General features: G+C 44.8%; 1 protein-coding gene across 1 annotated transcript; it reads left to right on the top strand.

The window, feature by feature from the left end:
• The first annotated feature begins 20,699 nt into the window (after positions 1-20,699).
• Positions 20,700-49,257, top strand: LOC119402266 (bifunctional 3'-phosphoadenosine 5'-phosphosulfate synthase). The gene is made up of 12 exons (XM_037669404.2): positions 20,700-21,009; positions 22,675-22,786; positions 25,097-25,332; positions 27,032-27,170; positions 29,086-29,204; positions 31,672-31,897; positions 32,032-32,237; positions 32,497-32,628; positions 36,197-36,326; positions 37,459-37,601; positions 45,095-45,220; positions 47,895-49,257. Exons 1-12 carry the CDS (start codon positions 20,980-20,982, stop codon positions 48,132-48,134), a joined length of 1,839 nt encoding a protein of 612 aa, XP_037525332.1. The 5' UTR covers positions 20,700-20,979; the 3' UTR covers positions 48,135-49,257.
• The last annotated feature ends 9,335 nt before the right edge of the window (positions 49,258-58,592 follow it).

Below are 58,592 nucleotides of genomic sequence, written 5' to 3'. Positions count from 1 at the left end.
AGATAAAGCAATCGATGGCTTGGAATGCTAAACTAATCATTTCTGCCTCGATTATTTCACGTGTAAGTTGGCTGCTGCTTCTTGTGACAATGGTGCACTATTTATAGATTGGTACTCAGCTCGATTTCATACAGTGATCTGCACCTTTTAGCGTCTGTGGGTCTACAGTCTTCTTAACCGTCCTCATCTAGACACACAGTCTCGGACTCGGCAGCCACGTCCACTTGTGGCCCCGGAGAGCGATCCGGCTCGCTCGCGCGCTCTACGCAGCAATGGACGGCACTGTACGCCGGTTGTTTGTTGTACCAAAATACCAAAAGCATTTGCATTTGTTTTGAGGATTATAGCAAGGTTAGTGCCTCCGTTAACCCCTTCAAGCTCTGTGGATACCTTAAAGAAAATGTATATTCTCGAAAATCCTATAATTCTGCTAAGAAACCTATCCGCAGTACAAGAAGCGCTCGTTAAGACAAACGTTGGTAACACAGATTCAGCAGGATATACTTGTGGACTAATTGGTCTTGCATTTTAACAAAGTCAAATTAGCACAAATGAAGACGGACACAAACACAAGGCAGACAAGGACAGGCGCTTCCTTCTCTGCCTGTCCTTGACACCTCTCCCCTCACTGTTTCCAGCTTTTCTTGAAAACATACTTCTAACATTCCGAGTGTTTATCGCACAGCTCTTGAATTGCTTGGTCTGTCTTCTGTTACTGACAAGCTCACTCCCCGAACTTGAAGTCTTCTATCCAGAAACGTTCTAACGTACTGCTCAACTCGATACAGCTGCGTGCACTTTTCCAGCAGCCGATGAGTCGCCTTCTGCCCAGGTGGACTCACCCTCGGGCAACACAGCCAGTAGTTTGCCAGAATTTTGATTTCGAGAGGAATTGGGATGGGGAGGGTGGTGTAAAACCACTGAGCATATATCTTTATTCACTGCGTTCCCACCGATGGCGTCTTCCTCGAAAATAGGTAAATAACGGAGACATCCGCCACTTATTTTTCTTTCGTGGTGTGACAACCGGTAAAGCAACGCCTTGGAGCAGCTGAACCCAACGCCAGCTGAACCAAAATTAAGCGTCCTGACCTGGTGCCAATATTTAGGCGAAAGCCAGGACGCCTCATCAAACGCGAAAATTGACCGTCAGCGTCCAGCGGCGTCGGGTACGATGATGCTAAATATCATCATCGCGTGATGACGTCATCATGGCGTCACAGATCGACAGAATTTGTGACATCATTATGCCGCCACTGTGGCGTCACGTAACGTAACGACACATGATGACGTCATCTCCTGTCATCGTACCTTGGTCAAAGGTGGATCGATCACGGAGGCAGTGCAAAACCAAGAGCAGTGCCTCCGATCCTGAAGGCAGTGCAAAACCACGTTAGGTGCAGAAAGCTTTCGGAGGGTGGCGGGACAGGATCAATACATTGACTGAGAAGAAAAAGAAGATGGCGTTCGCCTTCGTGTCGTCTTAGGTGAATGCATAAGGAACCCTGTCAGTTTTTTACTGTACCGCTGCCTGCATGTGGTCAAGATATCCCGTTTAATCTGAACCTATCTTTATGGTCTGTCCAACAAATGTGGCGCAGACAGTTGGTGCACTACTGCTGTCATTGCGACACGCATAGGCGTGTACGAGGGGGGGGGGGGGGTGCAGGGGGGCGGCTGCGCCCCCTAGTCACCTCAGAGGGGGGGGGGGGGGGCAAAGTCTCCCCATACATTGACTTAGTAAAAAGAGGGGGGCGGTGCGACGGAACCCCCCCCCCCCTCTGATGAAGAACCCTGCGCACGCTTATGGCGACACGCAAGCTCTTCCATCGCGTCAACATAGAGATATCAGCACAAGGGAGTCATTGAGTAGGTGTAGTTTTAACAGAATAATAGCTAAATGGGAATGAAAGCGGACGAAAACGAAAAAAAAAACACCTTTCTGTCGGAGAGAGCCGAGCATGCACACTCCGCATTTTGCGTGTCTTGCTCAACCAATTCTGCGACGACCGCGGCTGTTTCTACGTCCAAAATGTTGGGTATCCATACGTGAGCCTAAGACACAGTGACACGAACACGACGCGCTGCAGATAGCGGGGAATGCGTACGTTCCCGTGACTCTCAAGAGCGCGAGTAAACTCAGTGTGGTGGATAACAGACGTTTTGACGACAAACAGTGCACGTAAAAAAAAAAAAGAGCATGCGCTCAGAGAGGAAAACTCGGAGCACTTTCGTCAGCATCGACGGCTCTCGTGGTGTGCGACAGATATCGTTACGAACGTGCGGTGCCGTTGGTTTTTCTTTTGTCTGGCGAGCACACAGCCGGAGCTGAATGAGGCCACAGTGCCCCACAATGGCACCGCTATCGGAAGGCTGCCTACGAGGGCAGACCGTCCTCCGCACGACGAGGACTCGGCGAGTAGACACACAGCTGCGTGTGTGTCTGTCTCCGGACACAGAACACGACGCAGCGCGCCCAACCACCGCTATACGCTTGTGGGCGCGCTGAAAAGGAATTAAAACACAGCCAGCTGCGCTTGCCCCTAGAACACGTCCTGCTTGCATGCCTCAACCGCTGCTCGTTCTGCCTATTCCTCTATTTTATTTCTGCTCTCTTTATAGCGGAAAGTAACCACACCTGCTGGAAAACGGAAAGCGCTCCTACGAGTTGCCTTTTCGGGATGTCATGTCACTGATACGATAGGCGAACTCCACCCGGAATCTCTATACTACGTTCAAACTTATGTTAGCCAACTAATGCTGATCGTTTAACTTTTTTCCCTAATTAGTGAAGCAATCAGCTCACAGAAATGTTACGGAAGAGGGCAGATGACAGAACACCACGTAAGCCTCATAACCGTATATTGTACCAGTTCATTTTTTTTTCCTTCTCTTTAAACTTAGCTAACGTTAGCTTATTCCCGTATACGCAAGGCCTCCACGTTAATGATTTAAATACACAAAATTCCGGCGTTCATTCTAGGGTTCCAGCTTATGGATGCATATCAACTGTGTCGACAACAGAATTCTGTTCAAGCTAGAATTTCTTTACACACTTGAACCATACTGTTCAGGTGTCTGTCATGTACAGCATTACAAAAAAAATAAATAAATAAAATAATAATAAGTTGACAGTTCCAAGTGCTCTGCTCAAAACAGAATTGAGTGCCTTTACCAATGACACATTTCAAAAAGATATTGGACAATTGAAAAAAAGCAGCTTTTGCTCTTCTTTTCGATCTTCGCAAACATGTGTGCTGCAAAATTAGTTGGTCCATGGTTCGTTCGTTTGTTTTTCTTTCGTTGTTTCTTTAGCGGTTGCCCTGTTTGCCGCAAAATTTTCTCCGGCTGTTTTTGGCAGACATTGCATGTATAGATTCTCCGTAATCCTGTTCCTCGCGGGAGCTTCAGCTAGCTGAGAGCTCTGCGCTGTTTTCCGTCGAAATGCCCTTAAGCTGATTTCTGATCTAGTTCCAATTTCCAGCTGTGCGGAGGGGTAGCTTCCCATTTGCATGAAGGGAGGGGGGGGTTGGCAGTTGAGCCAGACAAACTAAGGTCCCTTAGGACAAACAGAATTGAGATAGAGCTACATAAAATAAACCTGTCATTGTTGTGAATGAAATATGGAAGCTTGTGCAAGATTCATTGCAGCATTAGATTGCGCACCTAGAACAAAATGCATCCGCTGATTAGGGTTGCTACGGTACGCATAGGCATGCGCTCGGGGGGGGGGGGGGGGGGGGCACGCTGCGACTCGGGGGGAGCGGCGTAATGTCAGTGCCATACACTGACATAATTGGGAGGGGGGCGCTGCGACGAACCTTCGCCCCCCTTGAAGGGGAACCCTGCGCACGCCTATGATGGTAGGCGACCCCCAAAAAAGGAGGGGGGGGGATGGAGTGCGCCACCCCACCCCCCAATCCCCACCTCTACCCTTTCGTAACTGACGCCTCTATTCTTTTACGTATATATGTTTCCTTGCGTATTTTCGAAATGTACCGGCTCGCTATTCGTGGCATATCTGAGTGTGCTTTCTTGCTTCTCGATCTTTGTTGTACTGCGCAAAGAAGTGCTCTCGTTGGCAGCATTAACTGTTCCGCCTCTGTAGTGTCACTGTTTACTATTTGTATGGTGAATAAAGTGAAGGACTAGCGTGACTAGGATTGATCATACTGAAAAGTGCAATTGAATTGCCATCCACGCGGCACTGCTGAAGGGGGAAAAAATTGTGAACTAACAAAACTATATATCATTACAAGTAACCGACACTCGTAACATGTTACGTGCAAGTATGTCTGATATCGGTACAAGATTTTCTAAGCGGAATAAGCAGAACAATTTTTTAATAGATACATTTGAGCGGAGGTTGGTGCCTATAGGTGTGGCTCCGACTACTCCTTTTCTCTTACATGGTAGTTGTCATCGTGAAGTCGTGAATAATCACAAAGCAGTACGAAATTGGCACATGTATGGACAACCGCATACCTCATCTCACTTTTACAGTATAAATGCTCATGCAACAAGAGAGTTCGCATATCATGCATCATAATTACTCACGTGTTGGTCTTTGGATGGCAGAACATATCTCGAAAGTGAAATAGAGCAAATCACGCATAGCGAATGATTGCAGTTGTCGAAGCTTCCGTCTGCCAGTCAGGGGCGTAGCCAAGGGGGGGGGGGGTTGGGGGGGGTTCAAACCCCCCCCCCGAAATTTTTCAGTTTTGCTTGCGTATATATACACGCACACATACAAACGCACGCACGAACATACATAAAGTATGGTTGAACCCCCCCCCCCCCCGAAAAAAATTTCTGGCTACGCCCCTGCTGCCAGTGACACCGATGTGAGGTATTTTATTTTAGTCAGTCAGCCGCAAACATAGGAATTTTGAGACTGCCTACAAAGCACAGGCAAAACAGCCGATATGCAAGTTCAGAAGGGTTGAAAATTGAGCTTGTTGGCAAAGGCTTTAACCTCTTAGGAGTTGCGCTAAACACCGCGACAAGAAAAGACAAAACATAGGCGCAAACCAACAACCCGATTTTATTTGACTCGTTTATAGCCCTTTCTATAGAAAGTTTAAAAGTTATGTTCTCTCTCTCTCTTTATCGAAGCGCTATTAAGTAACGAGAGTATTTGAATTCTGCCCCTATCAGAATGCGGCCACCGCGTCAGGTATCGAACCAGCGACCTCAGCGACCCAACGCCAGAGCAATTCACCATAGCCACCGCGGCAGGCGCGCAAGAGATTTATTTTGAAGGAGACAAAAAAAGAACGAATTTTGAAAAGCAGCCTTAGGTTGCGTGCATACTTGAAACGTGAGAGTTAAACGATTGCTTGCACGAAAATAGAATGTGTTATCTTGTTGTGGAGCGTTATTACCGGGCGATCGCTACTTGCGGAGCCTACTTTCACTTTCGCGATATTTCACCGATACGGTATAGCACCGCACACGTCGGCTGTCTACGGTCCGCAGCGGTCTGGCACAGCGCCAGCCGCAAGTGCTATGGGACAGTGTGCCAGAAACGTTGTCACTCGTGAAGGCCGTCGGTAATCTCATGGAAAGTGATAGTGCCACCGAAAGTGGATATACTGTCCCTGTTCCTATTGTTCTGGCTCAGGGCATCGTTCGCCGCGAAAGTTTTGCGACAATGCCAAACGAGGGCCGCGCACACTGGCTCTAGCCACTGATAAGAGTGTCAGTTTGCCGTCGTTTTCGAATTACGTTACACGCGTTTCTGCAAAGCCGGTGCGCCGAGCTCCCGGAAGCGCCTGTAATGAAAGAGAAATCGTGTCGTTAGCTTCGGCGAAGGTGGAACCGGAGAACGGTCGTTGCGCAACGCAGCCTCAATGTTACTTGGGCGGATACTCCGTCATTCCGCGATACATCTTACCGGCAACGCAGCAACTTTGCTGATGGGTGCACTCGTGAACAGCTGGGTTACGTAAACTCGTGCCGTTTCTGTGCAACTTACAATTATTCCCCGTTCGCCGCTTCATTCCGATTGCATGCACGCGTAGAAACAAGCACGCCACTTATGCTGTTCCCTCCCCACTTTTCTCTATATAGGAGAAGTACATGGGTGGCCAGTGAGAGCTTCGCAACTCGAGCGCTCATTCTCATTTAGACTCTTTTGCTGTGCCTTCACGTGCCAATATTCAGGGTGTGGCCGCGTATAGGCGTGATCCTGTATATCTGAGCTACCGATGACCACGCAATGGATGTTACTAAAAACAGGCCTCCTTCACTTTGTATTGGCGGAGACTTTCCTCGTCGGCTCACGTGCGGCGTTGGGACGCGGGAATATTCGAACATTCGAATGCCATAATTATGACGTTATCATCATCATAGTTTAATTATAACAAATCGAACATACTGGGGTTTGTTTTGTGAACCAACTATAGCTTCAAAAAAATGCACAATAGAGCGGCAATAACTGAATAGCGAAATTGAAATTTGAGGAGGAAATAAAAAAGGCTCTGACCGCGTATGCCAAATAGTCGCTATAGCGTGGACGTGAAAGAAAATTTTCAGCAATGCAGTGTTTATTTCTTTTCGGACACTACGGCATTAAGCTGTAACAGCTGTCTTCAAGATATAAGCAGTATAATATATATTGTTCTTTTTTTTTTTTCACGCAAGTCTTCACGCCTATAGATGTAAGCTTCCACTTGTTCTGATACCTCGATATACTGACAATGCACTGCCTGTAATTAGTCTTTCTCGCGCGTTTCCTTACGCTTCGAATATATGAAAGAGTCACTTTTCCTGCCTGGAGCAAAGCGAAAGCAGTATACGGTTGGCGCTGCCCGTTCAAGACACTTCCTGCACGCTTCTGCATACACTGTGGGATAATACAAAGAGCTAGTTTTGTTCGATTGCATTCTGCACATAGGTAGGTCGTGGATATTATTTCGCTTTTTATTAGTCGGCAAAATGCGCAACTTAGCATTGTGCATGCACAGCGTGGCTTGCTCATTGGGGAAGCGGCTCATCATGCAGCATAGTGAAACGCTCATGAGAAGGTGTCGCTATGTTCGATAGGTGTCACACACTTTTATCCCATATAAGCAGCAGAAACGTTAAACGTATCTGGATTTTATGCAAATGAGGTGCCTCGTTACGACACATTATAGTTCTGAGCAAATCGTAATTTCTCCCATAAAAAGTATACCTACAATTCTTCTTCTTCTTCTTCTTCTTCTTCTTCTTATTATTATTATTATTATTATTATTATTATTATTATTATTATTATTATTATTATTATTATTATTATTGTTGCTGTTGTGTGTGTGTGTGGGTGTGTGTGTGGGTGTGTGTGTGGGTGTGTGTGTGTGTGTGTGTGTGTGTGTGTGTGTGTGTGTGTGTGTGTGTGTGTGTGTGTGTGTGTGTGTGTGTGTGTGTGTGTGTGTGTGTGTGTGTGTGTGTTACGTAAAACATGACCTTAGTACCAGTGCATGCTACGATTTCTCTGCACATGAATAATGACCGACTTATCCTTCCCCGTGGCCTCAGCAACATAATGCAATAATTTTAAATAAATTTTAAATAACAACACAGCATTACGAATCCGTACTATCGTTGTTAGGACAAGGCAAGCACTTATATTTCATTCAGAACATTTCCAATCTAACATGAACGCAGGCCAGCGTATCTTTCGAAGATTATTCGAAAACTCTGTTGAGTGTTACACTGGTCTTCAAAGGATATGCCGATCGGTACCGCCACGATTCGATTTGCATCCAATTTTGCGTAAAAGCAGTGCCGCACACCCACGCAGACGATTCAGAATGAATATATTTAGTCTTGATTCGCACGCAGGAGGTGCTGTTTGTGCACGTTTTGAAAAAAAAAAACAAGGGAGTTTCCACTCTTCGGGCTTATCTTGTCCCCAAACAATAGTAATCTATCCTGTGCGCCTTTCCGGTTTTAACGCTTCTCGTCCGCTTCCATGCCCCGAAGAGAATTCGTGTGATCAACGTGGCATATCTCATTAGCATTCTGGACCGAGACGGTAGATAGCTCAGAGTTTTTACGAAAGAAAAAGTTAACATGACAGATGATGTCTGTTGTTTGAGAACAAGGTATATACGCGCAAAATCTTCTCTTGATAAAAACGGACACAGGCTGTATATACAAGTATACTTGCGATTGCGAACGCTAGGGAAGGAAGCGACTACGTAATTAGGAATAGTTGTGACGAACAAAAATATTTGCGAATCAAGCCGGAAGATATGAACGCAGGGCCTCCAACGCAATTCGGCGATCAACGAACACGACCTTTATAAAAAGATGGAGCGTAAAAAGACAGAGAAAGAGAGAAGTCGACAGAAAGAAAGGGAAGAAAAACAGAGAGAGAAAGAAAGAGAAAAAAACTGTTCTTTTTTGTTTTGGCCGGCATGGTTGTGATAATTTACATTGTTTCCTTTCCAATAAAATTTCAGTTCAAAGCCAGCGCTAGTCCTGCTTGCTTGTTCTCTTTCGTCCGTCGTTTCCCGTGCGCGCTGCACTTTACGCATGATGATGTACCAACTCGCTCAAGCTTCTATATATTATTAGAGAGGAAAACACAGAATCAAAGAAAGAGGGCGAAATAACTAAAGAGAGAGAAAGATAGAAAGAAAGTAACCAGAGAAAGACAGCGAATCAAAGAAAGATAGATAAAGGATTAAAGAAAGAGAAAAAAAGATAGAAAGAAGACCTGAGGATCGACCAGCATCGCTTTGCGAAGCTTTGCGCGACTTAGTGGGAACTTCCCGCAATTTTTTTCTTATTTCGCGCGATAGCGGTTACGGACACCGGCGGCGGACAACTACGGAACCAAATTCGGCTGTTGTGACCTCATGACAGCTTTCGCTGTAAAAGAGAGACAGAGAGAAGCAGAAAACGGCCGTGCATCTCCGGCTAAACCTATATACTGCTCCTGTCCGAGCACTTCATGCAGTGCTTCGGCAGTGCAACCCCGTTCCATGAACCATTCAGCATCGCAGCTTCCCGGTCGCTATGGTGATCCTGTGTTGGTGAGGAAAGACGGCTGGGAGATTGTGCACGGCATGTCGCACATTTCTACATAGAGTGGTCGAGTGGCTGGCTGCGAACTGCGCAGCATGCAGCATGGGGCACGTGGTCTCATTTCGGCGTCGGCTATAGTGTTTTCTGTTCGCAATAGACGGCGGCCCAATGATCACTGTACAGACAATCGTGATCCGGGCTTGCGCGTGTACCTATCCGCAACAACAAATCGCTGTCCAACACGGCTTTCGCAACTGCCCGCTCACCGTCGACCCCACTCGGCATGATTCAGGAAACAAATTACGGGTCCATTAGTTTTTCGAAGAAGCGATGAACCCTGGTTTTGTAACGAAAACTCTCCTCGTTGTGCATCTGTGGTTAAAGGGGTATTCAGACGGGGGAGAAATGCTCGGGGGGTAAAGGCGGAGCCTAGTGACGTCAACTCGCGAGGAGAAGTCGCCACAAATGCCCCCCACTCACACGGACGGGGCGAACGGAGGGGGAGACCAGTGTTACCAGACTACTCCTGTGGCTTGTACCGCCCGTTTCACCAGCTGCTGACGACGATGACCCCAGCTACAGATGACCCCAACTGCAGACTGGACACCCACTGCCGTTCTCTGCAGGAGCAAGTGCAACAATGTGGCCAAACAAGAGCCAGAAATTCCGCCACATCCCCCACCGCCGGGGGATTGTTTGTCCTTTCGGGGAAAACGTCCCCGTCTCCTCCGAGGAGGCGCGGGGGGGTCACGCCCACTCGCTAATCCGTGACGTCGTGGTCACGTGATCCGCAACCCCCCCCGTCTCCCCCGAGCATTCCTCCCCCGTCTGAATACCCCTTTTGAGTGCTTGTTTATACTGACGAGGGTTTCGGTTTCTGCAGCTGCATGCAAGGAGAAGCGCGAGACACGATACACGCGAGAAGGAGCACGCGTTTTGAGGAAATTTTCAGGCTGCTTACGTGAGCGGCGCGCACCATTGCCATGACAGCAGCGCAACGCGCCCTGGATGGGGCAGACGTCGCGCACTGTGAGCAGCCGCAGAATGTGGCGCAGTTATTCGGGCAGTACACGACCCAGCTCGCTCATTTGTATGAGGCATGAAAGGTGGCGTGGGTCATGATCTGGGGGGGGGGGGGGGGTAATTTAGGAATATTTAGATAATCGAGGACCGATGAGTTGGGCATTTCGTTGGAGCCTTAGTTTCCCAACAGACGCCAAACGTACTCAGAAAGCAAAAAATCCAGCAACAAAGCAAATGCTAGAATGAACCCTATACTTACTGTCCACCAATAGCAGGGTAATTTAGCCGGCTGGAGTATGAAAAATCACATGTTTTGACTTTCCCCCTTCCCTCCGTGTTATGATCGGCCTGCCTGGCTTGGCACCGCTTTGACGCATGAGACGTTGCGGCTAGGACTACCCTGATTTCTTCCGGGTCAGCGGTTCCAGAGATGCACCAAGAGCGGCGACAACACGAAGGTCGTTCGTCTAATATTCTCAGGTTGTCTGCGCCCCTCGTAAAACCCTTTGGGCACGCCTGACCGACTGACGGATTAGGAAGAGTTGTTGGCCGTCGAGGCGGCTTGCTTTGTCGTCAAGGTGCCCCGGACAAAGGGCCCAGCGTCTGGGAACCGTCTGCGGATGCATTTCCCACGTTCTCCGTGGCGCCTTGTTGCCGCTGTTTCCACAATTCGTGGTCTACCTGGCGCCGCATACCCCTCACTGCAACAGACTACGAAATTGACTTCCACGTAAGACTCGACGTCTTCGTGCTGTGCCGTGTAGTGCGCGATGGGCAGTGTTTTTCCCTCGCCATGGGACGGACTGGACGTGCCTCTTTCTCCTTTCGTGGGTTGGGAAGGAGGCGGCGTTTCACCTTCCCCTTTTGGGGGCGGAGGTGAAGATGGAAATTTTCATTGGACTGTCCTGGCCTCCATTGTTTTTTTCCTACAGGGAACCCTGGGAAGGCCAGAAAATAAAATGCGAGCGCCGATGCGCTCCCGACGAGCTCTCACAAGTTCTCTCAAGCTCTCACGAGCTCCGAGAGCTTCCATGATGCTAACCCCATCATGTAGCAACACGCTACCTGTAAATAAACGTTACTGTTAACAGCTCCGGGTTGGTTCCTCTCCTCGACATCTCCCCGGGACTCTGGCTGGCTCCGGTCCTCTGGGCAGACCCCCGATTACATCATCCGTGGCTACAAGTGGAGCTGCACGGAAAGAAAGAAAGAAAGAAAGAAAGAAAGAAAGAAAGAAAGAAAGAAAGAAAGAAAGAAAGAAAGAAAGAAAGAAAGAAAGAAAGAAAGAAAGAAAGAAAGAAAGAAAGAAAGAAAGAAAGAAAGAAAGAACAATTTATCGGGTGTACCGAATTATCGTTGCGCGAAGCCTGAGAATCGAGAGTACATAGCGCGCGAGAGAGAACGAGCCGGAGATGTAAACGACGCCCAGACGCTAAAGTCCACAAAAACGCGGCCGATCTAGAGTGCAAGCGCGTACTTCAGACTGGCTGGTGCTAAAGAGGACCAATTGCGCCGCCGAAAATGGAAGTTGCACATTTTCACTAAATCGCAACAAAATTACGAGCTATCTTCTTCATCATACGTGACGCTATAGATTAGACGAGGCACCGATTCAGCGCGCACGTTTAGTTATCTTCGAAGTCAGCGAACGTTTGTATTGAACTGACGTGCAATTAAGTTGGGCGACAGCTTGCGTATATTCTGGGCCGATCGCTTGCTGCCATGGTGACTCCGCGGCTGTGACACAGCTGAACAAGAGATCATTCCGAGCTGCAGCAGCTGCATTCCGCAGGGATGGGGGGGGGGGGGGGGGGGGGCGGTTCTCTTCGCTTTACGGCGCCTCACGCGATCGTGAACCCCTACCAGTCGGTCGATCGCCTTTAGGGTATACTGTCACTTTTGTCAAGCAGTATGTCAAGCGTGTCACGTCTCATCGTTGGAGCGACACAGTGGCGTAGCCCCCCCCCCCCCCCGAAAATTTCTTTTTTGCCATTGCATATAGAGTCCAAAATGACACTCGACCACATGTGCCTGCCCGTCCCTCACTTCAGATCAAGGTAGTGACCCCCCCTCCCCCTCCCGAAAAAATTTTCTGCCTACGCCCCTGGAGCGACATGCATGCATCTTGACATGTCAGTCTCCTAACCATGTCAACGCGCTCTGAAACTGATATCCCGCAAAGTCACCCAGAATGCGACCCCCAAAACCTGCACGAACGTTGCTATCTTAAATCAGATGCTGCTAATGAACGGTTAATTGGAGCACATTGGCGTAGACAAAGCGGGGGTTGCGGGTTTCAACCCCCATCGAATGTTTTAGATTTTACATTTGCAACCGGTCGAAACCATTGTCAAATAAAATTACGTTAACCGCTAAGTTGTGTCTCTTATCTTCCCCAAGTACGTTTGGCCCATTGAAAGAAACCTCTTCAGCATATATGCACAAAAAATGAATTTCTTGCAACGCCCCTGATGCATCCATATTTGACACTTCAATATGGCACGCGTAATGGCTATAGACGAGGTGCCACTAAGTATTTTCTTTTACTTTTTTCCGATTTGTTTTCGGTCCTGCGAGCGAAAACAAATCGGCAAAAAGTAAAAGAAAGGACTTAGCGAAAACAAAGCCGACGAAAATGGGGCCGCTTTTCGGTCGTTCCGCAGCACCCATTTCCTCGTTTGTGGGAAGCCGGGGTGCTGATGGGAAAGTTTTCGTGTGGGGCGGGTGGTGCGCTGGAGGTATGCTGCCGCGCTATCGGCGGCGATAACCCGTGCGAGAAGAATTGAACCGCGTGATGTGGAGAGCGCTCTCGAGCCTTCCTTGTCAACAGGAGACCCATGGTCGTCAGTGACATGCCTGTTCCATGCATTTGGACTTCAACTAGCCACGTCCTTCGCGTGCGCAATTTTCGCATCGTTATCGCTCGCTTGTGGGTGCGCGAGTGTCCGTCGATTGGCTTCGGCCACTGCGTGCGCGAGTCGTCAGGGTCCGGACGTAGCTCACCATTAAGGCTACCGACGCGGCTGGCTGGGCGCCAGACGCCGAAGGCCACCGCCTGCCAGGCGAGCATCCCGCTTCGCCGCCGGCGACACTGCGGCCACGCGTGTGGAAGGTTTTGCGGTTGTGTGTGCATAAACAGGGATAATTGACGCGCTATAGCCTGAGTGCGCAGGAGGTCCCGGAACTTGGTCGACTTCCTGACGCCCGCGTTGTATAGCAACAACGCATTGAGTTCCTTGCGATTCAATGAAAGAATAATAATAAGGAAAGTGTTCAGGATTCTAGGCTGATTTATAGGGTCTGTTCTAAGCGTTTTTCAATCGTCATCCGTACCGTGCCGTATTGCCATCCGAAAAGTACCCTGTCATTACCACCGCTGTCACACCGCAGATTAATTGTTCGTATATGTCTTTTTCGCAAGCTTTTCCGTACTATATATATATAGGACACTTCTAACGACACCAGTCCCCATTGATCATTCTCATAGTTCCTTTATGTCAACCCGAAGTGTTTTAATTTGTTTGTTCCCAGCACCTGTGAACACTGGAAAAACCTGTCAGGGGATGTAGTCGACATTACTGAATTTATGACTTTTAAAACAGCTTTAGGTAATCTCACTGTAACTTTTGTCAGCTTTCCTCGCATTTGTTTTTCTTGTGTGGTATTGCATTCCACTTATGCACTGCGGGCGTACCAGCTTACTTGTACCAAGATTGAAAACCTTAACCGAGCGCTCTAGAAAAGTCTTTACGACTGCACATTGGCGGTAGTCATGTGCACTTACAAGTACCTTTCCTCACTATGTATTAATGGATTAATTAATTGTTTTTAATTCCCCAATATCTTAAATACTGCATGAGTCGCTGACACGTCAATTTGAGGGGGTAGGCCGCCTCAAATGACCTCGAAATCAAGCACTTATTAGCCCGCGAAATACGCGATATAAATTGGACACGTGCTCGCCTGCAGCTATACTGAATTCCAAGCGAACTTTGATGGATACAGGACTGCCTTGCATTATCTCGGGGCTTCGCGCTTTTTGGTGGTCGCGGCCTATAAACACGTCGCTTACGCATTGATAAGCAGTCGGGCGGGGGCTGGGGTTGATGCAATTTATAAGCAGGGATACCGTTACGACGCAGTTACGACTATTAATTTACACACTTCTCTCGTTCTGTAGATCGGAGCGCCTGCAATGTTTATTTTTGTTTGTTTGTTTGTTTGTTTGTTTGTTTGTTTGCTTGCTTGCTTGCTTGTTGTTTGTTTGTTGTTTGTTTGTTTGTTTGTTTGTTTGTTTGTTTGTTTGTTTGTTTGTTTGTTAATATAAACTCAAGCTTTGCGCTCTGTAGTCGCATGTCCCTTTAATGCATTTTGGCGGAGCTATACGACCAGCGAATGATGTTTTCGATGCTAAATAGTTGATGATGCTTGGCCTGCAAAAGGTTAAAGCTATGCTCAGTGCCGCATCAGACAACATGGTTGCGTCAGCACATGCTGACGCTTATCTCACCGTCAGTTATGTCGCGAAGACTATCGAACCAGGGGCGTAGCGAGAAATGTTTTTCGGGGGGGGGGGGGGGGGGGTTCAACCATGCGTTAGGTATGTTCGTGCGTGCGTTTGTATGTGTGCGTGTATGTATACGCAAGCAAAATTGAAAAATTTCGGAGGGGGTTTGAACCCCCCCCCCAACCCCCCTTGGCTACGCCCCTGTATCGAACCATTCTATACATGGCGAAGTCGTGCGCGATACGACGATAAACGGGGGTGATATTGGCCCCGCCACGGTGGTCTAGTGGTTATGGCGCTCGACTGCTGACCCGAAGGTCGCGGGATCGAATCCCGGCCGCGGCGGCTGCATTTTCGATGGAGGCGAATATGTCTGAGGCCCGTGTACTTAGATTTAGGTGCACGTTAAAGAACCCCAGGTGGTCGAAATTTCCGGAGCCCTCCACTACGGCGTCTCTCATAATCATATCGTGGTTTTGGGACGTTAAACCCCAGATATTATTATTTAACGGGGGTGATAGTTTACAAAAGGCTAGGGTTTAACGTCCCAAAACCACGATATGATTATGAGGGACGCCGTAGTGGGGGGCTCCGGAAATTTCGACCACCTGGGGTTCTTTAACGTGCACCTAATCTTAGTACACAGGCCTCAAACATGTTCGCCTCCATCGAAAATGCAGCCGCCGTGGCCGGGGTTTGATCACGCGACCTTCGGGTCAGCAGTCAAACGCCGTAACCATTAGACCACAGTGGCGGGGCAAGGACACACATCTTCCCCCCATGTAAATATAGAGTTCGGAGCGGGGTGATCTATGGTCCAGCATTTTGTGCAGCATTAGGGGACCTATCAGTTCCTTTGATTTTAAATGACTATGGTACGTAACTGGATAATGTGCACATCTGTAGCTGTTATAAGTGGTCTCAGCACGTCAAGGCCACTTACCCCATTTCGTACTGACGACAGCAGCCCTCACGGAAGTCAGCGACTGGCGACAGCTCTGAATAGACTGGGCGACCGGCAAAGCACCGATCATTCAGGTCTGCCGCAGTCTTCTCAGCGTCTTCTTTCTTGCGAAACGAGATAAACGAATGTAGTCATGCATCCATCAAAGTTCGCTTGGAAGCGCTTGATTAGCGGCGCGGGGCAGCGCACATCATTGCACGTTTCGCAGGCTTTTTCTTTTTTTTTTTTTTGTGGAGGGTGGAGGGGGGGCTGAGAGAACCAGGCAAATTTTAGCCCGAAATAAATGCTTGATTCCGATGTTACATGAGGCGGCCTACAATTTTATAATTTACATGTTAGCGATTCTAGAAATAATGAAAAAGCTTTAACTCGCGAGAATTCCGGTCGTTGGACATAAGTTGGCTCATTTAAAATGAGCGCCTAGTGGATTTGCGCAACATTCTTTTGAAAGAAAATTACATCATGTTTGATAGCAACAAACAGTTCAAAATAAGAGCGCATTTGTGAAGCCTTGATGCAAGCCTAAGTTCCAGTGAAGAAAAGCTCGAGACAAAGACGCCCATGCGCCAAGTGCGACCGCATTTCCGGCAAAAAAAGGCGATTCCGCTGTGGTGGTGGTGGTAGTGATGTTGTTGATGCAGGCAGTTTTAGCCTGGCCTACCTGGCCGGCAATTGCTCCGCCCGAGCGTCTCTTTCTGGTATTATATTTTTAAAGCTGAGACAGACGGTATGATTTTCCATGCGATGTGCCGGCCGACGCGGCGGTGGGGGAGAGGGAATGGTGGCTGTCCGATGCTATGAAAGGTCACCATTCCGGTTTCCCCACCGCCGTTTCGGACGTCGCATCGCATGGAAAATCGTACCGTCTGTCTCGCCCTTTAGTCCAGCCTTTCTCAAATAATGTAAAAGAACAACCGACACTTCCTGGAGAACCATCCGCGCACCTTCTGCAAACACAATCTGTCCAGTGCACTCGTAGGGAAACACTCCTTTTTTCCATTCTGACCATCATCTTCCTGCTTTCACTGCAAAAGCGCTTGCAGGACCATATGTAGTGATCTGTATCTCACTTCTCTGTGAGTGTCCTCGCTTCAGCGCACCAAGAAAAGAACTGTCAAAAGTGTTAGATAGACTTGACAATCGGCCATTGTCGGAGCAAAAGGAGACTGGCCGAAACCGTCCTCGGCACGGAAAGCTTTGAGAGCGTTGTTGCGCTTCTTGCGGACAACTAGTTAAGCAGTGTGGTTTATCGTATTATTGTCCTTTTTTTATGACGTCTCTATTCTGTCGTCTTTCATTCCCCTTACCCCAGCATTGGGTAGCCAGCCGGTCTGAGCCCTGGCTAACCTCCTTGTCCTTTCGTTTTTTTTCTTTTCCTCCTCCTACACTTCATTACATTCCGTCCGTGCACAATAGAGAGGTAGCACCACTTGCTTTAAACGTCCATGCAGGAGTGCAGGCCGATCTCCTTCTCGCCCTGTAAAGTTGACTCGGCGCGGTTGAGTCCTCTTATAACGCAGGGCTGATGCGGCGAATTACATAGAGATCGAAAATGACCTCGTATTGCCTCTTTTGGTTGTTGCTCATTCACAGGAGCTCTTATTTTTGGTTGCCTTGAAAGTGCTTCGTTGGTTAGTGCATCATGCTCTTTCGTTGCCGGTGATAAAAAACATGCGAGGGCATCCACTGGAATGTTATTCTAATTCCTTTTTTGGCAGCCTCTTTCAACGATGCTAATGACTGTTGGCAGAACCTGTTGGGGGAGACCCACGAGATAGTTGTTGGCTTGTTACATTGACATGAAATCCGAGAGAATAACGACTTATTGTACGAGACCATTCTTTAGTGAAAAACCAAAAAGACGCGTACCATCAAGGAAAAAAAGGTAAGACAGGACAGAAAGGGCGCCCTTTCTGTCCTGTCTTACCTTTTTTTCCTTGATGGTACGCGTCTTTTTGGTTTTTCAGTAAGCATGTACCAACTAGCCCAACAAAAAGTTCTATTAAGTTACCATTCTTTAGCTTGCAAAAAGGAGTAGTAATAGCTGCACATCTCTGCAATCGTTGAATACTTTAGATGGTCCAAACGGTCTGAGCATGCTGCCCCAACTGATGCGATCCAGTATGCCACCGCACAGCTGTTAGTGTCCACACTGACGAAACTGTCCCCGTATGTGGATGGTTGGGATACTTCATATAGAAATGTTCGAGCACCAGGCAAGGCGCTTCAGAAGAAGGTGAACATAGGAATACCAAGGTCGCAAGAAACGTCCTCTAGCATCCAAGGCGGGCCACAATTTGTTTCCTTATTTTGGGGCTTTTAACACCCAGGAACTCTAATGGGTTTAGCGCGGCATAGAAATGAGATCTGTGCCTGGTGTTGAGTCTTCTGGTGAGCGATTTCCCAGTGAAAGACTCACTCAGTCTTAGAAGTACGTTGACTCAACGGAGCTTGCAAGGCCAGAAGAGCGGTAGGGATTGGGCCTCATATTTCTTGTTTGAGGCTGCCTGCGAAACCAGGCAAACCTTAGCACGAAATTTTCAGCGACCGTGTTATTCGATCGTGTTCGCCTCATAGGCACTCTCAGCGATGAGAGACGCATTTCCGGCGTGGAACATTTTCGCAGCCTAGTGTGCCTCCGAAGTCCGGGTGCAATCTGCGCACCAGCATTTTGCAGCGATCGATTTGCTCGCAACAACAATGCTAAATTTGGGAAACTCCTATGGCATCTTCAATGTACCCACAGCTTTAAAATTAATCCGTTGTGTATCTTCCATACGGCATACTCAACGCCTAAGAAATTTCATCGAATATATGTGTAACGACCAGGTCATTCGATAATAGGAAAGGTTTTTTGTCAGCCGCGGCAAGTATACATACGAAGAACTCAGTGCCTATCTAAGGCGGCCCTAAAGTGCTTCCAAAACAAAATGCATTCTATATACCAACTCTTACCTTGTTGCGCTCGATAGTTGTGAAACGATATATTGTTATAAATGAATACCTTTTAGGGCTTCAATCTAGGCGCAATTCATAGAATTTTGAAAATTGTCCGCAACGTCGCACACGTCTAACCATTCGCGCCGCCAGTGGCAAGGGGGGGGGGGATGTTTAAATTCTATAGAATTTTTTTATGTTTACATTCTCACTGAAATTCAATGTAAATTTCTCTGGATGGCTCTGATTATTCTTTCATTGTATTGGCTTTCACGTTTGGAGCGAACGTATTGGAACGGACATTCTTCAGCCGCGTGTTCCGCCGTCATGGTACGTGTTCATCGCTGCACTGGCGCCTCTAAATATTAACAGTATTCTACGTTCCAGAGCTAACCTTGCCTATATGAGTGATACACCGTAGCGAAGTTATGTTAATTTTTATTGAACATGGGCCGAAATCTACTCAGCATATATATCCCATATGGACTTTTTTTTTGCATTTCATTGTGTCTGAACACCGCGGCCGCAGCTGGGGATCAAACTTGTATCCCCGACTTGCCGAACAGTATCTGTAAGGTCAATTAATATGCAGCATATGCACGCAGTGAGGTATATGTCCTGCGGCACTCGTGAACACGGTAAACGCAAGCAAGATCCCGAATACCAACACAGAATAAAATTAAAATATCATGTCTTTGTATTGACAAAAACGCGAGTTGAACCGCCGTTCATGGTCCAAGTAAAGCTGGCCACTAAGCTATGCTGACGACTCGCCGTTGAAAGAATACTTTGATTTTCAGTGAGAACACGTTTTTTTTTTACCCTTAGGGTGAGAGCAGTTGAATTTTTTAAAAGCATAACATTAAGGTATCTGCAGCATATAGGGCTTATGAACAATTTGGTAAGGTTTTTGCCGCTGTTATATAAGAGAATAGACACAATATGTTTCGAATATTGGCGCAGCTGCATTACCGGTGGGTCTTCTACATCAATAACTATTTCTTTTTAATATAGGTACTTCGCTTCTCGTCGTCAGAATTTCGATGGTTAACACTGAAACCTCGAGTGCCTTAACCAGTATCAGTATCAATAAGTGAGGAAGTCGCGCATTCTTAAAAAAAAGAAAAAAAAAGTTAGTGAAATTGTGGAGCGAACGTCTGCACCCCCCCCCCCCAATATATCCCGATATATATATATATATATATATATATATATATATATATATATATATATATATATATATATATATATATATATATATATATGTGTGTGTGTGTGTGTGTGTGTGTGTGTGTGTGTGTGTGTGTGTGTGTGTGTGTGCGCGCGCGCACTGAATTGGCGAAATGGACGGAATGGATCGCGTGTTGTCTCAATTTCCCGAACAAGAAAAAAAGAGCACTGTCTTGGTGCAAGCCCTAGTAGCACGCAATGTCGCCACTACGTTGAAGCAACGTTCCCAATGTTGCGGCAACGTTGTGTCAACATTTGGTGCTACTAGGGAGAGCGAGGCGACATATTTTCTTTTCGTTATTAATATACACATGTCGTTATCGCGTCCCGGTGCAAACCGCCAGGAGCTCGATGTAAAAACGTAGCAGTGATATTTTATGTCAGTGTATCCCAAATGTTTGAGAAAGAACATTGCATAGGAAAACATATGGGGGAAATTGTCATCCATGTATTTGTTTGTACTGTGCTACAAGGGAAACTGCAGATGTTTGTCCCAGGTTCAAATTCCGGACCATACGAGATTCCGGAGCATAAAAATTCCGGACAATAGGAAGCTTTCCTTCCAAACGCTTTCTTCCATCTGTCGATGCCATCCAAACTGTATAAACTTTACCATTTCCGTGAAAACGGAAATAATGCGCACCGAAGGAAAAAAATATAAGGGGGAGATACCGACGTACGCCAGGATCGTGTTGCTTACGTCAAGCATTCGTGTAGAAATTGAGTATTTCGCATTAATTCTGGCAGACAGTAGCGATATGACAGCCCAAAGTGGTAGCTGCCTAGGTTTTCGTGAGACGTTATCGCAGATGTTAAAGAAATGACGGTCATTTATCTAGCACCAGCAACCACACCTAGAAAACCTTGCCAAGTGCTAAATATGCGGCTACAAATGGCACGAGGCGGTTTGTATTTTTCGCATACGTGTCGCTGCTGCGGGTAACCTTGGCGTCGCGTCAGCGCCGACCGACCGCCGTTGCCGCCGTTGCTATGGGAAGGTGGCGCTGCAGTCTTCTGTTGGCGAGTAGTCTTCCGCGCGTTGCATCGGATCCCCTCAGCTGCTTGTTGTTCGTCGGCGGTGCCCCACGCTCGGCGAGCCAGCTGCAGTTCACCGGCGTCTCCTCAACAGATGACATAACCGACTACTCGCACCTAAAGCCCCGCTGCGTGAGCGCGCCCAGAGCAACTGTGTGTCATCATCGTCTCTTCAACGTATGACTTTACCGAGTCGCGCCTGAAGCCCTGCTACGTCTGCGTCGAGAAAGCAACTGTGTTTATCTGCTGCTTTTCGATAGCTTCATCATGCCGAATATCAGCTGTAACTTTGAGACAGTGAGTACACATACGGATTTATTTTGGGCAATTCAAGCAGGAGCATAAGCAGTTGCCCGACTACGTCTACGTAATTTTTCACCCGTACGTGAGGCCAGTATGATAATGTTGAATTCTGAGTGTCGGTTTATCGCAATAGTTCTCGCAATTGCGTAATTATTGTTGACGTGTCCGGCACACCTGAGGGAACCGTTTTGTTGATTAACATCCGGCCGAAAGTGACGACTTGGTCCACTTGCACAGGCGTGGGCTTGCATTCCCTCGTTCGCTCTTTGCTTTCAGTAGGACAGGCAGCTCTTGTGGCAGTCTTTTTTTTTTTTTTTTCCAGCCAACGAAGACAAAATTGCCTTTGCGGCTGGTAATTCCTTGGTGGCCTTGCGCCGCTCAACTACCGTGACCCAAAAGCGCCGATTGGTCGCGGATGTTGTGAAAGAGAAACCGCTCTATCGTACGCGCATGCAGCCGGCCTTCTTGGAGCTCTCCAGCTGGCGACGTCTGGTTATACTGACGGAAAATGGGATGCTTACTCGGGATATTCCAGTGTTGAATAAGGGTGAAGGAACTATGTTTCTTCGATCTTAGTAAATAATGTCTTCTGGTTGTGAGGTAATTGATAGCTTCGTTTGTGTTATTAAAAACTCTACCTTCTCTAAAGCGGTGTCAAAGCACTGTGAATTTTATTAGAACCGCGAAGCAGTGTGCTGTAACTCTTTCTTTGGAATGAAAATTGCTATTGCTCGGTTCCGTGACGGCATTCCGAACAAAGTTCGATTAAGTTGGGTATTCACTTAAAACTTAGGCTAACTTAATATGAAAGAAATACGTGTGATTGTGGTTAACGTCGAAATTTTATAATTAACACAGAAGGTTGTACAGGCGTGGGCGAGTAGTTCTTCTCGCATGGACACTGCATTGGGCATCCATTAAAGCTTAGTAGGAAGTTCAGCAATTATAATCGGCAATATGGAATGCATAAATGTTATTACGCTATTTAGTAGCATTTATCCTGAGGAACTGTATGATTAAAACAAAGTGCAAAAACCTCGTTCATGCTCTCTTTATCGTGCACAAAGCTGCTTACGTTAGTACTAAAATGAAAGTGCAAGGAAAGTTCCCAGCTGCCTGTTATTTAAATGTCATTTGGTTTGTTATGGCAACAGTACTAAAATTAAACTATTTGCTGAAGTGTGCACTTTGTAGATCATGTAGTGCATAGAGCAGAAATCAATGCATTTATTATTTTGTGATTATGTTTACATGTCTGTTAAATATATAATTAAGTGGTGCATCATTTTGAACCATGTATTTCATTTCCATGTGCGCTGAGATTTTTTAAATATTTTTTTTTGCCTGCTTGCTCCAATCTTCAGTTATCTACAGGAAAGTAAAATGTAAGGTGTTAAAATTGCTTGCTCTCTGTTTTTCTTAATGGCATTTTGCTTAGGCCAGACAGTGGCTGCTTATCTTTGCACTGTATGTGGAATAATGATGTGGGCTACACTACAGACAGTCAACAAAATGACATCAGTGCTGCAAAGTTGTCTTATTTGTTTCACATATCACAGCAAAGTGATGTATGCTGTGCATACATCACTTTACTGCTATTGTATTTTGCATTGATGGACTCCAACACAGTAATTTGCTTGTCCTGTTTTCTGCCTGCAGAACCACAAGTCCACCAATGTGGTCTTCCAGAAGCACCATGTCAGCAGAGACAAGCGAGGTCAGATCATGGGCCAGAAGGGAGGCTTTCGCGGCTGCACCATCTGGTTCACTGGTATGTTTAGGGCCCAGAAGGCACTTCTTGGCCTCCCATTTTCCAGCAAGCATATGTTGCAAAATATCTATAAATATGTTTAATTCAGAAGTACTTTTTCCTGTGTGTGTGTGTGTGTGTGTGTGTGTGTGTGTGTGTGTGTGTGTGTGTGTGTGTGTGTGTGTGTGTAATATATATATATATATATATATATATATGCACACACACTCGGCATATATGTACACCTCAGGGGTAGAAGAAATATCTTTGGTGGCCACTAGGTTATAAATGAAAAGTTTATCTACTTCTCAAAATGCAGTGTTTATTAAGTCGATGTTTCGGCTGGAGCCAGGCCTTTTTTAAGACAAAGGCCAGGCTCCGTCCAAAAGGTTGACCTAATGAACAGTTGTTTCTGAGAGGTGCATCCACTTAAAAATGTATATGTAGGGGTCATCTGTCACTCCCTCCTGAGATCCTTTGGACATGCCAAAGCTTTTAAGTAGAATGTTTGTGTGTCTTGATAAAGACTTCTGCTTGGTTAGCCTGCTTGTTACGGAATTTTCGCTCTGTTTCCTCTTACTGGCATTACAAAATATATAATAATAAGTATGTTAAAAAACTGCGCCATGCTCATCTCTGGAACATTTACGTGAATATATCATAGTCTCTGGAGATGTCATACAAACTGCTTAATAATGCATTGACACTCAAATGGCTACATAGCAATGCTACAGTTTCATGTTGCTACCCATATTACAGCTGCCTCTTTGTAAGTGTCATTACATCACTTCACTGGAATGAGTAGTAACCCCTTGTTGCCTCTTTTAAACTATGGTGCTTTTGCAATAATCAAGAGCTTCAATTACATGCTGGCATTTGCTCTTCATTGCTGTTAACGTCCTAAAGGTAGTTAAGCTAACTGCATACATGTTGTCCATTTATTCATTGACTTTATGCCACTGCCATCAAAACTCTTGATGTCATGACAAACATATTGCCTCTTCAGGTAGTGTGCCAGTCTTCAAATAGCCTGTGTGCATGTGACATTTAGTGCTTGTAGGGATAGTCATCAAATCCATAAAATTCAAATTACTTAAGAAGGCCCAGAGGGACATGCTGCTGGTGTCTAGCCTCTTTTTTTTTAACTCAAATTGTAGCTGTCTCTCTGGGTCTGCCATGTAGTGGCATCATGCGATTTTTCTAGTAACCTTTTCACTAGTGAAAAAGAAAAAAAAAGGAGAGCACGCAAAACACTTTATTCTGAAGCACACATTTGTGAAAATCTCTGCAGGAGACCACCAGACAATGCGCTGTAAGAAAAAAAGGGGGAATGAAGTGTGTTCACTGCATGATAGCTTTTGACCATTTGTCCCTGGTCACAGTTTCGTGAGCTGACACTAAAACAAAACTTAAACAGTGTGTCCAATGTAGCAGTGCCTTTGACCATACCATTATAGCAGCAGCTAAGTTTCTGATACGGCCTCTTACATTCACACCAACACCATGATCCACATTTGTGAAAATTTTCATTGGCGATTCATCAGAGTGGGTCTGCAGTTACCAGCGGCTGTTGGAAAAAACTCTGAAGCTAGTTTTATTGCTTCTCATAACTTGAGAAGTGAAAGTACTGTTCAAAGAGGACGTAACTTCCTCTAAAATTTCTGGGCCATGCTGAAGCAGTATGCAAAATAAATTAGCCATGAAAGCAGAACTTTTCTACTACCATTAACAGTGGTACCTGTTTCCCAGCCTGGCTTTTGTAACGACTTTGTTTCACAACTTTTTGCTATGACTTGTCACTGAGTGCCTTGTTGTTGTAGCTACTTTATATGCATAGTTTGAACCCAGGCAGGGAAACAGCCCTTGCCGTCTAAAGTGGTACCGAGGTTCAGCTTCTGTGACATATATTTGTTCTTTAGTGTGTGCTAAAAATGTGTGTATCTGCTATAGTTAGTGCACTCTTCTAGTCTACTGTAATGTCGCGGCATTGTTAACAGAATGGCAAAATGCTTACACCATTGAACATAGAACTCTGTTGTGTGGTAACAGTATACAGAATTCTGCAACTATCTCTACACTCGTTGGTTTGAATGCGACAGTGAAGAAACATTCAAGCAGCCTCCTTACAGACATGATGCAACCACAGAGCCTGTGCAAGATAGGAAGCCTGCACACGTGTTGAAAGCTGAGAGTCCATAACATTTGCAACTGTAAAACTTTCTTATGCCACACATATACATGCACTAGCTATGACCAATTGATCAGGCATGGAGCCCCATGGTTGCAAGGGAAAGTAACATTTTTCCTTTGTGTGCTTTTGTATGTGCACAGGTCTGTCAGGTGCAGGCAAGACAACAGTGTCCTTTGGCGTGGAGGAGTACCTCTGTCTTCATGGAATTCCTGCCTATGCGCTTGATGGTGACAACATAAGACACGGGCTCAACAAGAACCTGGGCTTCTCCTCCCAGGACAGGGAGGAGAACATACGACGAGTGGCTGAGGTTGCCAAGCTTTTTGCTGACAGTGGTGTCGTATGTCTCACCAGTTTCATCAGTCCATATGCAAAGGTCAGTGTGCATTCTGTCCTTATTCATAAGATGCATTGTTAGAGCATATTGAATTTGGAGAGAGAAACAAATGAACTCTGCCTAGACAAAAGAGGGATATGCACACATGGTGCCAGCAGCGGGGCTGATTGGGTGAGTAGCTAACTTAAGCAGCTAACCAAACTGTCACTGCAGTACTCGTCATATAACTCAGCTTCTTAGGAGGCTGTACTTTATTTAAGGTTACCTGCATCAGACTAGTTGCAGTTGAAAATTAGATTTCTTGGTGTTACTGCAGTTAATCGATTCTAACACACCCACACTTATAGCACATTAGATTTTCACAGCTATAAATGGAAAATGTAGTTCCTTGTAAATGTAGGGACCGAATCGGTCCCAGAATGTCGGGCTCTCTTCAAACTGTGGCTGGAGCCATTTCAACTTCCCAAATCTTCTACCCAGCCAGACAATATTTTTGTCAAAATGTTTACATTTAAACTGTTAGCTTGCCAGATTTTATTGTTGAATAAAAAGTAATTTATCATTTGGGAAAAGAAATTTATTGCACCCAAGTGGACTGGGCATCACTTTTCTGATAGTGATGTACCAGGTGGCCTCCTTATTGCTATCACCAGCCTGTAGCTTCTGTTGTTCAAGGGTGTTCATTCTGTTGTTCAAGGGTGTTCATGGTATTCATTATACAGTAAAATACCACTTGAACGAACGTCAGTTAAACAAACTATTCAGTTGTACAAACTTTTTGTAAGTCCCCCACCGAAGCGCCATTGGACCCAATGATAACGCATTTCAGTTTAACGAATTTAGTGCAGACTGCATTTCAGTTCTACGAGCATATTTTGCGACACAATCCAATGCCTCTCACGTCATATTGATCAGAAATTGTTTAAAAGACTGGGTACAGACAGCACATTGCATTTTGAGAACTATGTCATCTGTGACTCTCGCATTGAGACATGCTTCACCCTGTCTACAGAAGAGATTGCAGCGAGAGGAGGAGGCGGAAGAAGTAACCACTGTAGGGGAAGCACCAAGAATTTTAGCTAACGAAGCCCTGATGTACTTGGAAAAAGTGAAATCCTTCGCTGCCCAACAGAGTGTTGTGCCGGAAAAGGTTTACGAGAGCTTGAACACGGTGACTCAATTTATGACCACTGCAGCCTTAAAGTGCACAAGTGCAGCAAAAGAGTACTGCATTCTTCAAAACATGCTAAATAAGCAGGTATTCACATTCAAGTAAGCAGCATTGCAAATAAAAGGGTTCAAAATTCATTTCAACAACTTATGTTTTCTTTAGCTCCTGATAACAAGTTGAAACATAGCTATTTCAGTTCAGCGAACTTTCACTTTAACAAACTTTTCCATGGGGTTCCTTGAAGTTCGTTCAAGTGAAGTTTTACTGTATACTGCATTTCTTTAACACCTTGCCAACAATCGCCACATTACAAACCTCCAGAGCAGGCACGAAGAATATTACAGCTCAAATAGCTGCAGCAGATGTGTGAATTGGATTGCATCATTTTTAAATGTTAGTGACAAGAGTTTTTCACTATTGCAGCTTTGATATTGTAGTACTGGATTCTAACTCAAACTTATTTTTCCCAAGAAAAAAAGTGCTTGTTAGAATTGATTAAGCACATCTATGTGTGTCCTTTATTTGGCTACTCTTGAGTTTGTGGATGTGGTTTTTTTTTCTCTGCAGGACCGTACTATGGCCAGAGAGATACACGAACAAGCCGGCTTGCTCTTCATTGAGTGCTTTGTCGACACACCATTGGAAGTGTGCGAGAAAAGGGACGTCAAAGGTCTTTATAGGAAAGCTCGGGCAGGACAAATTAAAGGCAAGCTGATGCATTTTGCTAAGTAATGAATTTGCACTCATTTTATACTATGTGTTATGGCATTTTTACTATCCTCTTTCGAAAGCAATATTGTCTTCGCATCTTTGTGCGAAGGTGTAATGCATTGGTGATTGACTAGTTTCACATACTTGCTAAGGAGAGCAACCAAGTTATGTATAGAAATGTGTGCCATATTTCACATATAGTACGAGTTGCGTGGATCTTGCAGAACTGCCAGAAAAATGTTTTTGAGAATGCCTGTGTGAAGAAAATGCTCATTAAGAAACCAGTAATCTCGCAAGTCACAGTTTGTGCTGGTACATTTCATCGTGGTCAGTTCCAGTGCATATTGTTTTTTTTTTGTTAATGTGGGGGATACTTTCTTAATCGGCTTTTTCTGTGCATGTGCACACCTGTATATGTTTTTTATTATTGTCTCAGTGCGTGTCTGATTTTTATTGCGATAGCAATTATAGGACACTCTCGGCGGATTTTTGCCGTCGCCGTCATGCCCCGGATATGTATATGTATGTAAAAGCCGCAAATGAAAATGATTCAGAAGAAAAAAATTCCGAAGCGTTCGATCGGGTTTCGAACGTTCTACCCCTCGCTCCGCAGCTCACTGCCTTAGACAATTACGCCATGCCTCATTCGTTTTCCAGGATACTAACGGCAGAATACAAACGCACGCGGCATTGGGTGAAACGCACGGGACGCCACACATGGCGAAATTAAAATTATGCGAGACGCGGTCCATGCTGCATCGTTGCCCGCATTGTGTTTTCGTCATATCGCTGGCAACCCATGCTAGTTTTCCATTTTGGGGTGGTAGTGCCACGTCACTTGTGGCCAGTCGGCCAGGGAAAAAGAAGAGCATCCCGTGGCTCGTGGTGGCGCGAGCTAGTGGGAACGCTTTGGCTCTTGTAGACTTATGACACAGGAGGGAAGAAACGAGACAGCTGAACCAGAATCCTCAGGCTAAAATTGCAGCGCAAATGCACAAGACACCCACAAAGAAAAAAAACGTACGTAGTTCTAAACCAAAACTTGTAACAGGGATGATAGTGTATTAGATACGCGAAGACATGAAATCATATTCAGATGGGTGCAGGGACATAGCCTCTGGAATATGTAACAACTAGACCCAAATGAAGTTTTATTTTACTGACGAGAATCGATGCCTGCGGGAACGAGAGACGTGGCTTCATGTGCCACTGCCAAGCGCCGTCTTTATATTCTTCTCTTGTGGTCATGCGCTCTCCAGTTTTGTTCGCCGCCCAAAGGAAGGCGCTGCAGGGTCTTGGGACGGCGCGGGCGCAAGAGTCGGAGTGGCTTGCGTTCTGCGCATGCGTCCTGGAGGCTCGCAAATTTCTTGGATCCGAAATTCTAAAACTTTCTAGCGTTTCGCCGAAGTAGCGCGCAGCAAGTTTCTAGCTGCTTGCTGTTCTTCCTGTGGCGTTTGGCGTTCCAATTTCTTGCTATCGCATTCATTGCTTCGTCCTTGAGGCGAAACTGTGACTTTGGGGGTTTGGGGGGGGGGGGGGGCTTTTTCTATTGTGGCTAACATATTCAGCAAAATAAACTTGTTTTTTGAAAATTCCAATGTGGAGTCAGATTCGTAAGAGTGAAAGTTGCCACTCACCTGTAAGTTCATTTTTAGGAAGTTTGTTTCTTCAACCACAAGTCTTTGTAACTATTCCATATGGGTTGCCTTTGTGGCTTCATACTGCTTTTAGCTAGACACCAGTTTTCTTTTTATTAGTTTGTAGTCATGTTTCGCAAAGACAAAGGCAATGACATTTAGGTACAGTTTTATTTCTGGTTATCCTTTTCACAGACCATGATGTGATGTATAACTCTGGCACTTTAACATGATACAACTTTTATGACTTAAACAAATTATGGGGTTCTTTAGGTTTCACTGGAATAGATATGCCCTATGAAGCACCTGCCAAACCAGACCTTCTGATCAAAGCAGGCAAGGACACCATCAAAGACTGCGTGCAACAAGTAGTTGAACTCCTAAGAGAAAGGGTGAGATGCCAGTTTTAAGTGTAACTAGCTGCTAGTTTCAGCCAATGAAGCCAACAGACATTTAAGCCGAGGAAAGTATAGAGGACATTATTTGTTGTTTTTAACTGTAGTGTCATGATTATGACCTAAATTGAAAGGATTTAAAGTGGACGAAAAGGCACTATTTCTGTCGGTGGGATCTGAACCCACAACCTTCAAATTACGCGTCCATCTGTTGGTTTCATTGGTTGTCTAACAAAGAAACGAGCGCCTCAAACAATTCCCCTTCTTTTGTGCTACCTGCTAGTTTGTATTGAAACTGACTGAAATGTTTCGTTGAGAGTTTAAGATCCACTGCAAGGAGTGCCAAGAGCTTCAAACAGGACTGTCAGTGCTTGTGCAGCACCTGGGGTGCCACAGAGCTCATAACTTGCTGGAGAGCGATGCATTCTACCAGAGTGCTATATTTACTTGCACATGCTGTTGTGTCAGGTCGCCGTGAGTGTTCCAACAATGTAACACAGCTGTGTTGTAGCATGTCTAACCAACTCGCCATAAAAGTTCATGAAATTTTGTTGTGGCTGCGTTTGCATATGCACTATATTGAATTACTTAACATATATTGTTATGCATAGACCAGTTTATGACCACGTTTTAATGCATACCTAGAGCTTTGAAGCATTTTTTAGAGGCCTCATTTAATGGCTTCATGACAGCTCTGAGTACACAGGCAGGTTTGAAGCTTTTGGCAAAAGTTGCACATCTAGCCTTTGGCATGGGCATTCCACACCCTGAAGGAACAGATTCCAAACCTGCTTGCATGCTATATATAATAAATATTTTTCATTGTAATCTTGTTTAGCATTTTGTGCACTATAATCAGAAAGTGAATGCCTTTTTGGCAAACATGGTGCAAGAAAACTAGAAAGCAATGCAAGAAATTATAATGCAGTTGAAGCTACATATCTCTTGTTCAAACATGTGCCCGCCTCTTATTTCCTGCAACTTTGAAACAGGCAACACTGGTGGCGACACCTGATTACGCATAGCCTAACGCATAACATTGCAGCAACTTGCCCGCTTTAAGCATAACAGTAAAGCATTAGCAGTGAGACAATTAGCAACTCGCAGTATTCTCGTTGCTTTTTTTTTTTTTTTTTGCGACAAGAACAGCAACGCGACGGAGAAAACAGAAAAAAAAAATTATTGTAGTTGGACAAAACATCACAAGATGTCACAACCGGCTCTGCAGCTGCTGTTATTGCTGCAGCCGTCAACAGCTCTGGTAACCAGGTATCCGCAAACGTTAGGAAGTCTACAGACAAACTAAAGCTGTCTACTGCCGGGATCATATTGCGTAGTGGACAGATAACTGCTTCGGCGGTCGGATGTGCGTACATGGGATTGGTATGCCTTGAGAACGCAGCGTTGTCCACTCTAAATACGAGTCAGTAAAGTGTACATCACGTCACTTGCATGTTGCACGTAAACACGGCTACAGAGCGCAAATGTTGGGATTTTACTGCTTCCTTCGTCACTTCTCAACCTGCTACTTTAAAAATGATCGAAGCGCAAATGTTTCAGCACGTCTAATGCTGCGGCTGCTCCAAGCCTCGCAGTAAACGTCACCTCAGTTGGACGACACGGACAAAATTGCAGCCACCAGCGAGATTCGTGAAGTGAATCGAGCTTTTCTGGCTGACTTTTACACTCCTCCCAGCTCTTTTGTCCATCGCCGCACTAGATAAGCAACATTGTTTGACGATTGAGGAAACAAGCACTCTCAACGCTCAACACAGCAGACGAAACAGCAGCACTGACAACATGGCAGAAGCTGGCCAGTGACTTCACTGGATCTCGCGGTCACCTGATAGTATTCGTTAACGAGTAGGCCGACTACGTCGCGGGGCCACCTAGTGCTCTTCGAAATTGAAACTGCCTCCGGTCGTAACATACGAGCTTATAATTAAGCATTTATCTCGCGCTGGGGCAAAATGAGTTTCGTTGCCGCTAGAGTCAGTAGCCACTGATTAAGAGGAAGAAACAGAGGTTCACAAATTTTTTGTCACCACTCATTTAAGAGCCACTATGGCTAGCTGTTGTGGAGGTTTCGTTTGAATTGGTACAATGCTCATGGAACACTGTGCCCCTTAAACAAGCCATCATGTGCGAGAAGCAGTCGGGGATTCATTCCGGGTGGTGCCATGTCTACAGGGTGCCAAGGGAAAGCGCAGTGTATACTGCTGTGCACTTACAGTATCTTTTTACTCCACAATGATTTTGTCAATATATTTAATTTACTAGTTTACAAAGAAAGCTTGACATTTGGTTGAAAGCTCCTATACTTTTATTCGGGATTCTTCTAGGGCATATTTACACTTTTCAATACATACATTATTCTGAATACCTGGATTTAGTATAAGGAGGTTTGGCAGCTTGGTTGTTGTAAATTCTTTGGTTCACTGTGTGAATACTGGCATTTGTACAGGGTGTCATCCCAGGCAGTGTGGTGGACTGTGTCAAGGAACTTTTTGTGAGCCCTGAGTACCTGCCAGCTGCGATGGAAGAGGCAGCGGCACTGCCAAGTGTGGAAATTTCCAAGCTGGACCTACAGTGGGTCCAGGTGTTATCTGAAGGTTGGGCCACACCCCTCACTGGCTTTATGCGTGAGGCTGAATTCCTACAGAGCCAGCACTTTGGCTGTTACCTTGAAGGTGAGAAGGCATTGAAGGGTTGAATGCCTAGCTAAGGAACTATTTCATGGCCTACTTTCTGGTGTAATTTTTTACCAAAAGTGTAATAAGTATATGGCTGACTGGATCATGACTTCTACTTGCTTCTTCATTAGGTGGTGTTACCAACCAGTCAATTCCGATTGTACTGCCTGTGACGACAGAGGATAAGGATCGCCTTGAAAATGAGCCTGCATTTGCGCTAAAGTACAATGGCAAGGTGTATGCTATCTTACGCCAACCCGAATTCTATCCCCACCGCAAGGAGGAACGCTGCTCAAGACAGTTCGGAACAAGTTGCAAGGGGCACCCTTACATAAGTGTGAGAATCTTATACATCTTGTAGCACAAGTCTGTAGCTTGTGCATGAGGACATTGTCACGAAATAAGCTTTGCACTCTTGAAGTGGCTTGCTTTCCTAATTCTGAAGCATCTTAATTACATAGAATAACATGGCTGTTAAAGGGCCTCTGAACCTCCTCAAAGCACTGCTGCATTCTCCTCTCCTAAAACTTCCTGTCTTTTCATAGCATGTCATATGTACAGTTGCCAGCTACATTAAACTTGCTTCTTTTTTTTAGATGATTTACGAAAGTGGTGACTGGCTTGTTGGAGGTGAGCTTGATGTTCTAGAGCGAATTCGCTGGAATGATGGACTTGACGAATACCGGCTCACACCAAAAGAACTCAGGAAAGCATTCTCGAAGCTTGGGGTATGTACTCTTACCTTTGCATGTCAGATATGGCTCTTTGGATTAACAAATCCATTACGGCTCACTTCAAGTGAAACAGTTCAATTTGTCTACTCAAGTACACTTGTGGCGCGATTTTGTACGCGTTCTTAAAATGGACGGAGGCGGTCCGTTACATCCAGCCGCACGCGATTGATCAATGCAAGGCCGTGATGTCTGTCGCGGTTGGATCACATTGGCCATTCGCATGCAGCTAGATGCAACGGACCGCCTCCGTTCGTTTTAAGAACACGTACAAAATCGCGCCATTGATCTGGAAATATCACTCTGATATTCAGATATGTCCTTCATGCAAAAGTGTAGTAGCATTGTACTATGCATGTACCAAACATTGTTCTGAGCCCAACCCTTCAATTGCACTTCTCTCAACAGGGCACTATAACTTCTTATGTCATTAGGATATTTAGTACAGAGTAATTTAAAGTCAATGTTTTGGAAGATGCTCTGAAACAAGAATCTGAAGGGCAGTATGCACCACGGAGGAAAAATGAGTTGGGTGCATGTCTGTTTTGCTCGCCACACATATGTGCATGACTTATGCAAATTGCTACTGTTGGTCATCAAGCAGTCCACAAGAAAGTATGGATAGAGCCATCTTTTCACTGTGCGACTCCATGCATGCGATGCCATGCTGGAAATACCTGCACCATCGAATTTGTCTTTGTGGACAAGTGCTTTCCATGATTGGCATTTTAGGGATAAACCGAAATGAATTTCACCCCCTTTGATGAATTTTTGTACGAGTTTTGAATCTCTGTACACCACATCTGCACTTCATGGAAAGGCCATAGTGACAGCAGCATGATACTTATTCGCAGGTCCAAAGTTTGCACTGAACTAGTAAATGCTTTGCATTCGTCCTTGCAGTGTTAGACGTAATTGAAACGGGCTCTAATGTTCGGCAAGCTGAACACAATTTTTTAATCTTGACAGTGTGTAGTGTTGGTAGTACTAAGTCGAACCCGTTTATAACGAACTCGAAAGTGCCGCGAAAACTGGTCGTTATATCGGTAGTTGGTTAAAATGGTCTCACCCTCAAAAACATGCATTTAGCGACCAAGTCGCTTTTTTTTTCTGCGCATTTTTATTGAAAAGTGCTAACAACTCCTCCGGTGAGAAGTTAGGCCTTTTCGCGTTGTGAAGCGAGGCCCGCTGCGTGCACGAGTGAATTAAACCGCCTTTGCAGTGAAGCGACACCGTTTCACTGAACCGCGGTACCGCTACTTGGAGCCGATCATGCCTGGCTAGTTGCTTGAAGTGCGTCGCCTACTCGGCTTACGCCATCACTGCTGGGCTGCTTGCATTTGTACGCACATTTGTGCGCTCTTTGTGCCCGTTTCACTTCGGAGCGTGCACGGGTGCGGCGAGCCGTTGTCACCCCGAACAGTTTACGTCACACGTGCAGCCGAGCCGATAGCTGCAGATGACTGATAAGGTTGTCGGCGATAAATCATAATGGAACGTTCATCGCCGGCCGCCACATCGCCTTCGCTCTTTTCTGATGCTTATCCGTGAAGGAATCGCCGCAATCGCGGCGGGAAGTCGTAATCATTGATCGGCTGGTCTCTGCCGTAACCGAAAAGATGAAAGACATTTTGCGGCACATTGTGAGGTCGACGCAGTGAACATTTAAGAGCCGAAAAGTTATCGCGGTCATCGCTTATTGCATTTTATGGCTTCTTGCGCTCCAAGGCATGGGTTCATCGTAGGCGGTCGTAGCTGCAGAGAACAGCGCCAGGAAAGGTTGCCGTGCGAAAGCTGACTGCAAGGCTTCATGCTGCCTACTATTTCTTTCCTTCTTTCTTTCTTTTTTTTTATTCCCCACTGCCATTCTGCCACTGAAGAAACGATTGGAAAGCGAGTGACCTCGCTTGTATCGTCTGAAAGCAGCGCGTGCGGTGCTCGCCGATCTCGGGTATCTTCGTCACGAGTAAACTAGACCAGGGCACGCTTGAGCGCGCGCCTCTCATGCTTCAGAAGGCCTACTTCAACTTTTTTTTTCGCTTCGTATACGCCATATTTTTACCGCGACCGTGTCTGAAGTGTTTGTTGTAAAAGTAGGAGGCTTTGAAAAATTTTCACTATATGTGGACGCAATTTCAATGGGTAGCATAGGAAAATCGTAAGTGCACCAAAGTATGGTCGTTATAACCGATAGATCGTTTATCCGGGATCGTTATAAGTGGGTTCGACTGACTTGCCACCAGTAGAAGCTGTAGAATGGACGCGGAGGAAGGACCAAGAACAAAGGGCCAAAGCCGCACACGAGAAGAGATGTGCGGATTTAGGGCAGACAAGAAGCAAGAACTGGTTTGAAAAGGAAGTCTGTTCTGAAACTGAAGCCGAGCACAATTACCTTCTCCACTCGTGGTGGACATGTGATGTTCCGATAACAATTTGGCGCTAAAAACTGCAGCGAAACAAAGACACAGGGACAAAGACAGCAAGGACGAGCGCTCGTCTTTGTGTCCTTTTTGTGCTGCAGTTTTTAGCAAAGATGTACAGACAGGCCCAACTCGCTACTTTAATCAGCATGGCACATACCCATACAGGCTGATTTGTTCCTGCTAGGCATTCATTTCTATCTTATCGCAAATAAAAATGTGCTGCAGTGTAACTTATCCTGCAAGGCTTGCACAGTCTTTAGAGTGTTTGATGCAGCCTTTGAGAAGCAAATACGAAATAAATTCCCACTTTTCACAACCTTGGTGGAACTGTCAGGAACATGGAGATTTTGGATTAAACTTCAGGCTGACATTTTAGTTTTGTAATTATATTCCAGAACCCCTTTCAAGTTCGATATAAGCGGGATCGACTATATTGCTGTTCCATACCCATGGAACAGGGCCTACAGCATCCTTTACTGCACTTAATCCTTGATATTGTCTATCTAAAGCTCCATAAAGCTTAGTGGAGCTATCGACCTTGTAAATCTGGGCTGCAGTTGTGGTACAGTGGTTACAGTGCTAGTCTGCTGACCCAAAAGACGAAGGTTCAATTCCGGCTCTGGTGGACTTGTTTCGATGGAGGCTAAATGCTAGAGGCCTGTGTACTAGATTTAGGCACACGTTAAAGAACCCCAGGTGGTCGAAAATTTTGAAGCCCTTCACTACAGTGTGCCTCACAATAATATTGTAGTTTTGGCACGTGAAACCACGGAAATTATTAATGATAATACTATTATTATTACCTTGCAAATCTGTTCATAATGGTTGTTGGATATGTTAAAAATAGTAGTGCTGCAGAGCTCACTTGGAAAATGAAGTTATTAACTATTTTTGCTGTTAAGTGCTTGTTAATGTGTGTTCCTCTTAAGCCTATCTTCATATTTTCTTATGGTATACTTTCACTATATTGGCTAAGGTGACTGAGCACAATAAATTCAAGATGTGTGCATATTTGGCACATGCAAAGCTATGAAAACTATTGAAAATTGGGAAATGAGCATTCCAGTATGAGTTACTTGTGTTCGCAAGTTACGCTTACAGTTGGGCATGTGTTTGACAATATTGCCGAAATCATTTCACAGGCAGATGCAGTGTTTGCATTTCAACTGAGGAACCCTGTTCACAATGGCCATGCATTGCTCATGCAAGACACAAGGAAACATTTGACAGAAAAAGGTTACAGGAAGCCAGTGTTGTTGCTTCATCCACTTGGTGAGTAGCTTGGGGAAGCAAGGCACCTTAACCCATTTCTAATACACATCACTAATTTGAGGGAATCGAATGAAAAATTACTGTTGATTTTCTTTAATGGTTAATATATAATGAGTAAAAGGTTGTTGTGCCAGATGCACCTGTATATGAGAGTGCAATAACAACTTCAGGAATAGCAGCAATATTGCAGACAAAATTAACCATAAAAATTTTTACATTCTTCTACCACAGTTTTACAATACTCCAATAAAACCATCTTCAGTCTCAATAACTGACTATGGCTTCAGTGACAGCTGTAAGCATTAATCAGATAGTGCATGTAAATGTTGAGCAGTGCTTCCATGATAACAGCTTTTAACAAGTGTTAACCTTGTATGGCTGCTTTCTGGTCTCCTTCTCAATGACTGCCTATACATGTAAGCATAACAATTTTATTTGAAAACCAAGAAGGCCGCATCAAGAGTGGCATGGCCTCATATACACGCAGCCAGTTGCCCTTCGGTTATACAAGCCTTGTGGTAGAAGGCTACGGGTGGCATGTAATGGCATCATGTGCAGAAATGCTTGGCTGGCACTTGATGCTACTTATGCCAGTGGCCATAACTGGTATATAAAAGTTCTTACTCAGCATGGCCACAATTTGCTGAGGGAATTTGACTTGACAAATATGCACCATTTATTTATCTTTGCCTTGCATGATGATTGTCTGTGAACTGTTGACTCACTCTGAAAGTAATGGATTTAACATTCATGAGAACGGCCATCTTCAAGATGCTGTTGTCTGCATGCAGGGACTCAGTATCATGTATACATTCATCTGTTGGGCGTCGAACTTGAAGTTGCTGTTTTGGCATAAGTGTGCTAGGTAGGTGACCGAGAGGTTGGTGAAGACATAGGACTAGACAGATGGAATGAGAATGCTGATGTCTACAATTAGAAGGCATGTCCTCGAATACGCGATGCACTGAGTAAATGAAAAATATTACGAACTCAACATGACTTCATAGGAAATCCCAAAATGCGAAGCGGTACCTGTTTCGTTGTAGTGATCCGGTGTTCATTTGGCAAATGACCAAGGCTACAGTTTCTATGACTGGCAGCACCATAGACGTTGCTTTTTTATTTTTCTCAGGTGGTTGGACCAAAGATGATGATGTACCCCTGGCAGTGCGCATGAAGCAGCACAAGGCAGTACTCGACAGTGGTGTCCTAGATCCCAAGCTGACAGTGTTGGCCATCTTTCCTTCCCCCATGATGTATGCTGGACCAACAGAGGTGATTAGGAGCCTGTCATTTAACTCCAAGGCTTTGATTTACAAAGTTTACAATATGCTAATTTAATGTGTGAACATTATGTATGTTCATCTTTCAGCATGCTGAAAAATTAACAAGGTTCACTTGGTCTGCCTACAGAACGAAAGAAGGAGAATGGGTCGGGGGAGGGGGCATTTCTTTGCTAGACTCAACCTAACGAAGCCAACAGATAATAAAACCAAGGAAAGCATAGGGGGAGTTATTTGTAGTTTTAATTGAAGTGCATTTATTTATTTTTTGCTCTCGTACCCACAGCGCCATTCAGGCATTAAAGTGGGGGGTGGGTATACAGAGCAGTTTGAATACCCAATAGTAGTCCACAATAAACAATCAGTTGCAACAAGATTGATGAAAAATACGCCATACATTACAACATCGGTAGACAAGAACGAAAAGAAAAAAATGAAACGCACAATCATGAGCACTAAGAAGCAACACTAGCATATATGAATGCCAATGTAAATCGCCAATATAAAAAAAAAACTTTCTTAGACGGAGAGAAAAAAAAAAAAGAACAACACTGTACAAATATAAAACAAAGAAAAACTATGTAATAAAAAATAAACTTTGTATAAAAGCAACTACAGCTGAATACAGAACGAGATGTCAAAGAGCGGCTGCAAGAGCTTTGTTATCAAATATGCTTACTGTTGTAGCAGGCAGTCGATTCCACTCTGAAGTTGTTCTGGGAGAAAAAGTGCTTTCGAAAGGATTAGTTCTTCAGATAAAGGGAAAATGAATTAGGATGAAAAAAAAAAGCTATAGTAGCTGTCGGTGGGGACTGATCCAACAACCTTCACATTATTCATGTCATGCACTGCCCATTATACTACGATGATGATCATTCCCTTGTCCACCTTCTTGGTTCACTATTCATTTCTAGGGATGGGCGAATAGTGAATTTGAGGTTCGAAGCGAATCTGAAGCGAATAGTGATTTGGTCGAATAATTTCGAATCGAATAGTTCGAATAGTATTTACCGCATATTATTAAGAAAAATGAGCATTTTTGTCAAGACCCTTGCACAATATTTTTAAGAATTGGAACTAGGTATGAGTGAATGTCACTTTTTTGGTTTGAAATGAAGCAGCCTTGAATAGTATCAAGATTTGAATAGCAGTAGGTTATAAGTGGACATTACAATTTAAAAATTACTATACTTAGCGCATATAAGCCCATATAACACGCTTTTAAACTTAAAAAAAAATATGTACATTTAACCTTGAAGTGTAGCTTCGCGGCAGTGCAGATTTTCCCTGGATGGGTTGTTTCACGGCACAGCAACCAGACGCTGCAGTGAAACCACCTTTACAGGAGGGTTATTTGCGGTCAAATGTATATATATATATATATTAGTTCATTTCGAATACTTAGAAATTTCGAATAATCTAAATTCGTATCGAAGTGAATTCGAGTACTGTAATATTCGTTCGAATATTTGAAACGCCCGAATATTCGCCCATCCCTATAATCATTTCACTTTGTGTAACCCTGGCAGTGCTGGCCTGCGTAATTTGTGGCTATGGCAGTAAATGTGGAATGTTGTTGCCAGATGTCATCATCACTTAGCGCGTAATTTTTTACGAGCTGGTGGCTTACCAATAAACCTTAGCATGCCACCTAAAGCCATCAAATATGCTGGGTCAAGACCTTCACTATTAAACCGAAGGAGGCGAATGGATTGAGTGCCTGCTTTTTGTCGTCAACTAAAACCAGCACTGAAGTTGCATAAATTTTTTGTGCAAGTCGAGACACCGCACCTAACTACCACAACAAAATACAGCAGAATCTTGCTGTTGCGTTTCTTAGGTAATTGTGGAAAATTATTGCACGATCCGGGAAAACCATAGCGTCTGATAACTTTTTTCAGGCCGGAAAGTTTGTTTTTAGTGTGCACTACTGCAAGGAAATGAAAGTGACTGGAGCAAGCCCACATTATAACCATCAATCACTTAGTTTATTTGTGAGATTCCACGATAAACGCTTGGCAAAGCTGGGGGTTGAAGCAGCCATAATGGCACACACAGACATGTGCTCAGTTTAGGAAGCCTACATGCATACTTATGTGGCCTTTGAACTGGCAGTTAGCCACCTTGCTAAGTGTCGATGAGATACAACAGGCGATTTTGGTGTTCCTTGTGAAGGTGACACCACATGGCAGGCAATATGACCATTTTAAGAGGTGACATACAGCAGTCAATACCGACTGCTTTACGGTTTTTGGACATGACTGCCTGCAAGCGAAGATTAAAAAACGGCAGCTAATACATACGTTATGGGAATTAAACAGGACTGAAGTTTCGGAGCGCAGGAGCCCAGGAAATGTAACACAGCAAGAATGTATCACCGAGGTTTCACTATTGATTTAAGTACCACATGGTGCCGTAGTTCACTACTATGATTAACATACGCATGTGAACCGTAGTTTTAAATACATTATCACATTGCTTACAATGCGCAGCCTAGTGACTATTATTGTGCACCTTTCATTTAAGCTCCATATATTCTTTTTCAGCTGCAATATTTCCTCTCTTTTTCTTTATGGCCTCTTAAAGTGTTGTTTTCATTTTTCTGTGTTGCCAGCTTCTTGAAGGTGACTGTTAGCAATGTCAGCATCCAGCTAGTGCCCTCATTACTTCTCCTAAAATGGTGCTTGTAGCCCATTTGCATTTAGGTTTAGGTCATTATCATAATTTTTTTAGTCAGATGCAACAACCTAAAGGAACACTTAAGAGAGCCTAAATTAGTTTTGACAGCCAGACTTCCTTTGCCTTTTTTCTTGTGCTGAAACTTGTAATGCCGGTATGTCATTGATTTTAAAATACTTTTCTTGAAGATCGCTTGCAACAGATAGGATAATTTTGTACTTGAGCCTGATTATCAAAACACTGTACATTTGCAGAAAGTTAAATGCATAATCTGATAAGTTGCGGAAATCTATTAAGTTATTACATTATGGCTCATGGATATTTAGGAATTATAGCTGGAGAGTTCATTAGGCATATCAACCATAATTAAAACAAATTCTGAGGATGTGTGTGTTTCAAGACATGCATCATCGAATGTAAAAATGTACTCGTGGTTCCTTAGAAGTAACTGCAACACCCATGTGTTCTGTTGCACACTTTGGAAATGTCTTAGTAAAAAATTCTTGTGCCAAGCTGGTTCATAATTGACTAAGGTAAACAGAAGCACAAAAGGAACAAGGGCTAAATGAAAAAAATCCCAACGCCAGTCCTGTGTCTTGTTTACTCCTTGTTTCTTTCTCATGTCTGTTTTCCTTATACAATTAGTAGGAATGGATATTTTTAAACCGACTTTGTCCCTAATATTTGTTCCAAGTGGATATACCTTGCAGACATCTATACAGCCTAGCCCTGGGCACAATATCAACCGTTGGGCAAATAAAGTTTATTCAACTCAACTCAACTATACTGAATTCAATTCACAAGAAATTGCAACATATATTGTAAGGTAATAAATTTGGAGTCCATTAGTGAATTTTTGGTAATTATTCTATTATGTATATTGATTTCTCTTGCAAGTAATCTCTGACATTTTGAGTTATTGATCTCAAGGACTACACTTATGCTACCTTTTAGAGGACATTTCTGCAAATTCTGCAGCAATAAGAAAAAAAAAAGAGCATGCCATATAGTGCATATACGACCAATAAAGCTACAAAGTTTACTTATGTAGGTGTCAATACATCGCTATCAATGCTTAGTCTTTTGAGCAAAAGTGGGACTTTTGCTGTAGTGTCCCAGTAACTTTGAATGTCAACTGATTGTAAAGCAGAAACATTTATTTGCACATTTTTTTACGTTGTTGGAATCCCAACGCTGCAGTGACGTTGCGAAATATGAAAGACAGACTGCTAAGCCACTAGAGTAAAATTTGACCATTGCTAATTGGTAAAATTGTGTAATTTGCACGATCGCGTCTTTCCAACCTGTGCATTATTCAAATGCCTTTAGTTGGCCCTGTGCCTGTTAAGCATTTCTTATCAACAATAGGAACTAAGCTCTATTATAAGCTCTGGAACATGGCTAGAGCTGCCAAGGTAGTGACAAATGAGCAGGACAAAAGAGCTGCACTTGCACCCAACTGCTACATAGGGGCATTGTGCGCTTTGTTATGGCCATTGCTTAAAAAAGAACTGTAGCAGCACTTAAGCAACACTCTCCTTAAGCACTAAATTTTACTATAACATGAGTGTCATGTATGAGCACAGATCAAGTAGAAGCAAATGCAAAAGATTGTCTGCATTTGCACTTCAAGCAATATATATCCGATTTTTTTTTAAGGCTTCATGTCTGTCAAGTATTCGAAACTTCTCCAAACTTGTGTTCTAATGAAATGTGCCTATTAAATATATAACATTCAGCTGCTGTTCAAAGTTTTTACATAGTTGCACAGCCCTAATTCTAATGCACATCTGCTTTAAATTGTGTACTATTTTAAAGATATTAAATTTTTATGGAAGTTTTTAAAATTTATAAAAATAGTTTTATACAAAAATTTTTATTAAAAAAATACAATTTTTTTTATAAGTCCTATGACAGTAAGCCACCTTTCGTTTTCGCACACGAACACCACGTCAAGGCTCAAATACTTTACCTCACTTAAAATGACACTGTCACGACTAATTTACAAAAACTCTATTTAACTTTTTAATTATTTACCTGAGGGCAGGTGCTTATATTACAAAGTTGTAGTGCTTGACAATTTATGGTATTCCTATTTTTTAGATATCACAAAAGTTGCACATAGTTCGAGATATTCGTCATCGAATTTCGAGGACAAAATCGAAACCGATCGCGCAAGGCGCGCACGAAGCGCAATCGTTCTGCTACGTCAGACCGGAACTACCCGTCGCAAGGGAGTGATGAAATTTGAATGAAGGCACGCTGTGGCCGCATGTTTTCCTGAAAAGCTGCAAGTCTTCTCACTTGTGCCCACGCATTGCCTTACTTTTGCGCGTAGTGTTTGGTGCTTATTCTTTTTTTTTTCGAACTGTGCACAAGAAAACCACAGTATCAATGTTTTCTTTGTCTGGGAAGCATAAAACTCATGGGCGGCCACTGCGTCGCTTCTTCTTGCAGCCAGGCGGAATAGTTTCTCGTGCCTCTTTATAGTCTAAGAAAGAAACAGATAAGCACCACCCATAGCACAGAAACATTAAGCTGTCTGCTTGTGTATTTCGGAATGCGTGCCGATTTTTTTTTTACAAGATTCTGCTTCAGCGTGCCTTCATTCAAATTTTGTCTGTTCCCTGTCACGTGTTGTTCCGGTGTTCCGCCGCACTTTGTGCGCTTCGGGCGTGATCAGTTTCGATTTCACCTTTGAAATTCGATGGTGAATATATCAAACTACGTACAACTTTCGTGATTTCTAAAAAATGGGTATGCCATAAATTATCATGCACTACAACATCCTAATACACACAGCTGCACTAAAATCAATAATTATAAAGTAAATTAACAAGATTTTGTTAATTAGTCACATCAATGTCATTTTAGCTGCGGGAAAGTATTTCCGCCTCGGCATAGAGGTCATGTGCGAAAATGACAGGAGCCTGACTGTCATAGAACTTTTATAAAAAAAAATCTGTATTGTCTAAAAAATACACCCTCTATAATACCACTCAAGATCTCAGTATATTAACATGTCCCTGTGTCAATGTTGGAAGCTCCCGTCATACAAAACATTGCTCAATTATTAATTTGCTACACTTTAGCTACATGCTCCCAGTCATAAGGGTGTGCCTGAGAGTGCATTGTAGTATGGCTTTTATAATTTTTCACCCTTTTTTGTGTGGAATTCTTTCCATGGCATTCCTAGAAGTGTTGCTGCTTTTGAGCACTGATAGATTTGCTATTTATCGCTATTGTTGGCATTTTATTTCTCAGAAAATGTTTGCCTGGTGCTATTGTGTCAGCTTGTCTATGTATCTGCGGTTTCTGAACACAAAGCAGTGTTCTGTGCTTGATGTCATTTCTTGATACGGAAACAAAAGTGCCTTCCAGAAAGTGTCACATTTGTAAGGATGAACAGTAGGAGTGATTGTTCTCTTGGTCTTCTCTACAGCTATCTGCCTGGAGTAATCCTTTTAAAAGTATTATGCACATTGCATTCATTTCTACAAAGCACGACACACACGCTCTTAGGGGAACCAAGTGTCCACAATACTTATATATAAACTAAGGTACTAAGTTGGACCCATTGAATGAGCATCCTTAAGATGGAAGAATTAGCCGTACCACTTTCATTTATACTAACCTGTTATTACGAAATTACAAACAGACATTCAAGCCAAGGAAAGTATATACAAGACATTATTTGTAGCAGTTATGCTCTAAATGTGAAGAAAGTAAAGTGCACGTAGAGACAACTTGCCGCCAGCAGGGACCGAACCTGCAACCTTCGAAAACGCGTTTGATGCTTTACCAATTAAAATACGGTGGCAGTTATCCTCCCATGCACTTTATAAGGTATATCTGTGGATTTAAACATGGGAGTGTTAGTCAGCGCTGTTCATAGCCATGACAGCGAGTGTGAAACACTCTTGCCTGCTGACATGACGTAGTGCATGATCATGTTACGAGCTGGCAGCTGACCACTAATCCCTCGCATACTACCTGAAAGCATGAAGTCTGCCAGAACAAGACCCTTGCTATGAATGAACGAAAGAAAGGGAATTTAAGGGCTCGGTTTCTTTGTTAAACACAACATTAATTGCAACCAAGAGACAATCAAGCTAAGGAAAGTATAGGAGACATTATTTGTAGTAATTATGATATAATTGTTAAGAAAGTAAAGTGGACAGAAAGATAACTTTCCACTGGCAGGGACCGAATCGCAACCTTCTAATAATGCATCCGGTGCTCTACCAATTGAGCTACTGCGGCAGTCGTCCTCCCATGCACTTTATCGGGTATATCCAATAAGATGCGCCTTTTTTCAAATTTGGTCACATGAAGTTTTGTTCCGACATTACACAGTGGCAACATTTCCTGCACACCCGGCGCGCTCAGTTTTGATATCACCTGGATCGAGGCCTTCAATTTCATGATTGAAATTGCATGTTTTTCAGGGTTCCTAAAAAATGGGTATGCCATAAATTGTCATGTCCTACAACTTTTAAATAAGAACAATTGCCCTGAAGTTAATAATTAAAAAGCTAATTAACAAGTTCTGGTTAATTACTCATTTCAGTTTAACTTTCGGTGCGGCAATGTATTTCCGCCTCGGCGTAGGGTTCACGTGCGAAGACAACAGGTGCCTGACTATCGTAGCTATCACATTTCTATGCTATATCACATTTCTATAGCTATCAATTCTTTGCTATCACATTAGTTGCATCGCCCTTGCAGTGATAATGCAACTTGAATATTATGACGTCGTCTCATTTAAAGAAACGGCATTCTTACTTTCGTGTGTTGTTCATACAGGTCCAGTGGCATGCGAAGGCAAGAATGGTGTGCGGCAGCAACTTCTACATTGTAGGCCGAGACCCAGCAGGAATGCCCCATCCAGAGACGAAAGAAGACCTCTATGACCCAACACATGGTGCAAAGGTGCAGTGTCCTGTCCCACGTGTGTCATTTAGAGCCAGACATACACTGTACTCAGTTTTCCCAAAAGTACTGTAAGGAGTACTGACGAAAAATTTATTTCCTTTTATTTTTTATTATATAGCTGTCAACCCAGTAATTATGTTACCATTTAATGCAACTGGCTCTAAATGCTTAAGTGCATTGCAACTTCATTGCAACTTCACTGACGCATACGTACCCATTGTGACAGTCTAGCAGCTATGGTGTTACATTGCTGAACATGAAGTTGGGGGTTCAATTCCCAGTCACAGCAGCTGCGTTTCAGTGGTGGCAAAATATGAAAGCACCCATATACATAGATTTAGGTGCACATTAGGGTATCTCAGGTGATCGAATTTAATCCAGGGTCCCCCACTGCGACCCTAGAGTCCATTCGGCACTCAATGGGACAAGGGAGGGTAGGCTTCTCTGTGCTAGAAAGAAAAGCCAGCCCTTGAGTTGTTTGGGATGTCATGTGACCGTTGCTTTTGTTGACTTGAATACTTTCCACCACATCATGGATGGCTTGCGTAAAAGGCACTGTAATTATTTGTGTTGCCCTTCAGGAGTTTTGACATTGCTACATGAACAAGTTGGACACCATATTTTTATACTGGTACTAGTTTAATGACACTGTTTATAAAGAGGTTGCCATTTCACTTTTGCAGTGACTATAATATTCACCATATTTTGTCTGTACGTTTTTTAGTAGTCAACTCATACATGTTATTCTAGTTCAATGAGGGCCTGCCATGGTGGCTTAGTGGCTATGGCATTGCACTGCTAAGCATGAAGACACATCCGATTCCTGGTCTTGTAAGCTGTATTTTTGTGGAGGCAGAATGCAAGACTGCCCATGTAGTTAGGTGCACGTTAAAGAACCCCAGGTGGCCAAAATGAATACGGAGTCCCCCACTAAGGCATACCTCATAACTGCATTTTGGTTTTGGCATGTGAAATCCCGGATTTAATTAATCTTTCATTATTTATTATTTGCAGTGGCAGCACGCAAAGGTTCTTTTGGTGATGGAGCATCTCCATTCATCACTTTAAAACACATTTCTTTTGCTTGTTTTTTACGATCATCCCCCTCTTAATTTTTCTTCTCCCACTGCTTGACAGGCTTTTGCGATTCTTGAATTCAGAACTTGGCAGGTATGCACATGCAACAGCAAAGTGTTGCAGCCTAGAAAGCAGCACTGAAGCTGCACTGTGTTAGAATAGATTTTGTAATAGAGGCGTGTTTCTTTTTCTTCTTTTTTTTTTTAAAGCCAAGTCCACTTTAAGTGGAACTCGGAAAAACGTGGTTGTTTGCTGCTGACAATATCGTCAATCCTGCTGCAGAAATTTTTTGCCAGTATGCTCATATTGCCTAAATACCTCAAGCCTACATTGCAGTTAAAATGTATGTAGCCCAGTATCATCAGTATTCAGAAGTAAAATTTGAATTTGGCTCTCATAGCTTTAAACATTTCATTTGGGCTTGAATTGGCCATGCAAAAGAAATCTAAATGTCAGCAAATGAATGATATTGAAATATTTTGTGACAAACTTAACATTATTCTTGAGCTTTTGTCACTGCCATTCTTTGTTGCATGGACATAATGGCAATGGCTAGACTTGTAGAGTGGGTGGTCCTTCCTGGCAACAGGAAGCACACCCTTCTGGCATACCCTTCTGGACAGTCGGCAGTGTTCTCTTATTCTTAGCATCTATTGAAGCCCTCTACCAATGCTTCAGCTCTTCTTTGTCTTAACTTCTTCTTAGCTGCTTTTATGCCAAGTCGTTTGAAATCATGTCTTCTTCCTTGAGGTATAGTTTGGTGCCCAATATCTTTATTTCCATTGTCTTCCATTTCAAGTATGCCTTCTTAGAGTGAAAGAAGGACATGATACTGTAGCACAACACTCAGAGAGAAACACTAAGTGGCAGAAAGAAGTACGAAAATCTGCCTCTTAGTCTTTCTATTCGAGTTTTGCGCTCCATTATCATGGCCTTCAGTAAGACCATAAAGAAGTAATTGTGTAGTGAAAGCACGGTAGCAAACAGGGGCGTAGCCAAGGGGGGGGGTTGGGGGGGGTTCAAACCCCCCCCGAAAGTTTTCACTTTTGCTTGCGTATATATACACGCACACATACAAACGCAAGCACGAACATACATAAAGTATGGTCGAACCCCCCCCCCCCCCCCCCCCGAAAAAATTTCTGGCTACGCCCCTGGTAGCAAAGCATTAGGACATAAATGAAACAGATTGGCTGCATCTATGTTGGCTGCTTTTGTCATGAGGGGTTGACGCCGCGCTGGTTTGATAGATCTGGCTCAATTTGATCGAAACGGGTGCTAGATTTGGCTCATTTTTTATTCGAAACGGCTTTTTTGAGTCCACGTTACAATCGTGAATTGCCCCATTTTGATTTCAAATGTTTTTAAAGTGAAAGACACTTACACATGCTTTACGTTTCTGTGAAATTTAGCCCAGTTTCAGTTTCTGGTTTGGGTTATTTTAGAAAAAAAAAACTCCTTAATTACATTGTATTTCTGCGCTGGTACAGGGGAACAACTATGATTATAAATATGCATCTGTTTAATGTCTTTTTTAATGTGAAGAGGGAACACTGTGTAATTTTTCATGTTTGATATTGTTTGTGTTTTGCAGGTGTTGACCATGGCTCCTGGCCTTACACAACTAGAGATCATACCATTCCAAGTTGCTGCCTATGACACAAAGAAGAAGAAGATGGCAATGTTTGAGCCTGAACGGAAAGAGGACTTCTTGTTCATCTCTGGCACCAAGATGCGCAGCCTGGCACGCAGTGGTCAGGAGCCACCAGCAGGGTTCATGGAGCCATCTGCCTGGAAAGTTCTTTCTGATTACTACCGTTCTGCGGCGAACTGATGTACAGCCTTATAGCTGCAATGTTTTTCTGCTCCTTTCACAACGTTTCTCCTTCCTGCCTCATTTTTTTCATCCCCTCCCAGTTGTGTTGCAAGCTTCAAGTTCTGTTTAATAGAACATTGCTTTCATTTTTTTTACCATAAATGTTGATGTTTATGAAAGTATTATGTAGTGTACTTACTGCATAAAAAGGTGAAATCGCTATGTTTCGAAGCTTTTAAACCAGTCACGAGTGCTTATTTCACTGGTGGTGGGAGAAACTTGTTCCGTCAGGGTTAGAGTTACCTTGTCATGTGATTTATTTGGAGTTTTTATATGAAAATGTGATGGTGGAACAATGACTGTGCCTCTTAGGAGCTTAACTGCTTTAGTCAAGTAGAACAAAAGTGTCGAACATGGTTCAAAGCAAGCCATAAAGTATGAAATCGACCTGTTGTCATCGGTAGGCATATTTAGACTTCTTTTTACACGTGCATGCACTTTTACTGTTATACTTTTGTTACTGTTGTACTTGGAAAGAAAGTGTATTTGCTAATATTTTATATATATTTTTGCTTATTTTCTATTAGCATATCCTCGTTTAACTGGCTCCATATTCTGCATGGTGCTCAAGTGTGAATTGTGATCCTCACAATTGTGAGCTCAGAGCACATAAAGAAGGTGTCTTCACCATACAGTGCAGTCATCTTTTGTAGTCAACTGGGACCAATGTGCTCAAAGTGGCACACAACATAATAGCGGCATCTAGAAATGTTAGGCAGTAGGCAGTGTATTGTGTCATATAAATGAACATTTGTTTCTTACATGCACATGTCATTTGTAAGGCGCCCTTAGTTTGCTGACAAATTCATTGTACACATGAATGGTCCTGCCTGCTGTGTCCAAGACTGTATCACGAGCAGCCAACACTGTGGTGCAATCGCACATGTTGCACTCTAAGACACCATATTGTGATTCTTGTGCAATTTCACTATTGTAATTGTTATTGCAGAAATTTGGTTTGTTTGAAGATTTTTCATATACAAGTTTTAATAGTCGTTGTTTTAAGATGAAAATTACGGCTACACTCTGGCTAACTCGATGCTGGTCAGAATGCCTGTTAATAAAAGTCCTGAAAAGATGTCTTGCGACTTTGTGTTTGGTACGCCTTTTGGTGTAGAGTGCATAAATAGCAAGTTCATTGGACAGGTACTGCAGCCCATTTGCTTTGCACTTTTGACTGGTTTTCTCTAGAACATGGTTCTGAAAAAAACTATGTATTTACATCTTGAAAGACAAAAATATGCTGCGTGTCTAAATTCTTTGGAGTCTTTACATGTCGTTAAATTTCACAAGATCCAAACTGGGCTATTGCAGTGGTGGAAATACGGCAAGGTAGCACATTTGATCAATATACATGCAGTGCTAAAAAAAAGCTTGGTTGACAAAATTTGTTGCATATGAAGCTTAATGCAAATTTTGTGCAAAGCAAAGACAATGTAGCAGACCATTACAGAGTGGAATAGACTAGGAGGAGAACATCATTGCGAGAAAGTGTGTTAAAGGTGATCTCGTCTATGGTGTGAGGTAGGCTGTACTTCTTGATGGGGTCTTAAAGGGAGGGGGGCTTTGCCAAAGACTTACTTTGTACCACTGCAGGTAGAACGTATGCATAAAAAAATTGAGTCTGACACTCACCACGGCATAAATTAATAAGTATTTCAGCCACACAGAAGTCATGTTAACGAATATACTACAGCCATGGTAAAAAGTTTATGGAATTTGGTTCTGTGGAAGTCTAACACGAGCCCAGTTTTAGCTGGATCTAATAAAACCATAATAATTCCATAGTGCGCGAGGTACACTTGAAATTCGGGCTGCATGTTAGACTGTGGAAATATTTTACTTTTCCCGAGATCCTGCATCACAACTTTCGGCCCTACGTTTACACGTTTACAGTGCAGTCTGCATGTGATTTTTTTTTCTCCAGCATAATCGCCAGTTTTGCAGCAGATGAGTGGTGGTTGATGGCACTTTCACTTTAATGCACCCCCTTGCTGTGTAGTGATATGGTAGCTACAGTGGGCACTTGTAGCTAGCAAAAGCCATATATTGGGGTATTTCCTTCAATCTTTGGCCACTTTCCTATACAGCATGCACATCGAGGGGATTTTTACTCTAGTTGGTGTGTTTCTTACAAGCCGCATTAAGAGAAAAGCCCTGTCAAAGCTATTTCAATACTGTGCAAGTGCAATATTGAAGGCAGTGTAGGTAATGAGTTAGAGCATTCTAGTCATAGGCGTGCGCATAGGGGGGCAGGGGGGGGGGGGGGGGCGGCCGGCCCCCTAATCACCTAAGAGGGGGTCGCGAAATCTGCCCCGTAGTGGGGGGCTGCTGCGATGAACCTTCGTCCCCCCTGATGGGGAACCCTTCGCACGCCTATGATTCTAGTCAACATTAAGCGAGAGATGGACTTGCTTTTAGCACTGAGAGGCCTGCTCTACACTTTGGTACAGAGACCTTAAATGGCTCTTATGATCAGAAAGTGCCGCTAGCAGGTATAATTACGCAATCGGGAACATCTTCTGTTGCTCCTTACTACCCCCTCCCCGTAACTGACGTCTCTACCGTTACAGTTTAACAGGTATGCAATGTTCTTTTTTGCACAATTTTCTTCTGAAGAGGGAGGGAGACTGCTGAAAATAAAAAAAAAAAGAAACGAGGTGCTCTAGAGGTGATAGAGCTGCGCTCCTGACATACACATTATTGCGACATCCCAACGCGTCTTTGTTCATTCATGAGCCTACTGCTTATAACTGGGCATGGAGCCCAAATATTTCGGGGCATATTTATAGCTGATCCCCTTATGTCTCAGAGTTTGGACAGGTATATTAAGGAGAAAGTGAGTGGATGCGGGCATATCGAGTGATATAGTGCGCTTTAAAGCATTCTTGTATCGAAAGAAGCGCCTGCGAGCGGTTTAATGAGGCAACGAATGAAGATTGCAATACGCCGCGCGCCACTGGTCTCGTTTCTCTTCGAACAATCCGTTAACGGAACAATGAGCAAGTCTCCCCAGCTGTTCCGACCGCGCGTGGAGCGCGTGAGCGCGCCCTAGGACAATGGCATCCTTATCGATGACGCGGTCTGCTTATCTCGCGGTGTTCCCTTTCCGTCGGCACGACCTCTCCGGTGTCTGTCGTACGAGACAACGATATGCAATCGCGCCAGCAACCTCTCTGATCTTATTTGTTGCGGCTGCTGCAGCAGGGGGTCACTTGCAGCGCACGGTATGATCGTTAGGACGAACGGCATGCTCGACACGATACAGACATGTATGATGTAACGGTATACATATGTGCACTTCTGGGCTGCGTTTTAATGACGGACATCATCGCGGCTAGTTATGCAGCAACGCGGTATCAATGCTCAACTATCTCATAAAAGGACTGCCTTTTCGGCCGACATCTAGGCGCAAGCCCGTTTCTGCCTACAGCGCACGAGCTACGTATACTTTGAAAACTCATGACGTCGAAATGCCATGTACGCGCTTAAGAGCGCATTATTATGACGAACAACACCTAACGCAGGGTGTCTACGGACCGGGAAAACCGGGAAAACCGGCAATTCTCAGGGATTTTGGATAGTCTGCAAATACTCAGGGAAAACTCAGGGAAATTGTGCTCCCATCAGGAAAAATCCACAGTAACATTCACAGTAAAATCCAAGGCAACGAAAGTCGCGATAACGCTGGCTCGAGATTTTGTGAACGCATTTTTTTCAAATCGAACGGCCGCTGCGCGCCGGCGGGAAAAGGGCGCACCTCGATGCTCTCCTTGGGGAGAGTCTGGCGAATGGGCGGGGCAGTGACGTCGCGGCGCGGCGATGACGCTGTTCACGTCACCGCCACGCCTCCGCTCCGGCGGCATCCGCCATATATAGTCTTTCCGCGCGACGGGCGCACGGCTGAGGCTATGTACGCGCTGTTCATTCGTGAAATCTAGCGCTACTAAACAAATTGCAAAAGCGAAATTGTGCAAGAACATTGTTATACGAATTTAATGAAGAATATGGAGTGAATTATACGTGTCCAAATCATCGTGAAACTGAGTTATGCACGCCGATTCGAGTCCACGACGTGATACGCGCTGTGCTTTTAGGTCGCAGCTCTTAGACGTCTGTTCCTGCGTTGTTCGGCATCGCCGTTGGCGTAGTCGGCGTAACCGATAGAGCGAACGATGACGAAAGACAGCGAACATAGATTCTGTCGATATCACAAACCACTGGCCTCTAACATCACTTTCTTCCTCCGTCATGCGTGCTCGCCCTTCGGTCGGAGCTCGTGTGCATGCAGAGCTGGTGGGTGCGCTGATACTGTCTCCCTTGTCGTGACGGGGATGTCGATGACGCCTGCAATGCACAGAGTGGCGTGCGTAGCACTCGATATCTGGCAGTTTCTGTGTCAATATGTAACGAATGTTCCAATGCGGATAGCCAGAAATTGAAACACAGTTCGCGTTGCCTCAACACAAAGCTGCTCTCAGAATTCGCATGAGGGAGTATCGTGATCATCGGTGACTTTTCGAGCTATGAAGACCTGTGGGTTTGCGTCTATCTTGGTTTTTTTAAATGCGAAGCATTTCTTAGCGAACTTCTACGACTTTGAGCGTATCTATGTGTCTATCTACCTATCTAGCCGCCTACGAATTTGTGCTCTCCTGGCCGTTTCGTTAATGGGGTGTATACCAAAATTGGTATGGCATAATGTGACTGTATGACAAACATAAATGACTGGTCTTAACATGAAAATCATTGCATGCATGTCATGTACAGCATGATTTACATGCTACAGTCTTGGTGCTGTTGCGGCCGTTTCGTTAATTTGATATATACCAAAATTGGTATGGCTTGACGAGAGTGTATGGCGAACATAAATAACGGGAGTTATTATGAAAACCATGACACGCATGTCATGTACAGCACGACTTACGTGCCACGCTCATGGTGCGCTGGCGGACGTTTCGCTAGCTTGATATATATACCAAAATTGGTATTGCGCGACATGACTGTGTGACGAACATAAATAACGGGAGTTAATACGAAAATCGTGACACACGTGTCATGTATAAGATGACTTACTTGCTACGCTCATGGTGCGCTGGCGGCCGTTGCGCTAGCTTAATATACACCAAAATTGGTAGTGCGCGACATCACTGTGTGACGAACATAAATAACGGGAGTTAATGTGAAAATCGTGACACGCGTGTCATGTACAGCATGACTTACGTGCCACGCTCATGGAGCTCTGGCTGCCGTTTCGCTTGCTCGATATACACCAAAATTGGTAGTGCGCGACATGACTGTGTGACGAACATAAATAACGGAAGTTAATGTGAATATCATGACACACGTGTCATGTACAGCGTGACTTACGTGCCACGGTCATGGTGCGATGGTGGCCGTTCCGCCTGATTGATATACACCAAAATTGATATTGCGTGATGTGAATCTGTGACTAGCATATATAACAGGTGTGACTTTTGGAACATGTCACGTGACAAGCGTTACGTGAGAATCATTGCATACCACGCCGAAAAAGTCTGTGCACGTGTTCTGGCAGCAAAGCAGAATATAAAGAAGAGGACGGATTGCGTGCCGCTTCATGATGGTGACAATTTTTATTCGCCACTAACGGGGATTCTCCAAGCTTAAACAGCTCTGTTTTTAAAAGAAACAGAGATACCAGCGCACGTAATTGTATTAAGGCCACAAAAGCGCAAAAGCGGGCGTACACAAGCGGCTTGGGGATCTCGAGCCCTAAAATTCCCTCTTAGAGAATTTTAGTGCCGGGACCCCAAAGTGCCTTGCGTACGTAAGCCCCTTACGTTCCTTTGTATAGCCCATGGGTGCGGCTGAGAGTACAAGGGAACGTAAGAGGGTGAATAAGGAAGCGGCTTGGAGTCCCCGGCACTATAACTCTCTAATAAGGGAGAAAAAAAAACTCACAGGGTATTTATGCATTCGCCTAAGACCACTCGAAGGCGAAAGCCGTCTTCCTTTTCTTCAGTTGATGTATTGTTCCTCACGCCCCCTCCCCCACCCCCTCGAAAGCTTTGTGACCTAACATTGTTTTGCACTGCCTCCAAGATCGGAGGCACTGCAATCTTTCTACACCACACCTGGTCATTTGCTGACGTCATCGCGTGAAGTCACGTTATTCGACGTCATGATGACGTCACAATATTTGGTCGTATGGTCACGTCATTACGTGATGATTTTTGACATCCCTCGTGTTGACGCCGCCGACGCGGGACGCCGACGCCGTGGACGCCGGCGGTCAATTTTCGCGTTTGCTGAGGCATCTAAGGTTTTCGTCAGAGCAGGTGCAGGGCCCCCAGTAGGCGCGTGTTAAATGAAAATAGTACCTCGTTCGGCTAGTCTTATAGCGGACATCCTGTTGGTTTACAAAATCATTTTTCTCCTCAACATCTTCGCGCTCTATACTTCCGAATCACGAAATTTGATCGAGCACATAAGGGCCCCTTGCTATAGTGGAAGAGCTTCCTGCACGAGCACAGACATCGTGCACTATACGTACATGACTAAAAAGCGCAAGGCACATTCGCTTAGCACAGAGGCGCAGATTAATTTACATGCGCGAATTAAACGTGAAACTGCTAGCATGTACACAAGTGGCAACACAGCGGTAAATGACACTATAGGCTGACAGCCACAGAAACGCAGACCACATAACGTACAACAGATGCCAGGTAACCGCCGCAGCTGACGCGCGGCGGCACTAACCTGCGATATCAAAATAAATCTTCCCCTCACAACATCACGGTAACATCCCAAGCTCGTGCTCAGAACGCGCGATAAATTACATAAACGCAACACATCACGCTTGAGACTTATAGCCCCCGTGATCGCTCCAAAATTTCAATCTGCCCAAGCGATCGAAACCATAAAACCTTTTATTTCAGCGTGACAAAATTATTTTTAAAGTATGTTCGCCTGAAAGGGCCTCATTGCACAACAAATAATAAGTTGGTGTTAATGGTACGCTGTTTATAATACCAGCAATATTCAAGCTAAATACTCAAGTACGTATCTCGCATAGCACGGAGCAGTCGTTCGGGGTCCATTTGCTGCGTCTGATGTTTCTGATCCAAAGGCGTCGTCGCTTCTTTTCCTTCGGAAGCCTAAAAAGGCGGAAACCCTGCGCGCTGCTGTTTGAACAGCCAACCGCGCAACAGCAGCCCACCGCACGCAACAAATTCACGCTTGAATGCGAGGAGCAGTCGCCATGAATACGCGCGGCTTCGCACAAGAGCTTCGTAACCTACGCGCGCTCCACAGCGATCGAGTGCGGCGCGCCGGCGTGCGTCCCTCCGTCGCGGCAGCGCCGGACTCTGCGCCGCGCTGTCGCCTCCGCCGCCCGCCGCCGCCGGCGAGGAGAGAGGGTTTACGTCACGAGAAGAGGCGGCGCTGGGGCGGAGCTCGGAGAGCGGCGAGATGAAACAATCGCCAAACTCTCCCGAAGGGTATATATGGCTCTGCTCTCCTGCCTTCGGAGCGGTGGAGTGGGGAGAGCATCGGCTAATGCGTGGAACCACGACAAATCGTATTATCGCACACTGTTGACTACTACGCGGTGTAGTTCTGTATTCTTTGTCGCGCGGTGCTGTGCGTTAGCGCCGATATGGTGTTTTTGTTTGTGGGCGCGCGCTTGTCAAGTAACACTAAGCATGATTAGTTGTAGAGGCGGCAGCAGTAGATGCCACGAGCTTGCGTTATCTTGCAAGCGATCGCTATCATTCAGGAAGCGGATGTCGTCGAGAAGGCTGGTATTTTGCAAGGCATCCCGATTGGCGAGAAAAAAGACGACGATTGTGGGCGGTTATCGGAGAGCTCACTCGCTCCGATGCCGAGCTTCAAGATGCTGTTTAGGACTCCGTGAAGAATAGAATAAATTTCCAGGCGAGAGCGAGCGCATTTGCAGCAAGTGAAAGCTGTTTCTTTCTTCTTTTTCGGCTGAGGGCACTGCGGCACTGCTGAAACACGTTTTAGGCAGTCGACCGATATTTTTAGGGGCTGCAGCTCGCGATTACCAGCTTTCATGCGATCTCATCCCGCAGCTATTCTGCTTTTTTTTTGCGATAGCAATTATATAGATACTCCAAGCGAATTTTCGCCTACGCCCATATGATATTCCATAGCAAGTCCAAATCGCGATTACATCACCCCGCGCGTGTTAAGCGCGCAAGCGCTGCCGACGAAACGCCGGGGCTCAAGCAGAGATGAACGAGCCGACCATCTCCTTCGCGCGATGGCACATGGAGATAGGAGCCGGAGGATTGGGGAGGGGGGGGGGGCAGCGTGAGTACGACAGAAGCGCGTACTTTGTACCACCGAGCGTGGTCGCGTGTGCGGTGGTGTCCTTGGAGGCATAGGCGTGCGCACAGGTGGGCAGGGGGGCGGCCGCTTCCCCTAATTATCTAAGAGGGGGGGGGGGCGCAAAATCCGACTCGTACATTGACCCTTCTAGTCACCTAAGAGGGGGGGGCGCAAAAATCTCCCCCATAACATGACTTAGTAGGGTGGGGGGGGGCGCTGCGATGAACCTTTGATCCCCCCCCCTAATGGGGAACCCTGCACACGCCTATGCTTGGAGGGGATCAGCAGACGGCTCATACCTTTGTAGGTGTTCTTACCCGGCTCATACCTTTGTAGGCGTTCTTACTGCAAAACTTCCGTTGAAGCCATATATCAGCAGCGGATCCAGAGGGGAGAGGGGGTAGGAGCGATGCCTCCCCCCCCCCCCCCAAAGCCTGCAGCCCGCCCCGCCTCCGTTTCAGTGCCTGTCGTCCACCTCCTTTTTCAGGCTGCTGTGGAGTTTGCCTCCTTTGTCAGGTTGTTTTGCCTACCTCTGCCCAAAAGAGGTAAAGAGAATCTTGTCACGCTCTCCTACCTTTCTATCATCGCTCTACCCTTTCCTGCCGCCCCCTATGCACATTTCCAAGAAGGCTTCTTAGGCGCCGCCATAAATCCCCTCTGGGCTGTTGTAAATCTGCGGTACACCCCTCCCCCCTAAAATGCCATTGCGGAGGCGGTAGCGTCAGCCTTTGTACCCCCCCCCCCTGCCTGATCGGATGATGGAACCTCCTCCCCCCCTCTCCCAAAGGTAATCACCCAGATCCGCCCCTAAGCCTTACATAGATAGGTCACCTCTCTTACTGCAGCACCTGCATTTCCTGAAGGAGTGAGCTGCTAGCCTATATTCGTACAAAATTCCTATTTCTTGCTATCGGATTCATTATCTCGCCCTCGCGGTGAAACTGGACTTCTCTTTCTAACATGCGATGGCTTTCGAAGTTGCGCGTTCGTGTAGAGCAAATGGTTCGGATGGACAAGATGATAGCATCGGTAATAATACTATATGTGATTTAACGTCCCAAAACCACGATATGATAATGAGGGACGCCGTAGTGGAGGGCTCCGGAAATTTTGACCACCTGGGGTTCTTCAACGTGCACCTGAAACATTTTCGCCTCCATCAAAAATGTGATAGCATCGGCGTCGCACTGCTCTGGGCAACGCGCTAGGTTTTGATGACAAGCCGCGGCGTTGGCCTAGTAGTCCGCACTCACACTAAGCATGCGCAACTCTCCTCCTTCCCTCTCTCCAACAGCTGCGCGTTACTCTCTCCAAGCATAAGAATTTCTAAGCGCATGGGGATTATCAGCGTAATTTTTATAACTACTACCACAATTTTAGCTGCTGCTGATATGTAGACCAAGAACAACCCAACACGTTTGTAAACGCCTTTATAGTGTACAAAGAAGCGTACTTACACGAGATACAAAACGTTCTAGAAGAACAGTACTTATGTTGTCCATAGGCGAGCGCAACAGGGGGGGGGGGGGGGGGGGGGGGCTAATCATCTAAGAGGGGGGGCGCTAAATCTGCCCCGTACCCATTGACCCTTCTCGTCGCATAAGAGGGGGGGGGGGCGCAAAATCTGCCCCATACATGACTTAGTAGAGTGGGGGGGGCGCGCTGCGATGAACATTCGCCCCCCCCCTCCCCCGGTGGGAAACCTGCGCACGCCTATGATGTTGTCTACAATTTATTGAAAAAAAAACTTTCTCGAAAAACCACCAATGCTTTGCAATGTTTACAAGACACGTTTTCGCGACGGTTAAAGGGATACTGACCCAAAATCGAAAAATTTTACGAGAGCTCTGTAAATGAAATCTCAGTGTGCGATTACATCGAATAGATGTCTCTGAGCAATTTTTTCAGAGGATAGTGTATTTTCGGTGTCTCATCTTTCTACGTCGCATCCTTCTACGGTGCCTTAAACAATTCGAACAGACCGCCCGAACAGACTCTGTTGCTAGAAGAGTCGTCGCATTGACTCCTTCACACAACTTCAGGTTTTCAACTTCACCGAGCGGATTTTCCGTTCGGTGAACG

Source organism: Rhipicephalus sanguineus, chromosome 1, assembly GCF_013339695.2.
Source record: "Rhipicephalus sanguineus isolate Rsan-2018 chromosome 1, BIME_Rsan_1.4, whole genome shotgun sequence".
Classification (NCBI taxonomy): domain Eukaryota; kingdom Metazoa; phylum Arthropoda; class Arachnida; order Ixodida; family Ixodidae; genus Rhipicephalus; species Rhipicephalus sanguineus.
The sequence above is the reverse complement of the archived record's forward strand: the minus strand, read 5'-3'. Positions and strand labels throughout refer to the sequence as shown.

Coding starts and splice junctions, on each gene's coding strand:
- LOC119402266 (XM_037669404.2), top strand. CDS start 20,980: ATGCCGAATATCAGCTGTAACTTTGAGACA. Junction 27,171..29,085: donor TCGGGCAGGACAAATTAAAG/GCAAGCTGATGC, acceptor GGGGTTCTTTAG/GTTTCACTGGAATAGATATG. Junction 36,327..37,458: donor GTTGTTGCTTCATCCACTTG/GTGAGTAGCTTG, acceptor TATTTTTCTCAG/GTGGTTGGACCAAAGATGAT.